The sequence below is a fragment of the Phaenicophaeus curvirostris genome, chromosome 2 (assembly GCF_032191515.1).
Source record: "Phaenicophaeus curvirostris isolate KB17595 chromosome 2, BPBGC_Pcur_1.0, whole genome shotgun sequence".
Classification (NCBI taxonomy): domain Eukaryota; kingdom Metazoa; phylum Chordata; class Aves; order Cuculiformes; family Cuculidae; genus Phaenicophaeus; species Phaenicophaeus curvirostris.
In genome coordinates, this window is record NC_091393.1 from 114,520,384 (window position 1) to 114,592,472 (window position 72,089).

The following is a 72,089-nucleotide window of genomic DNA, read 5'->3' on the forward strand; positions in this document are numbered from 1 at the left end:
TGAGCTACCAAGAAAAGTAGGCACGTTACATAATTTTTGAAGCTATGTTTATTCTAACAAGAGGTTTGTATGTTGTAAAAACTTTTTACCTTAATACAGCTGGAGTCCTGTCAGAAACTTGGTACCCAGAAGATCTGCAATTTTCACCCACAGATATTCTCCATCTTACAGCTGCTCTAAAGGCTCTTCACATGGATCAGGAACATTTCTTGCTAATGTGAAAACTAAATTGCTTAATTAGCAATTACAAACACATTGAAATTACAAATGATCTGCAGTTATGATGAATACACATAGGAGGGAGTAGAACGTTACAAAATACGAACTAATAAAATGCTCATTGGTGACAAGTAAGCATGAACTCTGCTCTTCTAACAGGCTGATATTGAGCTTTTAAAATTAAAATATTACTGCATGAAATTTAACTTTTTTTTTTCAACCCATGATATTCTAACACTGACTATAATGCATACCTAAATTCTTTCTTTGTTTGCAGTGACTGAATTAGATCAAATGTTAGCCATAAACTGTTATGAGAGACACAATGAACTAACTAACTTAAGGATCACACAAGTAGTCACTAGTTGGGACCAGTGGTCCTTATGGAGCAATAGGACTTCTCTTGTGGAACCACGCACAAATATTCCAGTCAGGTACTCAATGCAAACACTGAAATTGTCCTTTTAAGGATTAGCACAGAACATAAGTGTGCACTCTGTATAGCACAACATGCAGGGGCTGTCAAGCCAGGTCTCATAATGAGAAGAAGACACTTATCCACCTCTGCCCCATACCCTGAAGAACTTGGGTGCACCCATAGAGCACACTGTTCCTATGTGCCCCTTAGTGAGTGAATTTACAGTTACAGCTGGAAGTGCCTAGTTTTAAGGGTCCATTCAGTCACAACTAAAGGGAGGAAGGTATCTGTTTCCTATAGCTGCCCTCCACATAGGCACATTGCTGCAGATGAGGGAAGCAGAGATAGCATAATTTGGACTCCTATGGCAGGAATCAGTGCTGCCTGAAAGCTCCAGGCAGCAGGCATGGGCAGCAGCCTCCTGTCCTGCTACCATCCAGCCAGTGGCAGCTCTCCAGTCTTCCTTGCTAACCAATTACACACAATTAGATGAGCCTGCAGAAGAGAACATCATTGTTTGCACTGCTGTGTCACAACACCCCTTTTCACTTTGTCACTTCGATTTGCTTTGTGGAGGCCAAAAGTTCAAATCTGGAATTCTCTGCAAGGAAGGGCTGCCCAACGCCCATCTCAAACAAGCTTTGTACTTAACACTGCTGTTTGGAGATTAACATGGGAAAAAGTCAAGCCCAATGATAGCTCCACAGATTTTTACAGCGGCCTTATCAAGCACAACGTATTTCAGTCTTTCCAGGACTGCCTCTCGTGTCAGAGGGTGAGTGGGAAGCATGGACAAACACACCGTTTCCTTCTCTGTGTGCTGCCTTTGCATTACGTGTTTTGCTAACCTAATCAGATGAAGATAAACACCTTGCAACACGCTGTATAACTGACGTCAGCTTTTTGTGTGCTTGGAATGATGTCAGCAACAGCTTTGCAACTATGCTTTAATCTCTTGAGCAGAAATAAACGCAGCAGCTAACCTATTACTTTCCACAAGCTGCCACATCAAGATTATTCTATTTTGCCCCTGCAGGCTATGGATGTTGTGCGAAGGAGGCAGAAGACCCAGAACAATATGACCCACTCCTGTAGCGAGCCACTTTTTGTGAGTAGTATAAATAAATTTAAATTGAACAGTAAATAGAATAAATGACACCTCAGCACACAAGTCAGGCTGATTTTGGCCCTTAGAGAACTGGATTCCACTTATTTATATCAGCACAAATAACATCCAATTACATTCTCAGGACCTGCATTACCATCACCATATATACATTTTTCGTCACATTTACATATACTCACCTGTATACTTAAAACTTTCCAAGCCCAGTATGGCCTAGAATTTCAAACTTTCTAGAAGCCTCTGCGGAGGCATCTCAGGAAGACCAAGATTTCAAGCAAATAGCCTAAATTGGCTTAATTCAGAAGTAAAAAACCAAAGGAGGCATAAAAATTGATACCTTGAAAATAACTGTCAAGGACATTAGGAAAAGCAAAAGTCAGTGCCTGAACATGTCTGATTTAAGGTGCTTTTTTATTTTTTTCTTGAAAGAAATTTTCTTCAGTTGTTTTTCATGTTCCAGTGGAATTACACCATATTATAGGTCATTTTTACCCTGGTTTACTTACACTTTGATTTCAATTTGTCTCATCATGTTATCAATTTTCAACATTTGCTTCTACTGAAAGAATAGGAAAGTTACAAGCTAGTTAAGTTGTTAGCTATACTGTCACTTATTAGATTAGCAAGTTTCACATAGAAACCTTACACAAAAATTTACGAATAAAGAACTGATTATTACTAATTCTTTTGGTATTCATTATGCTATTAGTCACAGAGCTCACTCATACATTTCCAAATTTCAACATAATCATTTCAGGATGAGGAGTATTATTTTTTCCTCTTCCCAATATTTTTTCCTTGGCATCGCATTTCATACCATTCTTCTCTGACTGGCAGGAAAGTGCGGTTTGGGGTTTTAGAGGCTTAGGTTGGGATTTTATTTTATTTTGTCTTTTAAGAAACATAGGTTTACCCAAGTTATTTCATCTCTAAGAGAACGCATTTTTAGTTGACTATTTTATCCCCATAACACTTACACACCTCAGTAATACTTGCACACCTCATAACACTTGCACACCCCATTAATGGCCTTAAGCTCCGCCAGGGGAGGTTCAGACTAGATATCAGAAAGAAATTTTTCACAGAAAGGGTCATCAGGCACTGGCACAAGCTGCCCAGGGAGGTGGTTGAGTCACTGTCCCTGTAGGTATTTAAAAGATGGGTAGGCGAGGTGCTCAGGGACATGGTTTAGTGGCAGATAGGAATGGTTGGACTTGAAGATCCAAGAGGTCTTTTCCACCCTTGTGATTCTATGAAAGCTAAAAGATCGTGTTATATGACATGGTGCCAAAGGAATAGTTGTCATTTGTTTGTGCAGACCCGAAGAAAAGCTTGTAGCTTGAAATCACACACAGTGGTGTACTGACAAAATAAATGTTGCGGTAAATAAATTTTTTAAAATACATATATATAGTTTTTCTTTAAATTGGGATGGCTAAAGGAGTCAGAGGGTCCGGGGAAGCTTCTGTTCCCAGATTCTGCCACAGGTTCCTGTTCTGTAAATTAGTTTTGTTTGTAAACATGGCTTTTCACCCTGCACAGTTCAAAGACTATCCCTTTCCTCCAGACTGGGAGGCAGCTGAGCCCCTCCAGCAGTCTCTGCATCCCACTGCAGTTGCTACCCAAATTGTGGGTTGAGCAATGCTAAGAAAGCTCTTTAGGCATTTATGAAGCAAGCAGTGTTATAACCAAACTCCACTAACTCTGTCCGTGAAGCAGGAATAAAACATGACCCAAAAATCAGCTGTTTGAATCGCAGATCTCCGTCTCAGGTTTCACTATACAGACAAGGAAACTCTGAGAACAAGGCACCCCTTCAGCATTTTATAAAGCTGATTTCAGCTGCCAAAGGATTCCTCCCCAGAAACACCAAGAAAGCTATTGCCTCTAATAAAAATTCACTGCAAATGAGCAACCATTAGTCAGCAGCATTTTTCATATAATTACTGGCAGTGAAAAAGCAAGCGTGCAGGTTGCTGTAAAACAAGGTCTAACTACTTCCACCCAAACAGAACAGAAGCCGCTCACATAAGTTTTAGTGAGGGAGACAGAAAACCTCAGTATTCCCCTCCTCAGCTCTCTATGACTGATTACAATCTGCTTTTTCCTATAAAGCACATTTATTGTAGGAGTTTGATTTGAAAGAGTTTCAAGTAATCCAAACTTTGGCTGCAAGCATACAGATCATTTAAAAATTCATCTTCAAGTGTTTCTACATCTTAATAACACATTAGATTGGTGATACAATCAACAACTTTAATTCTCAACCTACCAGTTGAAATATTCAACACATGTAGGAATTCCCTAGGGTGAAATCATGTCGTACAAGTTAGCCAGCCTGACTGTAACACGCATATTTGCAGTTTTAGTGCACTATTCTTACCTTGAAGCAGAGGGATTCAGGGCAGGGGAATGTTTCTTCAAGGTGGTCATCACCTATGGCCTTTGCAAACCACAGAACTTCTGAAGAACAGAATCCTGGTTTAAATTCAGACCCTTTTCAAAGCTCTTTTCTTAATGGACCAGTATTCACCTGTCCTGCCTCATGTTCACAAAGCATCTTATTACTCCACATACACCTACATGACCTCACTATGTGCATCTATTAATTATCATTAGTAACAGAAACAGAATCTAACCTTAAATAGAAGACAGTAAATTAGGAGGTGCTATCTCAGAGCCATATATTTTGGAATTAAGGGGCAAGTGCAGGGGGCAAATTTCTCTAGAACACTGGAAAGTGCAAGTGCCAGCATGCTCCATTTTGGTATCTCTCTTCATCAGCCAAAGAGCCTCCCATCACCAAAAGTCATAGTTTTCACTGCATTTCAATACTCTCCTTGAAAAAGGTAAATAGGCTTGGCTTAATAAGTGGTTGGGACAATCCAAAAGAAAATAAACAAAATAAAAGCCAGTTTCACTCACAGTAAATGGTAAAATTTTTGAAGAAAAGGCCTACAGTGTTACCTTGTAAATGTACGTGCAAATCTTTCTCAGCTCCCAGGTCTGGCAAGAGCTTGTTAGCAGCACAAAAAATACTAGCTAAATGGTCCTAATGGGCAAACTCCTGCAGCACCTCAGACATTTAGCAAGAACATCATTCACCACTGAAATTTAGTTAAATATGCACAATTTTATTTATTGAAGAGATTAGGACAAAAACATTAAACCAAATACATGACAAAGCACCAGAGGCAGTAAAACCCCACCATGCACATCACCAATCTTTCCTCCTATAAGGTACTTATAAAATAAAAAAAAGTCCTTCTTGACACAGCACCATCTTCAGAGTGTAAAAACATTACTCCTTTATATTCTTAGTTACCAAAATAGAACCAAGGCAGGTCAGCTGCAGCTAGCTTTGTCTCTTGATAAAGAACTGTGAAACATCCTCTTGAGAGTGGGACCATAACTTTCCTGCAAGGCAGGCAAATAGCATCCATACGTCAAATGCCAAGTAGCTGTACGCACATGCCACATACTATAATTAAGCACAAATTCAAGTAACATTTACATACTACAGAGTCCACATGTACCTACCCAAAAAACATGACCACTTCACAAAACGTATACAGGCAGTAATATCAGAACAACTGAGGTACTGGAAACACAAATATTTATGCCAAGAGATTTCAGTATCATACAGCAATATAAAAGCAGTAATAAAAACATTTGCCAGTCTAAATCAAATAAAGCTATCTAGAAAAAAAAAAAAGCTAAATAAAAAGTTATTTAGGGACAGAAATACCTGAACAGAAAAGAAGTGTGTTAACTACAGCATGTAACATGTCATCCCAAGTCAACCCGTAATTGAAGTACTGGCTTAATACATCACTACTGTGACATTTTCTTCAATAAATAGAATAAGTCTTGACAATACAAAAGGTGCATATTACTGTGTATGTTTCAAGAGGAATATCTGTAATATAAATGTTCAGCTTATTAATACCCTCTTATTTCTTATTCTGGACATAAACAAAAACCAAACCCAAACAATTCTTTTCCCAAGTTGAGAGGAATTTAAAGAAAAAGAAACCCACAATACTCTTCTTCAGTAATAAAGAGCCCTCTATTTACACGTGGGCCAGTCAGTTAAAGAAGAGATTGGTTCTCATATAAAGACACAACTAAGGGCTTTCTGCCCTCTCTAGTCATATACGTGCAGCATGGCAGATATGGAAGCCAGTATCTCATATCTTTAAAAAGAAGTTATACAGTTTTCTTCTTTTCTTCCCCCTATTATAGCAGTAATGCATCTGGAAGTTCGAGTTATAATAGCTTCCTGCAACAAACCATTTGACATAAAACAGAACAGCTTGCTAAATGACAGTTACTTCCCCTTAAGGGAACAAAGCATTAAAATGTCATTTCCTGACAAGAATATTAAGTAGTTTATTTAGAAGAAATGAGTTGAAAATAGCTATCAAGAGACATGAACCTAAATTTTGTTTGTTTTTTAGCACCCACTTTTCATGTCCATCTTTGTGCACCTAATTTTTTTCTTAAATTAACCCCATTAATTATTAGACATCCGATTAAAAAAAAAAAAGTTAGCCAATTTTACTTTCCCTGAATAATGGCTGAAGTTAAATATCTAACAGTGCGATGCCAAGATGTGAGCTGAGGCAAAAGTTTCTATTTGTTGTGAGTTACCACTATTGTTTAATTGAACAGAAACAGGAGTGATACAGCTGCACCAGAATTGGCATGTGCAGTCTCCTTGGCTCCAAAAAGGTGAGAAGCTACAATTGCTCCATGCTGCCTTTTCTCCTCCAAATCAATCTAACCTGATAGCAAGCTCCCCCCGCCCCCCCAGTCTGTCCCCATGCTACATTTGTTATATTAGCTCCTTGTGGAGGTTCCTTCTCAATCCGAGGACCTCTGAGTGTCTTTTGCTACCAAGCTAGGCTGATGTAGGATGTGATTTAACGTGGTCAGGAAGGGCTCCTTCATGTGTCCATCTCCAGGTTGTGTACCTTCTGAACACCAGTCTTTGTGCTCAGTTAAAGAATGGGTCCAAGTCTTCTTCCATGTTGACATCAGGCACCAGCTGATCTGATACTTCCTTAGCACCATATCCTGAATTCGATACATTAAAATCTGTAGAAAACCATGGATGGTCCAGAATTTCCTGTGAAGTCAGCCTTTCCGATGGCTCCCGACGCAGTATGCTACGTATGAGGCATTTTGCCTTGGGGGATAGAGTTTCTGGAATGTTAAACTGCCCACGACGGATCTTGCTGAAGAGGGAACTAGGCTCAATGTCATGGAAAGGATAGCGTCCAACTAGCATGGTATAAAGCATGACACCTAGACTCCATACGTCCGCTGCTTTGCCAGAGTAGCTGCCATTTGTGTTCAAGATCTCTGGACTCACATAGGCTGGGCATCCATGCTTATCAGAAAGAGAGTCATCGTTTCCTCTTAAAATATAAGCATCTTCTAGGCTTTCCAACTTCACTCTAGTCCTGCAGGCAAAAAAACCAAAATCATCAACATAAACATCAAAACACAAATTCCATGCTCTTACAATTACATGATTATAATAGTAATACACTACAAATTCAACAGCCATAGAAGTACATCAGTTCAAAATCTGAGTCACAGCACTTGTTACAGGTAACTGATCTCTTCTATAGTGGTTACACGTTAGAGATATATAGGGAATATTGCCACAAACAAAACTACAAAATTTCAAATACTTATAAGTTTACTGGATATAACTGTAAGGCCATATTCATTATTCTGTTAAATTTTACATAGACGCGATCTCCAGAGACATAAGCCTCAAGATTACTTCTGTCAACTGCATTCTAACGTACCTGTGTAGGAGTCATGTCCAAATACAAGTATAGCCCTAAGTAGACAAGGATATTGACACCTTCACACTGGTCAGTAGTTATTAGTCACAGTACCTGTAATTCCACAAGGACCCTAAATGATCCTGCTGACCAACTAACATTTTTCTTTATCCAGTATCAAGGGAGAACAATTTTAACAAATCTCAGTCTTCCTAAACGTGCCTTTGGGCAAAGGAAGATCAGTTGAGCTGGATGCCAAGATTAACAGCAAGCTTATCTACCCAGCTGCACCAGAGAACTTCCTCACTTTGACACGAAAGGAGAGGTTGGCAAAGGGCTCGCAGAGAGATGACAGATGCCTTTTCTAGAATGCAAACTCCTTCTGCCTGCAAAGCACAGTGAACTTGTCATTGTGCTGCAGTAATTATCTCTGCAAGAGAATTTTCTTGCCTTTAGTTTATTACACAGGAGCAGAAAAATGATGCTAAACTTGTTTTTCATAGTATTAAATGAACATAACACCTTTATTCCTTTTAATTCTCACTGCTAGCATCTGTAAGCATATTTAAAAATCTGTCCCTGTTAAAGGCATCCAAAAGTAATACCAATTACCCTTTAGACCACTTGCCAGCAATGGTTGGCTTTGTGAATAGAATCACTGTAACCCAAAAGGACTTGTCCAGTGCATCTGGATAGAAGAATGACCTAGCAGTTGTGCAGGTTTTCTGTTCAACAATTTGGGATCATAACTCAACTTTGGGTATTACTGTCCTCGTCCCTCAACCTCACCAGTCTGTATGAGCACTCTTAGCCCTGTATCATGGCCATGTTCCCATACCACAGACTTTCACAGGCAGGAACTGAATCTCATCCCAGAAAGCAGAATTCGTGTCTCTCAACAAAAGCACATCATTCAACAGGCATTAAAACAGACAAGGAGAGCCCTGTTTCTTAAATGTTTACTGAAGACAACTTTGCTTGGGCTCGAGTTATAAAAGACAGCTGGGCCAGCATTGGCTCAGACTTGGTTCCAGGGCAGCTCAGCACTATCTTCTTTGAACCAACAGGAAAGCATTTTACTCTATGGAGTACTCCAGAGGCAACCATGCCATAAACTCTCGTAATGATACTTGGACCTTTTCAACAGCTAGAGACATTTACTAGCAGAGGTGAAAGCCTGTTTGGCAACGTGCCTCAGATCAGGAAGTCATAAATACAGAATTCAGAATACCTGGCTCCCAAGCACAGTGTGTCAAGGCAGCTCCTTCTCTCCTTAAATAGGCCAGTGTTTTCTCCTCCACTGCAGATGCCGATGGGGTTTGCGCAACTCCTGCTTCCTGATTAATTACCCATTGCCAGCCTAACAGCGCATCTCCTGGCCATGGACAACTCCCTCATCAGCACTCAAACAATTCTTTACAGCAGCAATACCTCACACAGGAAGCTGGCTAAAAGGAGAAACTTAACTATAATTAGCAAGACCACAGCAATTTCCCGCTGTACACAGCTCAGAAGGTCCAAAACAGGAGAGCGAATAGAGAAAAGTCCTTTCACAACATTCAGCTTCTACATGTTCCTGCACCTGCAAGGCTTAGGAAGAGCAGTGAGGAGAAATGTCAGGAGAAAAAAAAAACAAAAAAAAAACACACCAAGGAGGACAGAGAACAGAGAGGCGGAAATGAAAGGGAAGGCAGGGACATGAGTTGCAGTTCCATTTGCATTGCCCACCTCAGTTTTTCCACAGAAAAGTATGCGTAGCAATAAAATGCTTAGCCCAGCTACTCAAACATGCGTTAAGTCACTGAACTGGCGACAGGAAAGCATAGGCTCACTCCTGCTAACAGAAGCAGAACACATAGACAGGGAGTTGGGGCAGAGCATACTGTTTATAGACAACATACAGGAGGAAATTCGCATACACACACTCTCTTCTGCCATCCCAGCATCAACAGCGCAGGGAAACACTGTTTGCTCTCCCATTCTATTTTACATTTCTGAGAGTTGCCAAAGAACTGAGAGAAACAGTTTGATGAGAAGCTTTTATATTACAGAAATCATTGGAATTTCCTAACCTCTTATTTTTCTACAATGGATGTTGTATAGGACCACAAAGAGCAGACTGCAAGGTGCATCAAAAAAATTATCTTTCTCTCCAACAGGACAAATCATTTCATGCTAATAAAAGAGAAGCAGCATACAAAAGCCTTATCCCTGTCTTCCTTTCTTTGCAAGGTGCTGCAGCCTGCAGCCCTCCTTATATGTGGCAGTGGGCTTTATTTAAGCAAGCAAATGGAACAACAGCTGGCCCTTATCTGCCTGCTCTTCCATAAGCCATGGCCAAATGAAGCAAACACTCAAACCAGGTTTTTCATCCTGCTGAGCTGACAGGCTTTGAGGAAACAAAAGGTCCCGTATTAAACAAAAACACAACCTTCAGTCGTCCTCCCCCCTCCTCATCAGCCCCCAAAACCTCAACCAATAATGCCCTTGTGTATAAGGTACAAGTGGTGAAATGGTCCCTATGCAATGAGGCCAGTACAGGACACACCACTGCACGCAGGTATGTGTTTCCCTCTCTAACTGCAGGAACCGCCTCTCTTGAGCAGGTACTGCCAGGTGCATGGCCTCAATACGAGGTTCTTCCCCTTCCATTTACCACCAGAGGCAACTTGGGTGTTCCCAGTTTCAGTTACAAAGTTGGCTGTCTTTACAGAAGGTGATAATGCAGGATTTCCATCCTTCAAGAAAGGAAAGCACAGGAGTAGGGGAAAGGCCCACCCGCAAGGCAGCTTTCCTGCTTGGCACAGCCAGTGCACAGAAGCACTCAGGAGCTTTTGTTGCCAAGCACCCTGGCTGGGCTCTGCCAGCACCCCTCACCGTAACCCAGCACCAGGGCTGCAGAGACCCACCTCAGCCTCTTTACACCAGTGACTGATAACTTCACGTACCTCAGCTTCACATATAGAGTAGTCCATAATCATACTACAACAGAGTAATACGCAGGTGTAAATCGCAATTCTCACTCCCCTTTTTATAGTCATTTCACATTTGGGTTTTTTTTTTTTTTTTTTTTCAGGCAAACAAAAAAGAATAGCACAGAGCACCCTATCTCTAAGAGAAACAGCTTCCAGCTCTGGCTGGCTTTTCCTTCATTTCAAGCACTTCCTAAAAGAGCTCAGTTTTCTGCAAATATTAAGAGGACTGGGATTTTGGGGTGGGGGGGGACGTAGGGAGTTGAGGGCGGAGGGGAACAGGAAAGAGGGGAGTCTAAATACACAGAAATGCAGACACACTCTGGATGAGAAGCAATCTCTCCATATACTCTCTCTCTCTCTCGGAGGAAGCACTAAAATAAAATGTTCAGGAAAAAAAGAATAAAAGCCAAAACCAACAAACAGACCCTCAAAATTGCAAGTAGTGTCTAAGAACATAGAACCTCTGCAGCAAAGGGTGGGGAATGCATCCAATTGCAGAGTAATCGTACAACCCTAAATTCAACACTTGGTAGGTAAAGGACAGACTCAAAGCCAAATACTGAGATGTGAAGTCAGTCAGTTTTGAAGTACCTCCCATAACAGAGCAGAAAAAAACAAACAAAAATTAATTATCCTTTTTTTTTTAAAGTCACATTTCTAAAAAAACTCTCATTCTCTAAATAATTAGCTCACATCAGTCAACTGAAGGACCCCCACAAGAGAAAAAAAGTTTTCCAAAAGCATCAGCACCCGAGTTTGACCATTCAAACAGCTACAACAAAATTAATCCCTAAAGTTCAAATGTAAGGTTCTGCCAAAGCTCGATGAGAATCACTCTGTACACATACTGTAGGGCAACAAAGACTTTTGTCAAGGCTTACATAATTACAGTACATAATTTCAAGTTTTAATGCAGATCCTGAATAAGCACTTGGAAAAAAAGCATTATGCATCTATCAGATCATTGATAAAACACTGCATTAGCCTAATGCATTAAAAAAAAAAAATACAACCCTGAATCACGGCTATTTAAAAAGGGGAAGCTATTCTGCCTATGAATGCTTTCCCATTACTGGTGAATGAAACCACAGAAGTGCAATCAGAGGGCAGCAGCAGCACTCAGACGGGAAATGCGTCTTTGTCCCCATAGAAACCGTCAGGGAAACCCATGAAAAACAATACCACTCTGAATTTCTTATCAATATGCCATTCATTACTTGACTGCATTCAGACTTTGCTCTTCAGTAATGTAACAAAACCTAATCAATTAAACGCCTTCCAGAAGATTCTTAAATGCAACCCCCCAAGCTAGCACCCGTCTTGCAGAGGGCTTTGTTACACATCCCACACTTTTTTCAGAGGGATTCGCATTATTCCTCCCTCCAGAGCTCAGAGGCCACTGGCAAATTGCTATCCTGCCTTTTGACACTGACGCAGGGACTGTAAGAACTCGGCATTCACACTTGCTCTCCGAAAGCAAACACAATTTCCATACCAAAATGAGTGGAATTATTCAGAGGGCTCTAAGCTCATAAGGCAGGAGAAAAAAAAAAAATCTGGAACATTTAAAGCAGAAATACTGACTGAAAGTCTGAGTGTTTCAGTGGAAAGTATCTTCACTACAGTGAATAAACACTAGTAAAGGAGCCCATGCCTGAATCAACGAAAGCAGTTGCTTCTAGTCTGTCCCCAAAACCATCTGTATGGGAAATTAACACCTGAACCACAGCTGAGCCACTGTTACAATTTCGGAAGCACAATGCAGACTAGACCCCCAGTTATAGTACAGCATCATCCCCTGCATGACAGCTGGATCAGCTGCTTTGAGACAAGATGGAAGAAGCCATGCTGCTATGGATCCTCAAGGTACATCATCCACTCGCTCTTCAGGATGGGTCAAAATTAGACGATCCAGATTTACAGATTCTGTATAGCAGCCTCATGCCTCCAAAGATGAGAGAACAACCATCATTGCCATCTGAATTTTCATTTTATTAATATGACTGCAGTTAAATATAAAATGGCAACTTCTAAAGGGAAGATGTGCCTCATAATATTCCACTTTACACATAAAAAAAATGAAGGCACCCAAGCAATGCTATCTCATATTTCAGCACTACTCTGACCGAGGCCAGAAAATCTTTTTCCCTCAGTAGAGAGGCACTCAAGCCATCAACTGCCCAGTAGATCAGCGATTGCTCCTATGTGGCCAATAATTTACAGGTCATTTAATCAAGGTCAGTGCCTAGCACCCCATCATAAAGATGAGACGAGCATGAATACCATAATGGCAGTAGAGTCACAAGGATGGAAAAAAAAAACAGAAAGGAAGCTTGACATTAGAAACAGCTATATTTTGCTAATTGGTTTTCTTAACTAAGGGAATCTCTCCTAAATAATGCAGAAGTAGACTGTCGTCACAGACAGTGAGACGGAGAAGGTGGCTAACAAAACCCCATGCAGATGATTTGCAGCTTGGTGCACATACTTGTTCTGAACTTGGAACTACCAGATCTTCTACAGGGGCAGCGAGGCACACAGGATCAGAGGGGAAACGATACACCATCAATTAAAATCCTGCTCCTTTCACTGTAAGATCCCTTCCAGTACGTAACACCACACAGCCTAGGAGTTCACTGCACAACATCCTACACAACTTCAGGGGGAAAAGAAAAAAACAAACCCTGCATAAAGGCTGTCAGACAAACTGTCTCTTGCATAATGAAACAGGCTCAAGGATATGTTTTGAAAGACAACTGGGACTTGCAGGCAGCACAGGTTTACAGGATGAACCTTGTTCCTAAGGGAAGATTCCCTCACTGGTACTTCCGCAGAATGAGGAAGCCTCTAAAACTTACATATCCCCCACCCTTCCTCTAAAGGGATGCTGCCAGTGCACTCAGCTCTGTCCTGCACCCTTCTCCTGACATGCAGGACCCAGCAACTTAGGGCTTTTTACCTTGATTTAAGCTGGCTTTCTTTTTCTACAGAATTCCACTTTAAAAAATGCTCTGAGACTATCCCATTGCACATCTCCAGGAAGAACTGGGGCCTCAAAGACCTCAGCTTTACAATACTCTAAATACAGTTACTGGGAACAGCCTCTCCTGTATGCCATATACATGTATGCCCTTATTGCTTAAGGAGACACATCCCCTTAAAAGCAGGTAAGTAGGTAGCAATGTGTGTGTTGGGGTGTGGGCTCTAAAATCCAATGCAGACCATAGAGGGGTTCAGTTACAATACTGCAAGAAGCCTATTATTTGATAAGCATCTGGCTCAGGGCAAGTACTTCACCTCACTTTTATCCTTTTCAGATCACACTGAAAGTCAGAGTTTTAAAATGCACACATGCTGCGTTCATTGCTTTTTCAAGGTCTTCTCAAACGATGCATGTTGAAGCAGCACAGGGAAAGGAGACCAAAATTTTATTTTGTTAACAAAACCACGTGTTGGGAAAAAAACCCTACACTTTCTGAGCTGCAGTGTGTGCTCAGCACCTCTTAAGATAAAGCTGGGCTATTATTTCACAACCTTACTGGAAGTCTTTTGCTTAGATATCTGTAAGTCTGTCTCCAAGTAATGTACATCTACCAAAAAGCAGGTGCTTAAGATTAAATAAGCTCCAGGTTGGCTCCTGTTTACAATCTCCACCCTTCCTCTCCCTCCTAAACCTGAAGTAATCTCATAATGTGATAATAAGGACAATTAGAAGAAAAGGCAGCAGATTTCCATCAAGACAGTCCGCTGCAGCTGCCGCTAGCTGGAGTCTCTGAATCCCACCTCCCCTCCTCATCCCCAGGAGAGACATTCGCAGATGCCCTGAGTTTCCCCTCTAGAGTCAACAGGAAGTATTTTGCACAGGGGACTATGGATGGAGATTTTTAAAGACTTCAAAAAAACCAGCTGTTGAACTCTTAATACAAGATGTCTTTAGGAGACATCTACTTCCAGGGACTGAAAAGAACCTATCATCAGAGAAGTCAATTCCACGACAAGTATCTCACTATGGGCACCCAACCACGTCTGGCATTACAGGCAACGTGTAACACAGCGTGCAGCCAGAGGCACCCCTCAAATTCAAACAGTGTGGCTGGGGAGGCTGGGCAGGACATAGGGACAACCTGCAGCAGAACAGCTCAGACTAAAGACAGGACCCCAAGCAGGACTCCCCTGCTTCTTCAAGCATGGCACGAGGCTCCACCTTGACACTACGCTTCAGCACAGCCAGTACAGGAGGTTGCAAACGGGAAGAGACTGAAGGAAGAGTAAAGGAGAACACATACAGGTCCAACTATGAGCCAGATACCAAAAGATAGCACAGCTTAAGAGTAAAACCTTCTGTAAAGTCCAGAGTTGGATACTACAGCAAAGGCTCACACCACTTACGGTCTTACTGTAGGGCCTTAAGCAGACTCAAGGTCCATTGGAGTTCCCATTCTCATCCTGGGGAGAGCCAACAGCCAACTTCTCCCTGGCTTTTGCTTTCACTTATGGCCTTCAGCACAGCAGTTAACCTCTACGGCTATCTATGCCTTCAGAAGGAGGTTTAAGCACTTTACAGGCGTAGTGCGATGTTCAACATCTGCAGATGGCCTCCTGCTCCCAGCTGGGAAGGGTACCGCATACTCAACAAGTCTGAAGCATGTTGCTCCCACGACCACTGGGAGAAAACAGAGACTTAGTAACCAAACCACACAAAGGCAAAAGCAAGCACAAATTCTTCTGTGGAAAACAGTTACGCAACTACTTCAACCTCTATCCTAAGTTTGACAGCAGAGATTTACTGCCAGTGAAGAAATTCACCTTCCTCCCCATATTCTAGGAATAATTTCTGGGTTGAAATCTGACCTATGATCCTCCACTACTGAAGAAATCATGCTCTTTGCTCCTATGTCCCCATTCAGAGTAATGTGATGTGCTTAAATAACAAAACAGATGAAATCTTGTTTTATTTCTAAATCTCCTTGTATTTAAAGAGCATTCCTATTTTGTTTTATTTTCTTCCGCTCCAGGACTCTCTTTCTAGGACTTTGGGAAAGGCTTAACTCACCTGATCTCTATGGAATCACAAATAAACCAGCAAGTTCTCACACCACAGGGAAAAGCAGATGACCATATTATAACTTGACAAATGCTGGGGAAGAAACTTACTACTAACATAAGAAAATGAAAGTCTGCTTGGACAAAGGTCAGTCTACTTGTTCTGTGTTTTTTTGTGGGATCAAGTTTACATCACTAGGATTTGAAACAATATAGCTAGGTCACCTTAAAGCATCATCCACTCAAATCTGAGAAATTCTATAGGAAAAAAAGAAAAGAAACATTCTAAGAGCACTACTATGCTACCATAGGCTTTCTAAATTAGTGTATTGTACTGGCTGCATTCTCCTGGCACAGAACAAAAAGTGTCAGATTCTATTTAATTTTATTGAATCCCACCTGCCTCATATTTACTCAAAGAATATGGGAAAATTATAATATCTAAATACCAAAATTATTTTAATTTTTCCTTCAACATGTATGATTAATGTACAAGGTCTTTAAGCTTCAAATATTACGACAGCTAATATTTTAATATAATTAAAGGCTTAAAAATGCACTGAAGAAATTAATAATTCTCTGACAGCAGAAATGTTCTTGCATGAAGAAAACCATTAGAACAACACAGAAATGCTTGATTTAATTCTGAGATCTTTGAGGTGGCTCTTTCTCAAGCATCTGCTATAAATCAGACTGATGAACTGCTTTACTAGTTATATGCTGTGTGTAGTGCTATTTTTAGCACAACCCAAAAAGACTTGCCCATTCTGCAACATCGTTAGGGGACACCAGCTAGGAGGAGAGCACAGTTGCTCTACCCAATGGCCTACTACAAGGACAGGCTGTACAAGGAAAACTGTAAATACCATTACTTGAAAACAGCAAAAATAATCAGAACCAAGAGCTCCACAACATCAACATTTACCTGGCTTGATACCCAAGACAAGAAAAAATTACCAACATGGTATTCTAGAGGCAGAAAACAATCAAACCCACATATTTAATCTTAGCTCATCTACACTGCTCAGGATTCAAGTTTTATTTAGAAGTTTAAGGACCCAATTTTTAAAGTATTTAAGAATGTTATATGTACTTTAGAAAGGCCGGTGAGACGCAGCATGGCAAGTCAGTGTTGTTTTCCCTGTTTTCAGAGCTCTGAAATTCACTGCCCTCATTTAATGAATGTGCTGTTGCTGGCTAATCCCATCTTATAAAACATTTCCAGCCATGCTGTAATGTCGTAGAAGTTCTACTTTCTTAAAATCAGTTGTACATTTAAGCAGCTTAACTCTGAAATTTCAATACTACGAGACTGGCCAACAGTCTGGAACCACAGACATCTGCCCCCCAAAAAATACAACCCTGCCAACCTTCTTTTATACAAAACAAACAATAAAGAAAGCCTATAAAAAGACTTAAAGTGCTTGGCAACAACACACAACTTGTGCATGAAATGCAATTTACCATATATCTTCAAAATTTCTGCAGTTCAGGATTAACAGATGATATAAAGAACCTCAAAACACAGACAAATATGTTTTGCTTGTTTCCATACTGTGGAATTTTGGATTCCATTTAAGTGCTGATGCATTTACACACACATAGTAAGAGGTAACACACCACCACAGTCTACTTTTGACTTAGCGCATCAAGACAACGTCACTAGTAAGACTAGGATCCCTACAAAATGCTCAGAGCTACCAGCCTCCAATGGTACTGTTTCCACTTTCTTACCTCCCAGACACTGCAAGGCACTGCAATTAGCAACATCCAAACAATATGCATTCTTAGTAGTGACATGAGTAGGAGCAAAGAGTACTCATGATGCTGCTAGATCAGAAGCCTGAATCTTTGCAAATTCCAGCTGCAATTCAGATAAGGGGAATAGAGTGGAAAGAGCTTCACATGCTGTATGCACCCACCTGCAAAGCTCCAGGAACTCTGATTTCATATTGAATAGGATCAATGGAAAGAGTATGTACTAAGAAATGCTTTAATTGATTTTCTTTTTCAGACTAATAGAACTGCTTCCATATAACCATCGCATTCTCTCTGGCTCCTCCAGTCTAGAAGCTCTCAGCTAAGAGCAGACAAGTATCTTACTAAAAGGAAAAAAAAACCAAACATAAAGGAAGCAAGTTTTCCATTCATGTGTTGCCTGCACACTGGATTTCCCATCTTTTCTTCTACTAAAATACAAGCTGTGATAATCTGTAAAAAGAGAAAGTTTCAAAGCAGTAGGTACTAAAGGCAAACTGCAGAAAATAGACTAACAGACTTTAAGTAGTTAGGAAAAGAACTACTAAGACAGAGCTCCACTGAAGAACAGGCAACATGCAGGAGCAGAGTTCACACACACTGCTCAGAACATCATTTGCACCTCCTTCCTTCCTCCTTGGTTCATTACCAGTGTCAAAGATGCATGATCAATAGATCATGCAGCACCCATCTCCCAGGCACTGCTGCAGATGGCAGCTTCTGAAAGGTAAGTTGCTCAGCACGTGGACATCCTCACCAGCATCCTCAGGGAAATGCAAGCTTGGAGGGGCGCAAGCAACACACAAACACTGCTGCGAACTCAGAAAGACCAGGAAGATGTTTTGCCCTAAATATAGCAGCAGATTGAAAGTGATGACTGATTATAGTCTGATGATCGTAGGATGTGAAAAAAGACAGTCACTATTCCTATCTCACACTATTTCCTCTCCGTTTATTTAGCAGAGAAAGGATTACAATACTTCTCTACTTACAAATCAACATTACACCCAGAAGAAAACCGCACTATGATTATCTTAAAAATAACCAGCAAGTCGTATTTGACCTTTACAGTGAATTATTATGTAATTAGAAGACACTGTTCAAAAGTGAGTAACTGCGATTTTGCAGACTACAGTTACGTTAAAAACATCCATAAAAGCAAACACTGCTATTACAGCACGCACTGCTCTTCTTGGGTGGCTAAAGGATTTGGCCCTGTGCCTCATGTTGCATTCAGTTCCTAGTAAGCAGCAGGGTAGGAGTTCAAAAGTATTCAGCGTGGGCCCATGTCTGCTCCCACTGTACTACCCTGAACCCATGCTGCCTTCGTGCAGAACAAAGTCAGGATGAGCCCTAGGGCTGCTCCAAGTCCTGTCCTTCATATGAAACCACACAAGTTTATACATATCCCCAGCAAAAAAAAATTTAAAAAAATCCATTTTAGCAGCAGGATGTTATTAGCTACAAGAGAAAACAATCCTTCCCACAACTATTTTGTACAAGTTTCCTTCTTACCTGCATCAAAGGTGCTATAATGGTGTTTAATTATTAAACTCACAGAGTAAAACCCAGAATAAAAGTTGTGAAAGTACAGTTTACATCTATCTGCTTTGCACTACTCTCTGAATGGACATTAAGCTAGTTCTGTTTGAGGCTTTTTTTTTATTTGAAGAAGAGGAAAGGTTACTCATATATATTGGGGCTGTGGTAGAAAAATATGAATAGCTATTTGCTTTGCAGAGAATTCACTGAACTGCATTGAGAAGTGAAAATGTGTCTTATTTGTCAGTTTGTAAAGAGATTACAAGGAGAAGTTTATTTTGCAAAACTCTGCTTGTAATAAAATTTAAGTAGGGAATATATAAAATGACAACTATCTACCCTGTTTAACTTAAGGGCAGGAACTTCTCTTTCATGACTGAACTGTGCGTTATTTTTTTGTAGTTCAGAGATTATGCACTTATTGAGCCTGTAGAAAACTTAAGTCCTCTGCTGTTGCTTATAATTTCCCAAAGCAGCCCCAAATGGAATTGATATGCACTGGTTCTTTTATTAAATGAAGCTCTCCACAACATTCATTTCACTCTGCAACACTTTGAACAAGCTTTCAGGCAATCCATATGATTTAACTAGAAGGGAAAAATATCTCCCTATCCTCTACCAAGACAAGAAGAAACACAAAAGAAGGCTCTGCTCCCATTTAGTTTCATTTTTTCCCTAATGGTCATCCTCCAATTTAATCCCTCTGTGAAAGCCTGACGTTACTCTGGCAGTGTTCACTACTCTGGTGCTACATATGGAAGTTCTAAGTGAATACATGATGTAACATAATGAAAACTGCTGACCACAAGTGAAGAGAGAGGAAGTTTCCACAGGTACAACAATATAGGTAAGTCTCAGCATAAGAAATAGCACTTCAACAATTCCTCTGGATCACCAAGAATTATTTGTTTTCCTCTGTGGTCCCACACTGCTTCCCTGAATCATTTCCTACCTAATTATTGAGGAGGGAAAAAAAAACCAAAACGCATAGTTCCCCAAATACCACAACAGCACTAATACATCTCAAGCTCCCACAAAGCAAGGCAGTTTTAGTCTCAATATGATTAATGACCACAAAACACTTTCAGAAGCAGTCTCCAGACCCTTTCCAGCACGGGAAGCAAGAAGCTGTGCTCAAAGCCATCCTTCAAAGCACTTCAAAACACATCCTTCCCTCCAATATGTGTCAGAATTAACTGTTTGCTTGGCTGTTCTTCCTCTTCATGCCCTCCTCATTGGAAGAAGCCATTTCAGTCCCCAGACTTCTTTAGCACACTGGATCTTTTATTCCTTCCCTCTTTTAACACCTGCAGCACTTATGACAGCAGAGCTCTTACAGACATCTATGCAGAGCCTTCCTCTAGGAGATGGCTCCTCCTTAGGAAACAGGGTGCTCCTCTAGGTAGAAATGTGGTGGCCAGGCAGAGATGCAAACAGCACTCTATACTTACTTTACTCCAAAGCCTAAGCAAGAAGTGAAAATGGCACATCCATCCCACGATCAGGTTGCAGAGGAAAATAAAGCCTAACACCTTGTGTGCTACGAACAAATGGCAAGGCGAGAGTGAAGGTCACAGCATCCTGTAACTCTGAATCTGACCTCAGGCACCACCACCCATAAAGTAAGGCAGGCTCTTACCTTTCCTCATCCTTGAAAATAAACTTTCGCAGCTTGAGATCTCGCAGTACCAGTCCACCATCATGGCAGTGTGCAACAGCGGAAGCTATTTGATAGAAGAGTTTGGCTGCCTCCTCCTCTTTAAGCTTCTTGCAGGTACGAACAAACGAATGCATGTCCCCATAGCTCCTTTCAAAGAACACATATGCTTTTGTCTCCCCAAGAATTATTTCAGTAATTTGGTTGATATTTTTATGCGCAGGCAGACAAAAACATGGTGCTAATAACTCCTGGTAGCAGCCAATATCAAATACCTGCAGAAATAATGACAGTAAAGCTAGGGTTAGTGACACAAAGGACAGTGAAGTTATGGTACATCTACCTCTGTTAACACAACCATCTTTAAATATAATTTATGCTGCTGCTGAAGCTGCACGGATGTAAACAGGATGTCACAACCTCACAGCACTGAGGACAAGACAAACCAGACTACATAACCACCCCCTAGAACACACGCATAACCTTGACAGAAAAGGCTAGTCTTCAAAACTTGTAGGAAGAAGTTTCCTTCACTAGCAGTTAATCAAATTTATAATGCAGTCTGAATTAAGCTCCGAAGACCAGCAAAACACAGAAGCAGTACTTGGAAACATATTTCCTCTTCTTTTTTGCCATGCAAATAAACTCATAGAGAATATGGCCAGTAGGTTTGTATCGAGAGAAGCTGTCCTATTAAACACACCCTGTTTCACATGCCTCCCTCTCTTGCTTTTACTAACCCGTTAGAGCTTTAAGTATTTTCAGGTTTAAAATATCATCTAGTGCTATTCACATTTACTTCCTGCCTTTCTTTCATCTCTGACAAACAGCAAAGTCACTTTCACTTTCAAAGTCTCAGTTTTACAATGGCTGTTTATAAGATCAGAAGGACAACTGGGGATACAGCCTGCCCGCTGGAGTGCAGACAAACATCCTTCAAAAGGCAAAGACAAAACCACCCTGAACTCTCCGCATTTCAATCAAGTGCTTCATTAAAAGCAAAGTGTCCCTTTACTAGTAAGTATGTTATCACCGATCTTATGAATGGGCTGTAAGAATTAAAAAGGCTGCTGGGAAACCCAAATATAAAAAGTTACTATAATCTAGTGATGACGAATGAATCAGTAGTTGAGTCAATTGAGAAATGCCCACATTGAAAGAAGAAAGATTTCATTGAGAATAACAGAAGTCAGTGTTCTAAAAGGGAATATGAGCAAAGTAGTCACAGAAGCGATTCTTATTTTTAATTATACCTGCTCCAGAGGTACTATGAAGCAAGGGATTTGCATTTCTACCAACATAAAAATTCTATTAATATGTAACTTACTGTTGGGTGTTTTGTTACTTTGGTAAGAAGAATTTAAGGTAGTTATGCGTCATTCTAACTGAACATAAAAATGAAAAAACGGTATAAGTCTCTAACCAACTGGTTTAAACTGCAATTGTTTTTCTTTTTGTGTTCTAGTATGCATATCCAATAGCAGGTATCTGTATCCTCTCCGAGAAGCAAATCTCCCTGCTTTCTTTGAAGCTTTAAAATGCTTTCAAAACTGAATAAGAGATATGGTTCAATAAAAATTTACCTGAGGGTTCAAAGCCCGAGTCATTTAATGCTTCAGAGCACAATCCTAACAACCTCCTTCAGCGAAAAAGAACCCAAACCTCAGGAAAATGGGACACCCCCTCCTCACACACCATCTTTTCCCCACGCCATCCCTGTGCTGCTACACTCTGGCACAAGCAAAAACAACCTTAAAGGCAGACTGCCAAACAGATCCGACACATTTTACAGGGGGCAGATTAGCAGTGAGGCATTCTGGTGACATGGTGCACCAGGGAAGCAGAACTGGGATTGGGAGGGGGTGTTGCTAAAATCCCTGGTGTGTAATTCATTCCAGAGGAGAATTCATTGACATTTGGATCTCAAAACTCATAACTACTACATTGTCAGCGAACGTCTCATTTACAAAGGCTGTGATAAAATTTAAGCAGGAACATGTAGCTCAGACCCTGATGCAGAAAAAAAAGCCTTTCCAGAATTCTCTCCTAATCAGATTATCCTGCTATAAATGAGTTACATTTTGTGGTTCTCAGACTGTGTTGAATAAGTAGGTCTGGAGATGTACCAGTGCTATGTTTGAAAGGGGGGAGATGGGAAGTGCTATCGTACTGCTACAATCTAGAATACTTTTTATAAAGAGCTTCTTTGTATCACAGCTTTTAAGATCCCTGGCCTCAGTTCAGCAAATGTCCAATAAGATACAGTTTGATTTAGTTCTTGCTGGGAATTGGAAGTGAGACGTTACCATTGTTTGGATGCCACAGCGCCTTGAAGCAAATAACGGCATCTGTACAGACAGTGGGTGCAGCCAAATGAATCTTGAGAATCATCAGTATGTGTCTGTTATCCAAACCAATGTTTCTGCAAGCAATCTCTAAGAGCATCTTCAATAAGATACCAGATAGCAGGTCTCCTAGCTGGAAGGCGGCGTGACAAATAGTAGTCATGATACTGCAGGCATTTTGAAGCACACATTAAATTAAGATGAGTTCAGGACTGACAACTGTGTATTCACAAACTAGCAATTCAGGCTAAGATCATATTTTTGGAGGACAGCTAGAAGTAGTGCCTGGCACATATGGAAAAACTGATGCTATTCAAATGTCAGGATCAGCTCAAAAACATGCAGCTTAAAAGGGAAGGGGAAAAAAATTAAAAGTCTACTCTTTGTGAGCCTCATTTATGCTGTTCATACTGTTATCAAAATAGGACCTTAATCCTGCAAAGCAAACAGGAAACAAAGAAGAGCAGAACCCCTGCTTTACTACTTGTTATGCAAGTTCACCTATAATTTCATGCAGAGCAGCAGCTTTGTGGGATTTGTTTATTGCATGAAAAGATGCCAATGTCCTAAAGAGCAGCACCGTGCTACTGCACCGAGCCAGGCTTTCGTTCTAGAAATTCTCATGTTCTTTTTCAGCTCAGTAACAAAGCATTCAGTCCAGCATGCAATATTAGTCCTTTGCAAAGTCATGACCCCTTCCTTTCTTACCTCAAATAACCACACAAAGTCCTAGGTTGCCTTAACGTCAGGTTTATAACTCAATCAGTAAGCATATTTAAATTGGCCTCTGAACTCTGATCATTACAAACAGCAAACAGGAGCAATTATTTTCACTTCCCTGCTACAGCCTAATCCATAACTTCTTATGAATCAAGTATGAGAAAGTATGAAACAGTCAGAAATACTATTTTTAATCCCTAGAATACAAAAAAGCTATGTATGTCTACTTTTCCATTTTACAGTTAGTCCAAGCCTAGAAATTTCCCCAAGACAGCCAAAGGGCACAATTCCACATTTTGGGAACAATACAGACACTGTAGGGTGCACTGCAAGGTTGCAATTTGCTACGTAGTTATTAAAACTACTACTAGTAGGTATCGCCTCAGCTTGGTGGGCAGAAGGCTGGCTCACCGCAGACAATGAGAATCGCAATTTAGGAACAAAGGAAAATATTCCCTCAGCCCAAAAAGAGAACAACATCCCTCCACAGGCGCGCACACGTGGGATTCCTTTTCCCACAGCTCACCTTTGAATAGTAGGAGCACATTAGGAGGAGGCAGAGAAAAGCAGGCAGGCTACAAAGAGTGGGATAGCTATTTTGTCTGCTCTTCTAAGAAACGTAGGTGTGCAAGTTTTATTCTTGCTCAGTTGTGCAACGAGGGAGGATGCTGTTTGCAAACAACCTCCACGGAGAGGGAGCTCAGGCTGATTAATTTGATGTGGATTTTTTTTTTTTTAAATTAGTTTTAAGACAAAGCTGACGACAAGCTCCCTCTCCCACTTCTCCATCCTGTTCTGTACCCCAACCCACAGAGCAAGGGACAGGATAAAAAAAAAAAAAAAATCAAGGAAGCCAAGCAGGTCCCAACACCTTAAAATTAGCCGGGGATTCCCTACTCCATTTTGAAAAGTGAGAGTGGGGAAGACGAGGCTTTCTCCTGAGCTGAACTCACGTTGAGACCTACTTAAAGGACGGCTCCTTCCAGAACAATGTCCCCCGTGTAAGAGGCAGAACTGGCTCCGGGCCACCGCTCTAACGTGGCCATTGTCTACAGGGAGGGAAAAGTTACAGGATGCGCCTTTAATCCCGTCTCCCTGCCTTTTGTCTCTCAAACTGTTTAATAATTGAGCTCGGCCCCTCCCGCAAGACACGGGAACCCAGCGGGCTGACCCGGGGGAGGACGAGGAGGAGGAGGAGGAGGAAGAGAAGAGGCATTACCTTGCAAACCAGCTCCTCGCCGCTGTGCAGATGTACGGCTCGGAAAACGTGGTCTCCCTCGAGAGGCTCCAACAATAAGTATTTCCCGATGCAAGAAACGCAATGCGACAAGTTGGGGGTCTCCGGCGGGCTGGGCGAGCCTAGATTCGGGCTAAAACTCTGGCTTGGCTCGATGGGCCGTATGGACGAGAGCTCCTCAAAATCCTGGGTTTTATTCCGCGGTCTCCCATATCGTGCTATCGTGATAGGGGTTGACCTTTGTATGTTCATGAGTATGGAGAAGACCAGCCGAGACGCTGCAGCGGAGCCCCTGGCGTCGGAGAGCGCTTCCCTCGCCCGTCCAAGCCGCGGCTGCCTTTGTGTGGCGGGGCCGGGGAGGGGGGCAGGAGGGCGGCGGGCGACCAGCCTCAGCGCCGCGTCCTGGGCACAGAGGGAGAAAGAGAGAGAACGCTCAGCCCGCTCGGCCCCTTTGTTCCCGCCGGGCGCGGAGCGGGGCGGAGCGGAGCGCGGCGAGCGGTACCCGGGGATGGGGATGCGGGGGGGGGGGGAGCAGCGAAGCCACCGGAGCCCGGCGGGCGCCGCTCCCGCGGGGCCGAGCGGCGAGGGCGAAAACAAAAGGTTAGGTAACGCGCCGCGCTCAGCGGGGAATCGTCCTTTCTTTCTCTCTCTTTCTTTCTTTCTTCCTTCCTTCCCCCTCCGGGCAGGCAGAGGCGCGCTGCCTCGGCCGGGCTGTAGATGGCGTGGGAACCTCGCGGCTGGAGCCCGGGGCGCTCCGCAAAACGCCCCGCGAAATAGCGAGGGAGCGTTTATAACTTGGGAACGGGCGCCGAGGCAAAAGGAGCGCTCCGCGGCTGCGGGATGCGGGGCCGAGCGGGCACCGGGAGCGGCCGGGACACCGCGGAGAGAAACGCGCCGTCGCGGCGGCGGCAGCCTCGACAGAACGACAATTTAATTTTTAAAAAAAAAAAAAAAAAAAAGGGCAGAGAGGGTTAAAAAAAAAAAAGAGGAAAGCCTGAAAGCTTTCACGTTTGCACCGCCCGGCGGGATTCGGGGTCGGGGGTTTGAACGTGGTTCGCGCACAAAGAAAAGCGCAGCGAGAAAGGGGCTGACTTCTCACCGCAATAAGCGAAAGGGAATAAACTGGAATCGCTTCAAAAGAACCGAAGGGAACAGATTTTAAGTCTTTTTTGTTGTTGTTCCTTGGGGGGGGTAGGACAAGGTGGGGGGCGGGGAGGGGGGGAGAAAGGAGGGCCCTTCAGCGAGTCATCGTCTCCCCTGGGCGTACGAACAGCTACTTACGTGGCGGGGACGCTGGCTGCCTCGCTCCTCGCTGCCGGCCGCCCGCACGGTGCCCAGCGCGCAGGCTGACTGCCGCGGCGCCGCCGCCCGCCCCGGCACCGCACGGCCCCGGCGCCCCGCCCCGCCCGCCTCCTCCTCCTCCTCCTCCCTCTCGGGGTAAACAAGGTGAGACGGGGGTGTGTGTGTGTGTGTGTGTGTGTGTGTGTGTGTGTGTGTGTGTCCCACCACTATCGTGATGCTCCCTCAGCTCCAGCCAGGGTTGACCTGGCGGCCGGGATCAATTAATGAATTGTTTTCAAACGCGATAGCAATTTAAGAAATCATCACGGTGAGGGAATAAACGGCCCTAAAAGCAGAACTCGCCGCCCGGGTGTCGGGTGCCGTATTACATTGTTGTTATTGTTTTCTCAATGAACAATTTATTTATTTATTTATTTATTTATTTTCCGGGCACCGTGGGTCTCCGCGCACTTACGGGAGCAAAAGGGGCTGCTTCCCGGTGCAGGAGGGTAGGAGGAGTTCTCCCGACTCCAGGTTTGCCTTAATCCATCCCAGAATTAAAACGAGGGGGCTGGGTGGTGGTGGGAAAACATAAACCTTTTCGTCCTGCACGAAAAAGCCATGAATGAGGTCGGTGTGTCTCCGCCCAGCCCCAGGGCGGTCTGCTAGGCTTCTTCACCGGTTTCCCTTTTATTGTTTAAATAACAGGAGTTCGGATGTGTATTAAAGTTTGATGAGCAGCTCTCTGAAGGCGCAACGGGCATATTGTTTGCTCCCTAGATTTTGACTGTGTATGGGTTGTGAATCCCTCTAAAACAACGATATACCCCACCCCCAAAAAAACCACAGGCACACCCCTCAACACCCCCCTCCCCCCCCCAAAAAAAAAAAAGTAAGCCAACGTGAGCCAACAGTAAGGAGAGGACAGAGCAAAGGAGGCTCAGTCCTGGAGCTGCAGCCTTTGCAGGGTGATGCCAAGGGACTGGCCATGTCTTGGCTCATATTTTCTCACATCAGCACAGGGGAGAGTCAGAAGTGGGGAAAAAAATGTTCTTTTGGGGTGAGGACCTGCAGGTTCTTTCAAAGAGTTGGAAAAAAATAAGCATGCTAATAATTGAATAGCCGTTATAGAGAAGGCTGACCTGGAGATGACTGCTTTGAGGTAGAAATACCTCTAAACAGTGCTCTGAAGAGGCTCTAGATGCCTTCAAGAGGGATGGTCTTGGGAGGGAAGCGTTCAGAAATGGCTGTGGTGAGAGGTAGCTCTGCCTCCACAGGATTACATGCACCTCGCCTCTAATTCTCCACACTGGGAGCTCAACGTGCCCTGTTACGCAGAGAAATACTGCTGGGAAAGGATTGTCATGATCTTAAATTTGGCATGGAGAAGATGAGCCTATAGGAACACGGACTGCTGGGATTTGACCCTTTGAACGTCCCTTAGGTAGTGGGGAAGGGCACAGAAGCAGTGATCTGCAACTACCTATAGGATAACCTGCAGACCCAGTCTTTGCTGTGTGCTGTTAAATGAAAAGGTGTTTTCCTCCCATTCCTCAGTTATTCCGATCACCTCTGAATAATCTGTAACTATTCAATACCATTTTTAGAAATGGGATGAGCAGTGCCGGATACTGAATCATTGCAAATAAGGACAAGCCATAAAGTTATGCAATGCATTCTCCAGTCTCACATCCTGTGATCCAAATCAAACATTCTTTTCTTAGTAGATGGCTTTTTACACAATTTCTCCCTTCCTCTCCCCCTGCATACTCCTTCTGACTATGACAAAGCATGAGACCTAGGCTCTTGCATCAACCTTTGTTCTCTAAACCAATGTTTTCTGTTTAACTTTCTTAGTTACCCAGCATCAGCTGGAGCCACAGTCCCTAGCAACTCTGAAAAGGCTACCCAGAGCCTCAAAGCCCAAGAGGAAAAAGGAGTAAAAGAGAAAGGGTTGAAAATCCAGTTAATCTCAAACCTCTAGTTGGAAACTCCTGATTTTTAATAGGATCTGAAGAAGTGATTCAGGGTGGAATGGGATGCACCTGCTATAAAGATAAATATTAAGGTTTGAAAGGAAGAGGTTGTAGACTTCATTTTCTGTGTTTAATTCTACCCTAAAAGGTGTGAGGGGGTACATGTAGTGTGACTGGAAATGACACAGGTAACTATCCATGGGATCAATTTCTCTCTTCTAGTATATTTTAATGATTTTACTTTCATTATTTAGGGAGTCTTTTCCCCAAACTACCACTTTGTAAACACTGCTTCTGTTCTCAGATAGATCAGTGAAAGTGCTGCAAATTCAGTCCAGTGTTAAAGAAGTAAGCTCAGAATGAACAAATTTGTATATGCCTCATAGGTGTACACAATCCCATGCCTGTTTCTCTCTGATGTAAGTCTATGTCAGTCAGCTGAAATTGGAGGGTAAGGTCACCATATAACACGTGAGATATTCAATGGAACAAGGTTCTAAAAGTCAGATCAGAGTCTGAAGACAAAGTCAGCAATAAAGTTTCATCTAACTGCTGCTTATCTTGCATATCCATGTTGCTTTATGCAGGAGGCATTAACCATCAAAAAAAAAAGAGATGCTTGACTTGAAGCGCATTGGCCAGAATGTTTCGGCTAAAGAGATGCTGTTGTCTGGTCCAAACCTAAATGTCATAGTCATAGTTCTTGGAAGACTGTTGTTGAAATAAACTGTGTTGGTGGTGAAAAGTATTGTTTCATTATATTTTTGCCTTCAATGGAACGAGAGAATTTTTCTGAATCAATGGTACCAAAGGACTAATCAACAGAATGGCTTATGACAAAACTATAGTAATCTCACCATGATACATGTCAGCCTGAAGGTTGCATTTTTTCCCACAAGTAAACTGAGGAGGATTCCCTTTAGGACCATTGCTGTCTGACTTTTTATCTAAGGACTTCATTGTGCTGATCTGCCTTGCCTGGAAACTGTCACCTAGAGAGACAATCTCATTAGAAGTTTCTTTATCTTTTAAACAGACTCTGCAGTTATCTGCTACTTAGATGACCATGTCCATTAGTGAAGTGCAGAGTCTCCTTTCTGGAATAGCTCTTCCTGCAGGAAATGCAGCTTGGTGGGGGTGGTTTCCCTGGAGCCTTATTTTTACTTTTCCTTTTCTTCAGTGTCCCAGGAGTGTCTATGGTAGAGGCCTTCCATTTTCATGCTTTGTAAAGTATCCACCAAGCTCTCCTCTTTTCTGTATCCAAGGTTTATCTGCAGGTAAACAGCAACAATCGTTGTACAAATTGGAGTTTCCTATGTTGTAGACTAAGAAAAAAAATTAAGTGAAAAGACATCTGATTATGTTATAAACCTAAGCTTGTGCAGAGACAAGTATGTTTTATCTTTTAGCATCTGCTTTTGTGTATATGGACTCTGTGTGGACTGGAGCCAACCCTCCCCCCCTCAAGCCAATAGCAGTCTTTCTTCCATTGATGTCAATGAGCTTAGATCAGAGCGCAAGTCTTGTGAGTGATCAAAGACAATTTTACATAAAAAAGACTTCCTTTTCCAGGTCAGTCTGCTCCTTGTCCCCTTACAGAAAATACATTATCAGCATACAAACACAAGCCAGAACAAAAAGGGTAATAATTTTTGAAGTGGTAAAATAAAGACCTACATTTTATTTTTTGCTGATTTACGAAGTGCAGGGCTGAGTCTATTGGGAACATTAAATAACTACTAAGAGTTGAGAACTGTCATGTTGAGAAGACAGTCTTATTCCAGCAAAATTAATTAAAGTAGCTAGCTCAAAATATGCTTGCAAGTACCTCCCCACTAGTTGTTAAGGCTGCATCCCCATGCCAAGTTTGATATCTTTTTCTGTACTTTGTCATCATTTTTTGTATTCATTTACACTAGAACTTTAGTACGTTAGTAAGAAAAGCTAAGCAAAGTGGTAAATCGTGGGACAGTAAAGGGACAAGTCTTTTCTCCATACATCAAAAAGGGCAGTTCAAAGACATTGAAAAAGACAAAGACAGGAGGCTAGCACCTGTTCTTTAAAAAGAGGTGCAGTTTTGACTTTTGATACTTGCGTTGATTTTTTTATTAAATGAGCTACTGTCAAGAGGTAACTTGATAGGAAATGTACCCATTTGCATGAACTGCACGTGTGTGTATGCAATAAGGATACAAAAAATTATGTAAGGATAAATATCTATGTGCCATATCTGTAGTCAGAATCAAGCCTTAGGCTTCATTCTACATGCAAACAATAAAAAAAAAAAAGGAAAAAAAAATCAGTGCATGATTTACAGCTGAGTACAGTGCAATAAAATAAAAAACACTCCACAAAGTAATTTATGTATAGAAGCCGGTTAAATGAAGTAGAGAGAAGCAGGTTCAACATTTCTGCAAGCTGCCTTCTTGTTATATTGTACAGAAATTGTAAAGGAAAAAGCTGTTAGCTGAAGGGCTGTGAGTTTTGTCTTCGTATGTTCATTCATCTGGGATGCAAAAAGTGTCTTGGTTGTCTGCAGGACAAATCTCTGCATATGGGAGTGTGTTCTGCCTAGGAGACAAAGCAGTCCTTGGCTCAGGAACCAATGATCTTTGTCTCTGGTTTCAGATCCCAGTAACATATTGTATTTTTCAAAGTAATAGTATTACATACCCAAGTTTTAGCTGAGGCTGTGACCATAGTGTGTTCCCAGCCTAACCATTCCTGGTGGTTTAAAAATCTTCATCTGTATGTTGGATGTGTTGCTGATGGACCTCGGATGAGCATGAGCAACAGCAAATTGACCTTCTAAATCACAACACTGCCCTTCAAATCAGACTGTCAAAACTGTGGGCTGTTGGCTACCCCAGTCAGACCTTAGATTTCTCTGCTACCACTAGCTATCTTTATTCACAGATGGCACCATTCCCAGAAGCTAAAAAGTGATTGTGTTATATATATATATATCCATATCAATGTTATCCTTCACTTATTGAAATCAATCTTACATAGTGGAATTCTCTTCTAAACAGCCCCCTCTTTTACCTTTATGAAGTTACCTGAGGAAAAGCACTCCCTCACTAGCAAGATGTGAGTGGCATGTCTTTTATATTTCCCAGAATTTAAGTTACACTGGTATTTCTAAGAGAAGAAAAAGGGTGGAGTTATTTCTTTCATAATGGACCAGGTGAGTAGAGGACACCCATGGATGTAAGATTAGGAAGAGAAGTGTTATGTTTACACATTCCAGGGAAAACCTTATGTGCAAGAGAAGCTATGAAATATTATGACTAAGTATTCCTAATCTTAGGGATTGAATTCGCTCAAGAAAGTTGCCATTAGGGAGATATTAAGGAGCTATAACAACCATTTTTCACTTTAGGAATAAGTTGCCTTGGGAAGTTGTTTTCCAGACAAGCACATAACCTGAACCTGATCCCTCTGGCAGATTTTGCTACCTCAGTTGCACCCATCAGCATGATGCTGGTGGAGGCGAATGTGAGATGGAAACATGACAACTGGATGTTCTTCTAGGAGTTGTTCGCCAAAACGTCATTGCAATCTTGTGTTGCCAGCTTTTTGAGTAGTGCTGAAAAGTGAGCAGGTTCCCAAAGCAGAGCTAGGAAGAAACACCACCCCCATCATGACAAAGCACCTCTTGATATACACAAGAAACTCCCGTTAGATAAATTTGGATCCCATTCTTCACTGAGGAAGATCTTTATTTTATTTACTTAAAAATATACATTGAGATGAATCCCCAGAGGTGTTCAAGGCCAGAGTGGATGAGGTTTTGAGCAACCTGATCTAGTGGAAGATACCCCTAACGGTTTCAGGGGAGTGGGATCTAGATGACCTTTCAGGTCCCTCCCATGCCAAACCAGTCAATGATTCTATGGTACAGTCTGCACAGGTGCAAAGGGTGTAAACCAACTTATGACCATCTCTGATGCATCAGCATCTGTCATTATCTTACCTGGGATCAATTCTGATTGAACAAGAGCAGGACTTGAGAAGATCTAGCCAAAAAAGATATCACAGTGAATGGAAAATGGTTGCAGTCGTTGCTGATCTTTAATCTAACTGAAATTTTGTGTCTTCAGATTTCCATGGGATTTCTTTATATTTTTTCTGCCAGAGCAAAACCTCCCCTATTAGATATTATCTGTTCCATATAAAGCACTTACAAACCATAATCAAGTTATTTCTCAGCTTTTACTTTGATACACTAAATCTAAATAGACTTACCTTGTGGAGTCACTCCATTTTATGGCCTTTGTTTTTGATTGATATTCTTGTGGTTCTTCTCTGAACTACCTCCAATTTGCCAACATCCTTCCTGAGCTGCTGACACAGGACATTACTCCAATAGCTTTTACCAATGCCAAATGCAGAAGTAATACAATCTCTTTGCTCCCCCTTGATGCTATCCTCTGCGCACAGAAAAATATTCCATTGGCCCTTTTGGCAGCATGATTTCAGAGGGCTCTGGGGCTCAGCTTGTTGTCTGCCTGGACCCCCATTCATTTTTCGGTTTCCCAAAGGAAAACTCTTCTTATATTAGACAAGAGGGGTTTGTTCTTAAATGGGTCATTTACATTGTGTTAAATGTAAAACACCTTTTATTTCTTTTGCACCTGCTCCTCAAGCATTACTAAAAAGGCATTGCCCACTTCCGCCCACTTCCGTATTTTGGTTCATTGAAAAATATCATTAGCAAAGCCACTGCTTTCTCCTATATTTCCAATAGCATTATTAATAAGAAGAAGGCTGCAGAACCTACTGTCTGATAGCCCCATGTTACATGAGGCTGTTAGATCTCGTGCTAGCTAGCTTTGAAACAAGTTGATTGGCCAGGTGTGTTCATCATATTAGTTCTGTTTTCTGTCACAATCTTTTGTAATACTGCAAATGGATCCAAAGTCAAATTATACAATATTACCACAATTGCTTTTATCCACCAAATTTGTAGTCTTATAAAAATAGCATATTAATTTGATAAGATCTTTCTTCCATTAATCCGTGTTGATTGCCATTAATTAAATTGCACTGTTTTAATGCTTTATTAATTGACTTTCCTATCAGCAACTCCATCACTTTGCCTGGAATAAATGTCAAACTGACAGGCTTATAATTACCCAATTGCCCTATTTTGTCTACAGAAGTGTTGGCAAAATATTAACTTTTCTTCCACTCCTTCTTCAGAAGGATGTTGGTTTTAGCCCGTGTACACGTTTTTCTTAACTGTGACTTTTTAAAGGTCTAATGAAATTTTTCTGTGATGCTGTAAATTTTCATTCACATTTTTCTTTGTTTAAATTTTCTGCTCCAGGCTGGCTGATGCACCTCTGGTTTTTTTCAGTTTTGTAAACAGGATCTTTTGAGACAGTGAGTACAAATTTTACTGGTTAGGGCTTTATCTTGTTGACAAGTGAAACATGTAAAATGCATTTTAAAAGCACATAAAACATGAAACCAAGTCATTATAACTTCCACCTAAGCAAACTCTAAATTTTGTGATTAACATTTCTCTGTCAGGATGAGGTCTAATGTAGAAGTTTCCCATGCCAGATACAGCTCTTTTTGAGTCAGGAAGTTGTTTTGTGTATTTTTTCTTGAAAATCCAAGAATGCTTTAGTACTTGCATCATGAGACATCCCTTTACTCTCCCTTCAGATTTATCTCGCCAAGACTGAAAGTGCCATATATAGTGAAAGGCTTTTAAAAGGCTAATCGGGAAGGTCACTCTACACCCAGAGGTAGGGCTGGTTAGATGAGCCAATTCTGGTTTGTTTGGAACAAAGCCTTGCTTCATGCTATACTGTCAGTGTTACCACGCTGCTGGCACTGAAGACTGAAGTCTGTGAGAGCACTAAAACCTGAGAGTTTTCCTTGAGTGCTGGCCTGGGCTTCATCAGAACATATAACGTTAGCCAGGGAGAGTTCCTATCTGTCATGATTCTGGCTGAGCACTGTGCTGCTACTGCCCAGGTGTGCCCTGGCTTTCAAATGATAAGCATCAGATCTGCCATAATCTGGAGAAGAACAAAAAACAAAAAACAAAAAATCCAATCATTTCATTTTCCTTCTGCATCTGTGCTCTGGCTGCAGGTAGCAGAGGATTCTTTCAGATCCCATGGAGCATGAAGAGTAACAGCTCTGCAGGCACCAGCCTGTGCTTCTTTATTTGCAAAGTGCTTCCTGTTTGGATTTCCATGCGCATTTTTTTACCCTCCATTTGCTGAAGTGATGACATCAACCCGACAAAAAGGTGTATGATTTTCCTTAGAACGATCTCTTCTCATCTTCAAGCATATGAGTTTTATAATTACACTAACAACTGAACAATGACCATACAAAGTCAGACCAGTGGTCCATCTAGCACAGTATCTTCTCTCTGAGACAGTGCAATAGCAAATGGCCATGGGAGAGGACAAGAACATTGCAAGCATATAATGACACACCCTCATTGCAGTCTCTCAGGCCTCTCTCACCATGATTTTCAGCCCATTTGCTCGCTGAACCAGCAGCAGTGCCTTTCTATTTGATTTCCATCAGCGGATTTTTTTTCAGTGAATTCTTCTGAATTGCTTTTGAGCCCTCATGTGCTTTTAGCAACCACAGCATCCTGTGGCCAGGCATTCCGTAACTTAATTGTATATATGAAAAAGTAACTCTTTATTTGAACTTGTGTCATTCAAGCCTCCTGATTTAATTTGATACCCCCTCGTTACTGTGTTAGAGGAGACAGCAAACAGTAATTCTGTACTTACTTTCTCCCTGCCATTCATGATTTTATAGACCCTATATTATATTCTATCTCTTTTCCCAGCTGAAAATCTTAGTCTATTTAATCATTCCTTCTATAAAAGATCTCATTTTACTGTTCCTTTTCTGCCTCTGCTATACCCTTTGGGATGGGAATCCAGAATCCTACTCAATATTCAGGATACAGCAGCAGTATGGATTTATAGTGACACACTTACGGCTTCTAGTTTGTTTTGTATTTCTTTCAGATAGTTGTTGCTTTTCTGACCATCACTAATTGCTATGCTGAATGTGATGGTCTGTGACAGGCTGTATTCGTGACTCCAAGATTTCTCTGCCCCCTCAGTGATTAAGACTAGATCAGAGCCCATTGATGGGTCATGCAGTTAAGCTTGTTTTGCCCCCTTGTGAACTGCTTTGCATTTATCAACGTTGAATTTCCTCTGCTATTTTATTAAGGAATCATTCTGTAGCATAAGGTGCCACTCAAGACCTTTGGAATCAGCTTTCCTTTTTATTGTCTAACATGAACAAATATTGCAGACACATCACTTGCTCCTATATCCTGATTGTTTTGAATGTAGCCTACAGGACGATATACGTGCTAGGTGTTTGGTGTTGGACACAGCTGGCACCACAGAATAATGACAGAGCCAACCTCCAAGACAACATTTGGGTGCAGGCTGTGGAAAGTGGCCAGACTGGAAACAGAGAGCTCAACAGTCCTACAGTTTTTTTGAGCTTCAGAGGTAGCCTTGGATCCTTTTATTCTCCTTGAAAATGAAAGTATGTAGCTGAGGGACCTAAGCAGAAATCAGAGTAACCTTGAGCTCCATTAGTAGCCAGCAGTGGCCCTTCTTAAGGACAATTTAAATCTTAGGTAAGCTAAAAGGAAATTTTTTGTCTCTTTCCATCAACCATAGGAGAAGAATCTTCATTTTTAAGAACCCAATTTGAGCATCTCCAATGAGATGGGATAAATCCAAACTTCGGTTTTGCAGGCTTTTTTTTGATGAATTGTCGACTGTGCAATTTTACAAGCACAGGAAAAGCAGAATTATATGGTATCACCTAGGCTGGAACACTGGCTATTTGAAGCATGTTATAGCTGATCTATAATTCACATGCTTATTTTGACAGGCTGGCTCTTGTTAGTTTTCAATGGGTGTGGGAGGAAATAGCAGTGCATAAAACTTGCACATTACTAATACCATTGCCATATAAAACAAATATTTGAATAGGAAGTTTCAGAAATGATTCATTGCTCTAGCTACAGAATATCCTACAGGAATTTTTTTATAGTAACAGATTTAATGAAAAGCAAATCCTATTTCTCCATTATGGGCATAGGGTGGTCCCAGTGCAGCAGAGCCAGTGTGATACTCTATCTCAGGGATAGAAAAAGCAGCCTCTACAGATTGCTGGCCCTCTGGGTGACTGAAACTTGCTCTGAAAGGACTCCTTGAGTTGAGAGGTTGCTATATGCTTTTTAAGTGAGTGCACCAGATCGTGTGTGGGTGCAGCAGACAGGGGCTAAAAGCTCTGAGCTGCAATACAGAAGCAATTGAAAAGCCGCTCTTGTTGCTGCTCTACCAACTGCAAAGGAAAACTCTTCCCACCCCTATAGACTGTTCTAACCACAACCTTTGAAGGTAGTGAAGTTATTTCACTCACTTAGCCCACAGTTTTCTCAACATTAAGTCATAACTTGAAAGCTGCAGGGTGAGGAGATAATTGTTACGTCAGTAACAACATTTCATTCAGACACTGTCATAAGAGGAGGATTTCTAGGTGCTGAAAATGTGACATGACCACCAAACAAAGAAGCCAAAAAGTAACTGTAAAAATAACCACTTTCGCACCGTGTTTTTCTGTTTCACTGGGAACAACTTGCAGGAAGTTTGGTCTTGGATCTCTTTCATATCTGAAGCGAGGCTGTTCCACCATGCAATGCTTGAGGAGTATAATTAGCATCAACCTGCAAACAGTTTGGAGCAGATATTGCATCATCTATCTTGCGCCTAGTTTATCACAAAATGTCTTTGAGCTTTCTCAGTTTGTCTCCTATCTCTATTGAAAAATAAGGGGAAATCACTTCATTATCTCCCACAGAACTGTGGTTGTTTCAGTTGCAATGGTGAAGTGGGGCACGTGAATTTGTGTAGCCAAGACAAATCTGACATAGTCTCTTTGGCAAACCCTACTGTGTGCAGTGACACAAAATTGTGCACTTGTACAGCTATTTTTTCCTTTTCTATTTCTGTTTTTTCTTTTTTCATAACTTTTAAAGTATTAATGAATGCATAACAGGGTTTTGACACTGGAAAATCCACCTCAGACTGGAGAATCCCCTTCATCATTTTGAAATAGGAAAAGCCTGTGTCTCTTATCTGTGTTTTGTTCCTAGAATAATTTTTAGAATGAAATGTAGTATACTACTATTTTTCACTAGCATCTATTTTAATGATCACATATATATGATACTGCAACAGGTGGGGTTATTTATACACATGGAAAAAGATGTTAGATCTCTAAGTTGTTCAAGATCTTAAAATAACTTGTGTACTACAGTAATCCTTTCTGTTAACCTTAGACAAGAGTGGAGGTGTGGGGAGGAAATGAACTTAAGGTAGTTTTATTTCTTTCTCACAAGACCTGCATGAATATCTGTTGTCATCAAATGTTTTGATGTGGGTCCCCAGTCTGCTGCTTAGAAGCATTTCATACGACTTATTTTCTCGGCTTCCACAGCTAAGATGGACAAACAAATATTGAACAGAGAAATTTTAAGTGCAATGGACTTGAGAAGTATATATTTTTTCCAGGTTTTAGGTTTGTGGAAACTAATGAAAATGTTCCTAAGACTGAAGTAAAGATCTGTCCCTTAAACTCAAAAGCTTGTAACATCCTGCAGTGGTGATGCAACAGTTCGCAAGACTGACTGAATAGCCAAGTGTAATTCTGATCCCTCTACTCTGCCAGCCTGTGACGCTGGCAGATTTCCAGGATAAGCCAACTTCAGAACTGTGAAGCCTCCAAATATGATCTTCTGTCAGTCACAGAGATTTCAGCTCCAGGAAAGGAAAGATTGATCTGGCAGATTATAATCACTGTTGTATGAGACAGTGATAGAAGTGATCTTTCCTGTAGCGGAATGCCAGCTACTCTGGGAGTAGTCATCACCTTGAACTATGCTGGGAATCAGTGGTGACTTAGCTCAAGTATAACTATATCTCATCCTGCTCTTGTGATGCAAACCACTGTTCTTTTCAATAGGTGCTAGAGTGGCAACTCCCAACCTGTGCTGAAACAATCAAAATGCTTCAGAGTTTCCAGAACTGTCCCCATTCTGGACATTCTCTTCCCTAAACCAAAGTGAAATAAACAGTGAAGCTGAAGCTCACACCTGATTTTCAGGCTCTTACTGCAGTACAGACCAGCCGTCCCTGGACCAGTTCCTGAGTTATTCTCTGCCCTACCCATCCCATTGGGGAGGACAGCTATGTGCCTCTGTGGCTCAGCCCAGGTAGCATGTCACAGTAATCAAGACTTCAGTTCTCAAACCTATGATCAAGGGGAAAAGTCTATAACGGAGAGATGCAGCAGGAACTCACAGCTCCCGTGGATTTTTCTGTCTCATGTAGGACTCAGTGCCAGCATGCAAAGAGAGGGGAGTTTGGGCAAAGGCTGGTAATAAACTACCAAGGGAAGTTCCTCAGCCCAACTTGTGGGACCCAGCACTAGGTTAGCTGCATGAAATCAAATAACCCTGATAAGTGGACAGGCTGTAATAACTAAATAGACCCGAATGTATTTGCTCCAAAACAACTAAAAGACTGTGTTATTTTGGTAATATGATCTTCATAACTATTATCTAACTTGACTAATCAACACCTCAAATTCTCTTTACTTGCTAATCCTTGAAAATAATAGAAAGGAAAATAGTGCATCTGTGACAAACCTGGATCTTTTGGGTGGTCCTGATAATGGGATACTTGGTTAGACACAAACTTTATTTCTGGTGAATTTTAGGTCTCCTGCCAATACCTTAAGAAGATTAACATTTCTGGTAAGGGCTCAAAATATTAAGGGAAAGCTAGAAAGAGAGCAAATTCTTTTAAGAGAATAAAGCTGATGCTGTGGGCAATTGGAATAAGCTACATCAGTTTTCAAAGTTTAGACAGGAAAACTGCAAAGAAGATTTACCAGCCAAAACTCTGTCATTAGAGATGACTGTTTTTACCATCAAAATATAATGAATTTTAAAAATGAAACTGTATGTGTGTTTGCTTAGGAATAGGAACAAACAATTATTCCTCCACCTACCGCTCAGCTGCTGCTTTATATAATGAATGACTACTCATTTTTAATGTTTGGTGTCTTATCTAAATGAAAAAAAAAAAAGAAAGGACAATATTAATTCAGAGAAACAGCTGCCCATCTTGATACCTGTTATTATCTATTATAACTTAATATTATGGGCAGAGTTGTAACAGTCTGGCATTCAGTAGTTCCTTATTACAATGATGAGCAAAGTTAGTTGACGGTCTGTTGTTAAGGTTGACTAACAACAACCTTCTTTTGACTAACAACTGTTAGTCAAGAGAAATGTTGGGTTTTGATGCTAATGACCTTATCAGACTGCAACCAACTGAACTGATAATCCCTGCCAGACATCTGTCTCAACCTCTTTTTATGTGTTTCCTTTCGGAAAATTTCAGCTAAAATGGTGGGGGTTTTTGTGGGGAAAAAAAAAAAAAGACAATGGAGTCTGTGTTCAGCCTCGTGTGTCACTGGTGAGTTCTTTCAGCCCTGTGCTTACATAGCAAAAGCTAGAGGAAATGAGGGGGGTGCTTTTGTCCTACCATCAAAGAAATATTTTTGGTGGCCCCATGAAACAGACCAAAGCATTAGCCTCCTTCCACCAAAATATTCTCCTTTTGCATATGCTTAGCAGAGATGAGACCTAAGTTCACTGAAGAGGCCTCTGCAATGAGTCCAAGAGCTACTGAGGCTAAGCAGGATTTACTGTACATTACGAGGGATGCTATAGACATGACAGACAGAAGCCAGTCTGGTTGCTTTTCCCTTCTGGACTTTCCAGTCATTCTATATTATTTAGATGGGTGTAAAATAACAGAATAGGTGAATATGTCAGTTGCTTTAATGAAGTGCCCAAATTACTGAGTTCTTGATCTTCCTCTGCACCTTTGTCAGTGTCTCTTGCCTTTGGAGTTTCCTGGTGACCTGGCTTCAAGAGAAGGTCAAGGATGAGCCTGTGCTGTGTATGACCTAGGCATGACACTGTCTTGACTTACAGAGTCTGTGAGTCTGGATGAGTTCAAACTGAACGGAGGTTTAATGCTTCCTGATAATGCATCCAGGCTGGCAAAATGCTATAGAAATCATAATGAATAGCACTTTTTCTGTGGCTGTCTAAGAACTTGTCTGAAGTAAAGCCAGAAATATATAAGGCTTACTGAGTAATGCAGGCATGCCTGATGTACTCTCAGCTCCAGTGACAACATGCCACAGGGTAAGGTTGGATGAGGACTCTAGTTGGATTGATCTGGACAGCTTCCTTCAACATGTTGTGGTTTGTGGGTCAGCATTAGGAGATGCAAAACTCTTCCTATTACCTTTTTACTCAAATCACTTGATTGGAGAAAAGATCAAATTTAGACATTATCAAATGTCTCTGCATCAACCACCAGACAGAAGAATCACAGAATCTCCCAGGAGCCTTATGCAGACAAGCTCTGTAATTATAATCTATGGAGAGAGAATATCACAGCGAGGTCAAAATGAGATTAGTATGTATTTTACACAAAATACAGATTTAAGGTGACTTGTTAATAAAAATGGAGTCCTTACTTTGAACAAAAGGGCTAAAATACAGCTAGCGCTCTATACAAAATGGAATTGTAGAGGGAGGAAAAAGGTAAAATCTAGTAGAATGAATATTAAAGTTACTAATATATATGATAAAACAGTGTTCTTAAAAGGTTCATTGCTTGGGAATTTTAATGAGTAGCACAGTTATCAACTGGGGTGACTAGCCTGGCTCACTGTGAATAATGTTCAGCTTCTTGGTCTTAAAGAAGAGGTCCTTGCTTCAGTGACAAAGACCAAACATTAAAAATGTTAATTGTATATGCCAGCAAGTAGGAGGAAAGTAGTGCGTATAGCAGATATAAAATGGCCCCTTCAAATTATAATTGCCTTTCTCTCTCAAATTAAAGGGTCAGATATCAGAATACATGCTGGGAAGAGTTTGGATAAAAGATCAAATCTAGGACAAAGTGATCAATAATAACAAGGATCTTGCAGTGAAAATTACAGTGCTTTAACAACTCACAGGATAATTGGGAAATAAGGTAACTATTCAGAGAGAGTGATTTTTTTTAGGAAGGAACAAAAGAGATTTTGAAGGTTAAATCTCTCAGTTTACTTATTACATCATGTTTACATAATCATATCCAGATGCTTTAGGCAATAGTCGCTTCCTGTGCTTACAGTTTGCTGTTGTCTCATCATTCCTTTATTAATCTTTGTGTGGATTAGCAAAACAAACAAGGTAACTGTGAAGCTGAAAACAATTCATGCTACTTCCTATGGGAATTTTTTTTCCAAGGAGCAGTGTTTTCACATATTCTGAATTTCCTCACAAAACGCATTGGGAATTTTTGCTATAGATGTATTTTCGGTGTCAAAGGTAGCAAGGTGCTGAACTCCTCTCTCCTCAATGTCACATGGAGGTAGGATTCTGCATGCCCATGACTCATTGCAGGTGCAGTCATAATTTTCTTTAAGTCTTCCATCCAGCCTTTGTGTGTAAGACCATGCACACCTATAGAGGCCTATAAACAACAATATCATTCACGTTATTGTCTAGCTAAAAATAACTACACTATGCACTTACTATAACTTGACATATACCAAGCAGTTATTTCCTCTGCGTGTCAGCAGAATAAAATATACATAAATACAATATCTTCTATACACTGAAAATAGCACTCTGTAATCATCCTGGCACGCAGTACTGAGTTATTGTGCAATGACAGCACACCTTGTTGAGTGATAGTGCAGAGTTGTTGCCCTTTGCCTAGCAACATACCAAAGCATGGGATCAGAGTCTACACCCTGGCTTATTGCTCAATTAGGATCTGGCAAACGTCCCTTGATGTTACCCTGGCCTGTATCCACATATTTTACTCACATATGTAACTTCACATTGTTGTTAAGGGCAGACCTGGTTATGTGTCTGCAGCATCTGAGGCTGTTTGTATCTCAGATTCTTTTGCAGCAGTCGGACCCATTGAAGGAGGCAGGCGTTCCTGGCTAATGCAGCACAGGTAGCATTTACGAGAAAGTCATGCTCCTGAAATTCTTAACCATTGAAGAAGGCAAATAAATTGAGTTGAATATTGCCAAGGAAGAGTTTCAAACTAAGGAAGAAGTTAAAATAATCCCTGTGATCTCCTTGACAAAGCAGTCCACTTATGGCTTATATGAAATTATGTTTTAAATGGAAAATAAGCATTCACAGGCATAGTAATGAAACCTTTAGAAAATCCAGATTTTTTTGTTTTATTCTAGGTATATTTTAACTGTATGTAGATGAAAGGCAGTGATTTTGAAGTGTCATCATCCCAAGACTCATTATTCGTGACTGAGTTGGTCAGACAGAGTCTATGGAAGAAGGGATCCCTGCCTTTCATTGAGTCCTGAGGGCCACTGTCTTGTTTCATTTTAGTCAGAGAAGCCACTGCCTTGAACCTGTGTGTTAAACATACAGATACTGGGAACTTCCTCTGGTTAAAGAGCAATTCAGCTGCAAAGTATGTCTCATTTTCATGAAACAGTAGCTGCATGGAATGAGGAAAGGTAAAATACCTAAAACAAATATAAGGGCTAAGTCTTTTATGTTTCTTCTTGATTTTCTGTAGCGTTTAGTATTTCTAATATTGGCTTGAAAGAGTTTTAATTGTTTCCTAGTAAAATCTGACCAGTAATTAGAGCAAAACTTCCTTCCTCTTAACAGTCAGAAGTACCTCACTCTATACTCTGGGTTTTGAAGTGAATTGGACAAGATCTGAAAAAAACCACAACTATCAGCTGGTCCCCACTTCTCTTAAAAATAAAATACTGTCTTTCCTGGTAGGAGCAGAAGCTCAGAATTATGAAAATGTCTCTATTGATACTCTTTTGGATTTTAGAAGACCTATTTGTAAAGGGTGTTTTAAGTGCCTTTTTTATATTTTCCACTGAACGGTGTTACAAGTTGTGGTGATCACAGAACCATCAACTGAATTCTTAGTTCAGCCATACCCTGCAGCTGGATGGTGTTCAAAGCTGGAGTGATACACTATGTCCCCTCAGGTAGGTGACAATGTAGGTGACTATTGAAAAAATCAGGGTTTTGCTAGCACATGTAGTTGCAGGGAAGCCCCAGATCTGTGAAACGATGTCCGTCATGCTCACAGGACAGAAAGGTAGAACAGACCAATTTGTAGACAATCAAAATGGACCTAAAATTAGCAATTTTACAAAATGGAATATTTTCTGACAATGAACAGGAAACGGAGGTAAATTTTTTAGTTGAGTTCCACTAAAATTGCAGCACCAGCTTAGCCCTTTCTACAACTCAGTGAAACTACACTGGTGAGGTGCTGTAACTGAGAAACAGATTCTCCAGCACCAACTAAAGTACAAACTCACAGTGAATTTTTTTTTAATGGTTGGGACATTTCTGTTCTGTTCTGTGGATGCTCTGATGTGTAATGGGGAGTGAGCTCACATTGCATCCTTGTACCCATTGGGGATAACTAACATCATATCTCTGTCCTACCTGCTGATGTTCAAAACAGTTTTAGTAATGTGATAACTTTGAATTTCCTGTTTCTCTGAAATTGTCCAAGAGGTTCAAAACCTATTTGCGATGCCAGGTGGATAGAATAATAGTGAGACAGATGGACAGGTAAGTGCATCATGGTTATCTTGGACTCTCTTCCTTAGAAGACTGGACTAAAAAGTTAAAAAAGTTATGAAATAATCACAGAATCACAGAATCACAGAATAACCAGGTTGGAAGAGACCCACCGGATCACCGAGTCCAACCGTAATAATAAATAATATTTTTCAGCAGCTGTATTGATTTAATGAAATGCAGAATTATGCTGTCTTGTAAAAGCAGAATACTTAGTAATACCTTAAAAGAAAATTAGATTTTCCTAAAAGAAAATTAGATTTTTTAAAAAATTAAAAAGGTGACATTTAAGAGCCTGTTGTTACAATCCTGTAGAAATAGATTCTATTCACACCAGTACAATCATTACCTCTTGTATGTTTGAATGAAGGTTTCTTTTGCAAACAAGCACCCAGTGTTTCTTAAACAAAAGTAAATACATAAAACACATTGGAGGTTTTGAGTGGTTCTGTGTTTATATTCTACAAATCCACCACCCCCATGTACATATCTTTACTTCAGCTTGTGGAAGAGAGAACTTGTTGACTGTTGTGGATCTGGCCCTTTTTCTACCCCTGCAAAAGCATTGCTAGAAGTTGGTGATTTACTGAGGAGGAAACTGGAACTGCATCCAAAAGGTTGGGGCCATAAAACCAACTTTCCTCTTAAATTGTTCCTCACTTGAGACCAGAACAATTTTACAGGCTTACCCAGACTCTCATTAGAACTGTAGACAGTGAAAAATCCTTTCTTGTTCTTATTAGAGTACAACAATGAGTGATGAGACCAAAACTTTCAAAGCAAGGTTTTCAAGTACAGATTACCCAAGTCATATGTGACACCTCACTGAGAAACTTGACCCTTAGAAACTCTGAGCACCTCTGTCTCCCATCAGAACATTGAGACTGCCAGATATTAAGACTGCAAGACTTTACAGTATAGGATTTTTCCAGGAAAACTGAAGCAACAATTTCAGAGTCAACATGGGTTGCTGTCACTACTATTACCACTGCCACCACAAATGCACTGCTGCTATTCATGCCTCTTACACAGGAGTTGACATAATATCCTTGGTTGAAAATCTTCAGAAAAAGACGAGAGAGCAGAAAGGCCAGCAACTTAGGAGATATAACACACCTTGCAAATAGCTGTATCTCTTTTGCTGTGTGCCAGAGAATGCACGGCTAGGCTATACCTATAGAAAACAGGCACACACCTTATAAAAGCACACATTTGCTTAAGTAGCACGATTCACCTGGCTTCACACTGAGTACATGAGTGCCAGTTCAGGGGTCATAGATATGGACTGTCATAATCTTCTAGAAAGAAACGACAGTGTGATCCCTGGTTTTGCAGACCCATATAAAGTAGTATGAAAAAGGAATGGACTCCCCATAGGTAAAATTCTCACCCACATTGTAGACATAAAGCCATTTGAGGGCTGTCATTTGCCCCTACAGGGAGATGTTTACCCTGTGTATTGGAGCAAAGGCTAGGACCACATTTTGCATTTTATTAATACAAGTAATCTCGCTCGTGCAAGGAATGTTCCATGTTCATACAATTTGTTCCTAGGGTAGCCCTAGTTTCAGTACCATACTTTAGACAGCGCAGAATTATCTGGAGGAGAGCTATGTGCAAGTAAGCCCTTCGGTGACATTACATGTTTCTGCATCAAGTGTGATGGTTTCATAGTGCCCCTCTTCCCTTTTCAAGCCTGCATCTTTGTCTTCTTAGAAATATTAAGTATTTAGAGTACCAGCAATTTATTAAGAAGATATTTGGCCACCTGTGTGATTTATGACAGCCAGATGAACAGAGAGGTTACCACGGTTTTGAGTCATCTCCATGAGTTCAGTGCTATTACTCCCTTTTGTGCAAATTCTCCTATGTGTATGCATTTGAGGTATCATGGCTTTAAATAGAATCTTTGTCACATATTAGAGAGCAAATGCTTTCAATCTACATACTTACCTCAATCTAAAAAATATATATTGCTGCAAAGGAGAAAATTTAGTCAATACCAAACATTTAAGACTTCCAGGATTGCTGCGCCCTGCTGAAATGCAGAAATGGATAAAGGGATAAGTGTTGGTGGTTTTCCATCTCATTGTAAGCACAAACTCTTTTTGAAAGCATGTTGCAGTTGTTTATGCTCTGAAGAGAGCAATATTTTTAGCTTTACCACTTACAGTACTGGGATGTATTGCAAACTTTTTGATTAAGCATCATAGGCTACAAGAAAAGCTTAGAGCTGTAATGCCTCTAGCACATTTTTAGGCAGTTACCATGCCAACCATAAAAATTATGAGCAGAATGAATACAAGTTTTTTTTTGGAAAATGAAATAGTGCAAAGTTAATGCAGGGTATAAAGTTTTAGAACACTGTAGTTGTTGGAAGATTTATCATGATCTGTATAAACCTACTGGTTATATCAGGAGTTCATCAACTGTCACTAACTTGGTTTGCAGATCTGCAGAGGTTTCACTCAAAGACTAAAGCATCTATTCTATCCATTGCAGAGTTTAGAATTGCTCTAAAATCAAGAACAAACCTTAAAGGAAGAATTGCTCCAGACTTTGTGCTTGGAAAGTGCATGTTAGATGCATGATAAGTAGTAACAGAGAACCAGATTCTGTAGAAATTTCTCGATAAGATCCCCATGTAGATAGGGATAAAAGCTCAGTATATAGAGAAACACAAATGCAAACAAATAACAAATATTCCAAAAACAAGGTGTTCAACATTTGAAAATCAGGGGTGAGGTTAACATAATACACATCTGACCAAGTTAGGGCTTTCAGTGTGCTCACTTACCTTAGGCTTTCTGTTGTGGGGGTGTAAATGCTTAGGATGAGAATGGAGTAGTCTTTGTAGTCTCAAAGTAAATGACACTGATTTTAAAAAATGTGTGGTGGGTCTTTTTTCCTCATGTGGCAAGTTCCATGACATTCAGATGCGATAGTTGTGTATTTCTATATACTTACATATTTGGGCTACCGTATTTTCCAAAGGTGCATTGTTTACAGAAACTGGGGATAAGGGAAATGCAGAAAAAAGCCTTTTTGAAAAATAGTGTCAACTCTGCAACATCATTCCCCTGGAAGACAGTGAGATTTGAACAGCTAATTTGAAAGAAGGAAGTTATTCATGGAATTCTCCGTGAAAAAACCAGTCAGCTCCAAGTCTGCAGAGAACAATAATTTAAGTACATAAAAATATATAGAAAAGACATCCCTTTTACAAAGCCCTCTTACAAACATACTTGAAAAAGGAAAAAGACAAAGCCTAAAATTATTTAAAAACTGTTTGAAAATTAATTTAAATTTACACATGCACTAATTTATCTGTCTCCTCTCTCACATCTCTGAGTCAAAGAAGTAGAAATGCTATGTTTTTCATATATTTTCATACTATATTGTTCAACAAGTCTGTTATAGTCATGCTTGAAAACCAATCTTTATGAAACCTCCAAAGTAACTCCTATGATAAAACTAGAAATCTTTGAATATTGACTAAAATTCTTCTTATATATTTTTTCCTCAACATCCTATTCCAAAGAAGATATTTCCTATTAAAATTGTGGGATAGTGCTCCCACACAATGGTAGGAAATAAGAATTTGAGGTGTTCTGCTGTGTTCACTTCAAAACAAGGACTTCAGCTGCTGTTCAACAGAAAGATTTCTTTACTACTAGATTATCTTTTCAGTTTTGGTATGGGATATTTGGTATTGGATACTGGTCAATGGGATTACTTAGATACCCTTCTGTGGGAACAAGCCCAGGCCACTGGCGAGGTGTGGTCTTGGGTGGGTGGATTTGGAGTGAATTTACATAGTTGTGAAATGTGTAAAGTGGCAGAAAATCCAGCTGCCTTTCTTTTTTCATAGTTTGAGGTGGAACAGGAGGAAGAGGAGGCAGTGGTGGTAAGTGGAGGACACTGGATTTTGCAATATGTGTAGGAAGATAGCCAACACAAAGAGGAAAAAAAAATTGGGGAGCGGCCAGTACACAGGCTACTTTACACAAGTTTGATGAATGTTCATCTGTTGCTTGCACCAGGTCAAGTAAAGCAAGAACAAGGGCAACATTTCCAGCTGTACCCTAATGTGTGAATAATTGTGGTTTAACAATCCACACAACATATGTGACAATAATTAATTAACAGTTGTCCCTTTGTAGTGCCCACGGCCCAGTGCTTCTAAGTGTGTGCTTGGAGCCCTCTGTGCATTCATTTACCAAAGCCTGTGCACTTGAAATTCAAAACAATCAGTTCACCCTTTGATGAGTTAATCCTCCTGCTCCCTTCCACCTCCTCTCTCTCAGACCCCACGAGGCTTCAGAAATTTGGGTTATGGAAAATTGCCAAACTGAATCAATTTAGACCTGAATTACTGAAGTGTTTGTATCCTAGGATTATCTTGGAGTATGACAAGCTGCCCCCTTCTCACACTGCATTGCCACCACCCTGCGTCTGCAGTTCCATGGGTCTCAGCTAAATTTTACTCTCTGACATAGCCCAGTAGAAATGAGAGGATATTCTGGCCCTGGTTTTGAATATTTGAACAGGGTAAAAGCCAAGAAGGGTTGGAAATTATTTAGCCTGCTATTAAGGGATATAATTAGACATACTTGGGTATAATTAGACTTGGATTAAATGAAGGGGGAAAAAAAGCTGCAAGAAAAAACAGCCTTAGTAACAGTGAGATCACTCATACATGGGAATAAGGCAAAAATGTGTGAAAACCACAGGGGAAATGAAGTAGGTGACAGGATAGCTCTTTTATCTCTAATATTACAGAGGACTAGCTTATACCCTTTGTTTGCTGAGCAAGGAAGAAGGGATGTCCCCAGAAACCCACAAGCACAGTCTGTAGTTTGTGATCAGGAACGCCTTCGTATTCAAGGTATCCCCATCTGTCTGTGGCATGTTGAATGGGATGCGTCATCTCTTTCCAGACCCTTGTGTGTTTCCTTGAGTGAGGCACAGTGTTATATTAGGTAGGATCTACAATGAGCCTTTTTTATTCCTCCAGCAAAGGTGAAGTTGTTTCACAGGAGACTCCGTTAGGAGGGTGGCATAGGAAAGAATGATACTACAGCACCAGGCAATGACCCAGCAGAGAAAGTCCAGAGGCTTTTCTGGGGATACACTGAGAATTAAGGTTTTTTAGCTCCACACAGCAAACCATTCACAACTTAGGCCACAACTTTTCAGTTCTAGTAACTGAGGCTTACAAAGGTCCACCGCAGACTTTTCCTCAGAATGTTAGCAAAAATAAAAAGAAAACCACTGAAAGAAGATTATTAAGGTGGAAAAATCAAGCACCCAAAATGTAAGGAATTCAACTAACTTAAATTCAAGTGTGTGCAATCCTAATTCTACCCTTTTGTGTGTTTTGATACTGTCTTTAATTGCATAATCACATGCTATTTGGTGAATAATTCCAGACCCAGGGCTGATTTGGAATTGTGTGAACTAAATAAGGCATGAGACCACACACAGTGAATAAAGTGGATAAAAAGGAATATTGAACAGCTGCCTTGTTTACTGAGTACCACCCACTAAATGAGGCAGTGATTCTGCAGAATTAAAAAAAACCCCAAACAGTACATGATCAATATAATTAAATAGTCAATCATAATGCAGGGAGGAGCAGAGAGGTTACATGGGCAAATCAAGTCCCCTTCCTTAAATCTGCCACACAGTCAAATCACACTTGCTTTGCCGTTTTTTTGCAGGTGCCAAGAATGCCTTCTCCCACTCTTCCCTCCCAGGGACTCCTGTGTATTTCTGATTCAGTTAAACTTAATCCAACCTACCCTCAATATAACAGCTGGAATTGGTTTCTCAGCCTGTTTTCCTTTCATGAAGTATTACAGCAAGGGTGAAGCTCCATGACTGCATGAATAAGGGAATATATAGGCCATCTACAGAACAAAGTGCATTCGATCTGGCATTCAGATAATGAATGTCACTCAACACCAGTAGGTTTGTGTTAAAATGTCAGTATGTCATTGATTGTCAAACCATTTCTTTTTCTATACTCTGAAACACAGAGATGTTATGATGCATCATCTCCATAGATATGATGCATCACTCAAAAGTATCATAGGAAAGTTTCATAATTCCATTTAGCAAGGAATGTTTTGGGAAGATCTGGAAAAGTTAGCAGAATTCCTACCAAAGGTGTGGATTTTCTGAAAACATTCTGTTAAATATCTGCTTTAAGACCCAAAGAATCATACACACAAAATATAACCCCTGACTAATCAATAGAAAAATATGTTTGAATCTACATGTTTATAATTTTCAAAATATCTTTATCTCCCACTTGAGAGCTTTGTGCAAAAAAAAAAAAAAGGATTTAAAAAAACCATCCCAGAGTTTCCATAATTAAGATCAATGGATATCTTTGCCTAGATTCAAAAGGGAGCATATAAGTATCTCTAAAAAGAATATGAGAGGAAGTACAATGCAACGTGGAAGGTAGGAGCTGGGAAGTCAGCGGGGTGTTCCTACTTGTACCTCGCTAGTCTGCTGCCAGCCTCTAGAAGTCACATAATCTGTTTGTGCAGTGTCCTCATTTGTAAAACAGAGATTATGTGCTTCATAAATTTTGAAATGCATATTGAACTCTAATGGAAGTCATTGTAGAATTCTTAAAATCTGTCTATAGCTGAAAATGTAGCCATATCAACTTGTATTTTTTTCAGACCTCACTGAGACTTCAGAATCCATTGGTCTTGATTTCCTAGAATACTTGGTTCTTTGAGCTGTACAAATGAAAAATTGAATCACCTGACATTTTAAGAATGCTCCTAAAAATCTACGTATCTATTTTAGGCTCAAGTATTCTTTTTCTTGACTGAGGATCTGTCATGCTGCACCTTGCAGGAGTAGACCAATGTAATGTGCTGTTTAAGACATATCCTGAGATCCATTGCTTCTCAGAAGTGTTACTACTCTCCATATCAGAGATAAATATAAATTATGATAAGTGAAAAAAAAATCTCTGGTTACCTCTTGCCTTTCTCGCAGAGGTATTGTATTCTTTGAGCTGCTTGGATGAAAGATACTCAGTGATGTAAAGGTATGTTTATGTCTCATAAAACATGAAAAGAAGAATAAAGGGAGACTAGAAAACAAAGAAAAGAGCAAAAAATGTGACTCTAAGGGCGATAAGAGTCAGTTGTGTCAGCAATGCCCATTGATTGGGGTAACAAGGTCTCGTCGTGTTCCATAACCTTGCTACACAACAAGGAAGTATTTAGATAGATATTGTGCCTACCATAAGAACACACATAATGTTTAAAATCCCCTGTCTTTGCTCACTACCCTCACACACAATATGTCTTTGAACTGTCGTTGAATCTATATTTCATAATTCAGACTGTCAGTATTTCCTTTACATAATTATAACAGCAGGAAATATATAAGACCTTTGTGGAACTTGAAAACTCTATTGCCTTGGGCCATATTTAATATGTAATAAATTATTCAGCAACAAGGCACTCTTCATTCTATTTACAGTAAGTTAGAGCTAAGTGTGTGAGGTATACATAACTAACATAAAACAGCATTTACTGCCGCTGCCAAGGCTGAAGTGTTTTCTGAAGCCATTAGTCTCATATTCAGTGAGCCAAATCCCCATCAGGTGAAAACTACCATAGCCTCACTGTATTTACCTTGCAAGAAAGGGAAATGGGAAGGGTGACCTCTCTGATCTTCAGCTGAGAATCAGAAAGGTCAAGGGAAGTGGTGTGGCCTGTCACATTTAAGTAGGTTGTAGGATATTGTATGCATTTCCTTCTATGTCCAGCTGCATATAGTGCTCTTGAACAGCACTGTCAACAACAACGCAGTTGGAAAAATGGTGCTGTCCTTTCTGATTGGATCCACCAGTCTATTCTTACATATGCTTCATCTCTGATGGTAACCAAAATGGATGATGCACTATGCCTTTGCTCCTGACAGAAAGGTCTTTTTTTCACATGGAACTTGTTCATTTAGATCTAGATTTTAGGCACCCAGTTGATCCACGTAAGTTTTCAAATGCTCAAACTCAACCTGAAGTAGCTTAGAAAGAGAGATATTAACCTTCTCTACTAACGAAAACTAACTTAATATTACTCAGTATGTGGCTAACAAGGTACATGTGCTACAAAACAGTCATGTAGTAGGTGAAAGTTGGCTTTATTGAATAGTGAGAGTTCAGGGTAAAGTCATAAAAACTAGAATTAGAATGGAGGAGGGCACGTTGGTAATTTTTAAGGACAAGGTTTTTGTAACAGATAAAAGGAAAAAGAAGAAATCTTTTATTCATTGTCTTAAATATTCCAAATATTTGCTGATTACTTTGTTCCCAAGTCTCAGAAAAGAAGAAAATCAAACTCCTCCTTACATACCTTTCTAGATTCACAGCTCCTCTCAATTCTCTGCTGAGACCCAGCATTCTCTCTGCATAGACAGTCTTTGAATTTCTGTGGAGACAAAAGGGTCTATTTCTCTTCTGATTGCTGCCAGGAGTAGGGTAAACCTTTCTTAGCAGCAATTTTATTTCCTGTACAGTTTCACCATATTATTGTACCTGGCTGTCCTCATTACTGGGCATGGGAAGCACTCAGCCTTGCCAGGAGAGCGCCTACAGCCATTCCATCCCAGCCCTTGCACTTTATGAGGTAATTTGATGTTCCTGATAGTTAAAAAGATTTGAATTATAAGCACAATTGTTGACTTGTGAATAGGGGAGGGGGCAAGAGTAACAACCGGTTCCTAGAGGTTTCAATAAACCATGAAGTAATTTGATTATTCCCTGACCATGATAAAGAAAATGTGGAAGACAGCTTAGATGGGAAAAACAAAACCTCTTGCGTTCAGTGGAATTGGCTTCTCCAAGTGTATGGTCAATAGCCTGGCTTACTGAGAAAATGGAGGCAGACTGGATTGTACTTCTTGCTCCAAGAACAGTTTATTTCATATTTTTGGAATAAGAACTAAGTTAACGTCTTCACACTGGCAAGCAACTTCACTCAATTATCTTTAATGGATACAGGCCTGCTGGAGTACCAAACTGATTAGGAGTGAGTTGTCTACTATGCACCGACTCTACTGCAGTCCACAGTTGGGTTGTGAGTGTCCTCTCCTAGCAAGGAATGATGGGGGTTTTAATTCCTTCTCGTGAGCAAATGAATTCTGCTTCTTTAGTTGAACACTAAACGAATGTGGAAAAATGAATGTTCTGCCTTTGCTAGAATGAAGGAGTGATCACTTAGGAGGCAGCAAGGAGTTTGTCTAGGTTGTGTATCTTTGTAGGCTGAGTCATGAACCAAGTATATAGTTGATTAGCACTGGAAGAAAGAGATGAGTCTCAGCATGAATAGAAACAGAACAAACCACAGAGTGGTCAAAGTGGAGAGTTTGGGGCCATGCTCTCTCCTCAAAACTTCACTCATAAAACTTCAAATTAAACACTTTCTTTTTTCCCTGGAATGCTGATGGCATGCAACTTGACTATCAGCAGAAAGGAATCATTCAATGTACACTTAACCCTGATTCTGTAACTCAAATTCTTGCAAAACTTCTATTATTTATATTATTTATTTTATTATTTATATTATTATTTTATCCTGGAGAAGACGAGGCTGAGGGGAGACCTCATTGCTCTCTACAACTGCCTGAAATGAGGTTGTAGAGAGGAGGGTGCTGGCCTCTTCTCCCAAGTGACAGGGGACAGGACGAGAGGGAATGGCCTCAAGCTCTGCCAGGGGAGGTTTAGGCTGGACATTAGGAAAAAAATTTTCACAGAAAGGGTCATTGGGCACTGGAACAGGCTGCCCAGGGAGGTGGTTGAGTCACCTTCCCTGGAGGTGTTTAAAGGACAGGTGGACGAGGTGCTGAGGGGCATGGATTAGTGGCAGATAGGAATGGTTGGACTCGATGATCCGGTGGGTTTTTCCCAACCTGATGTTTCTATGATTTAAAAAGGATTTGCTATTATGATATGTGTAGGAGCAGATCCACTAAAATAATAATAATAAAAAGCATAATTTTTGCTTTTATCTGCTTTTACAGATGTACATAAGCTTTGCGGAATCAACTCAGCAAGTTTTAAACGTGCTTAGTCTCTGCCTATCAAGTTAATGGTGGAAACTGAGAATCTTTTGCAGCTGCTGCTGTGTTATTTACAACACAAGTTTGGATCAAAAGACTGGTTTTAAAGAATTCCTAATGCTTTACTCCTCTGCCAAATATGTTCAGCTTTTAACAATGTTGAAACCGGCATTTCTACAGTGGCAGTTCCTCTAGGGTGATAAATCCCAGTTTATGTTCCACAGACGGAAGGTCTCCATGATCATTCTGCCTGTGTTTGTAAGCCAGGATTACAAAAAAATCACACAAAAGGAAAGTCTAAAGTCAATTGTAGTATTTAGCATGACTCCCTTGCACTGTCTCTAATTAAAGAACAGGCATTCCTTCGTTAGATGTTTTCTATTAGACATTTCGTTTTCATTTCTAAATGCTCCTCTCTGCTCACATGCTTGACGTTGCTGATAGCTGTAGCCACCCAATATGATCCATGTTGCTTTTGATTTATTATACTGAATCATTTATTGCACTTCTAAATTGCTCAGAGTTTGCTTCTGTCTGGATTTGGCAATGCTCTGCAGGAAGTTCAAGTACTGGACAGGGTGATTGCAGAGCTGAGATTTTATGTGCAGCTCTCTGAGTTGTTAATATGGCACTTTTTAATTCAAATAGAAATACATCAAAAAGCCATGTGTACTATTGTTTTTCTTCTCTCCAGCTAATCCAAGTGTCTCAGCGGTGCCTTTCTGTTACACTGATTGCAAAACAGAGTTTTAAGTCAAACAAGATTAAAAAACATAGTACTGTGACTCCTAGCCTAATTCCTGACAAATCTGTGATGCACCAGATGCTCTTTCCCTCGGGATGAAATGATACATGACTTTTTGTAATATCACTGCACAGACATGTTTACTCCACCTAACTTGCTCACACAGAGTAGAAGAAAAGACTGTTTAAAGGAGGCATGCTTTCAAATGCAGTTAAGAACAGAAAGAGAAGCAAGTAGATTTCTTGTTTCCTCACCTTTTGGTGCCCTTGTTCACATATATTTTATTTCAGTGGTTCTTTGAAGCAAGGAAGTCAGTGGGTATGTTGAGCCTTTAGCTGTTAAATTGTAGGAGTTAATGCTCATTCTGTGAGACAGTCAGGAGCTTCTTCCATGTACATAAAAGAAGGCCAAGAGCTGTCAAATATCATGATCTAAAAATGCAATGAAAACTTCAGCTTTTTCACTGTGATGTTCTTAAAGAAGCTAGGAAGATGGCAACTATAGTTTCAAAACAAAAAACAAAATCCTTTCCAAGTTACCTTTTCAGTCCAAGTGCAAAAAATGGTAATTATTTATAGACTTCATTCAATTAAAGTCTATGGAGTCCCTTAATCACGGGTAAGTTAAAGCTGATAAGACGTGCCAGGCTGATTTTTTTTCCACATAAACGGCTCCTGGAGTGAGTCCTGGAGGACCATAGCATTTTGCAGCTCATGGTCTAGCTAATATTTCAGGAAACATGATGTGTGTGAGCTACAGGCTCAGTCCTGCACCTATCAATGTTAGTGACAACACTTCTAATGATTTCACTAAGAGCAGGACCAAGCCTGCTTTCACAATTAGGTACTTTCAATGTTTCAAACATGTGTAGAGGAATTGCCAGGAAAATCGTGAATCAAGAGGTAAAGCTATGTCAACAGGCAGACAGATCCAGTTTGAGTCTCTGTCTCTGTTTTTAGGGAGGGAAGGGATGTAATTTGCCTCTGTGTCTGTAAGCACATAGATGCAGACAGACTCATTATATACAAGCAGTGATTTTCTCTTTCTGCCTGCAGCCAGTGTGAGCTACCTTTGTTCATGCTCCAGCCCTGTTTGTCAAGCCCAAGGACGGTGTAGCAGTTCCATGGGATGGTTACCAATGACTGCAAAAAGAACTCATTCCCACTGTAGATATGGCCTGAGGCTATTTGTGTGACCTGCCAGGATGATCTTTAATATTTATTGCTGACTGTGAACTAAATAGGCATCAGAAACCAAGCAGAGGTCTGTTCACCTAATCTACCTGTTACAGCTCCACAGCCTAGGGCTTTTTCAATAAAAGACTGAACTTAAACTAAGTGGACTCATCATACAGATGAGCTCTCTTACCCCCTCATTAGTTAAGAACAAAATAAGCTAGAGAAAAATTTTCTTCTGTGCATGCTCCTCTACAGCTTAAGGCTTTATTCAATCAATGGTGATCCTAGGAAAAGTATTTAATAATGGGAATAATGTTTACCAATGCTTTGAACTCTATCATGGTTTCCTCAGTAAAGTCATCTTTAAGACAGAATATTCAAAAAAGAGGAGCTCTTGTTAGGCTGTTGTTGAAACCCAAGTACTATCAATGCAGGTCAAAATGCCAGTATTGAGCTCCCTTCTTCCTTGGGTAACTCACTCTTTTCCTCTTTTGAATAACTATGGTTATTCTACAACTTAAAATTTACAGTTTACAGAATCTCTTTGTTTAAAAGGATGTTTATTTTCTACTAGATAGGAAAAAAAATCACCAAAATTATATACTTTGTGCTGATTGCCCTTTTCTGATTTAATTTCAGGTCCTAATCTCAATCTAGAAACTGTTTCCTGGGCCTTCACTGAAAAGAGGCTGAATGTTCCAGATCCTCTGAATCAGCAGCAGTACAAGGGTTCTTTGGTTAAATTAGCCAACATAATTGCTTCAGCAAAGATCATGAAATGTGTGGCTCTGGAACATTAGACTGAGTCCCAACCTAAATGTATCCACACATACAAATATTAGTGAATGAAAAAAACTTCACACAGTAATGATATCTTCCAGGACTAATCAGCAACTGTATCATGGGGAATCAGCAAAACTAAAACAAGCGAGAAAAAAAAAGACTTATCCATGTTCTACTGAAAGGAAAGTTACAATTTAACATAAATTAGTGTTATGTTGCACAGAATAATATGATGACAGCAAGCTAGAAAGGGAGAGAAGCTGTAAGAAAGCAATGCTTTTACACTACTGTTCTGTATTTCAAGTATATCCTTCCTTAACATCAGTGTTGATATTAAATATAATGCGACATGGTGCAAATGCTTTTGTGTTGATATGGACTGTGAGGAAGCTCTGTATGTAAATGTATCATTGCAAGGGTATGTGAGAACAAACCACTCCGCCTACACAGAGAAGTGTAGAGAGATGTATATCCTCCACATAAGACTATGATAGCATGATTCTCATCTGTAATCATTAAACACTCTCAGACCTGATTTCAAATAGATTTTCCTTACTTCCTGAATTTTTAGTAAAGATATTGAAAATGCCTGTATAGAGTGTCTCAGACGATTCTGCAGAATACTAACACGTTTTAAGCTTCCCTGTATGAAACAGTCGGGGGAGTAAAGCACAGAGTTTGATTAAACCTTCAGATTCACTGATGACACATAATGGTGGGAAGGGATGGATTGCACTATAGGTTAAACAAGTGTATTTCAATTGGAAAAAACCCAGCAATTAGAAAACACTTTCCTTCACATTATTGAAAATGTGTGTCTGCCTGCCTTTTAATTACAGTGTGTGGAGAAACTGTGTTGAATCACTCAACTTGGTATGTTCTAGAGAGCTTACTGTCATCGTCTCCCTCCATGGACTCTGTCTATCACCTGATAAGAGAGAACAAAAACCAAGAGCTATATTTTGGGGCTGATTCATTAAAATTTTCACAGGTAGACAATGCATTATAGATTTTCAGATCATTAGCTTAAGCAAATATTAGATCATACACCAAAACAGATACAAAAATAGGCCTACCATCAGATGATTTGTCTCAGATTTAATTCAAACACTTGAAAATCATAGTCAAGCAAAACTCTCTGCCCATTTTGAAAGAGTTTTAATTCTGTCCCCTCATATAAGAGGTTAAAGTAGGTTTTCGTTTGCTATGAATTTATCCTTAGTACATGCAAACCTAAGCACTTTTATAATGTGACCATCTGTGAACAACATCACAAACTTTCGTGAAAGATAGCAGATATGATGTTAAACTAGATTAACACCAATGATTTGGAGAGCATAATGTGACAGTGTTGTGTCTATGCTGGAAGATGAATGGTGCTTTATGTGTGGAAAAATGGTTCTGGTATTTTTACTGAAAAAAGTGAGTAGCAATGTTGCTGACTGAGTTTATCTTTAGAGTTCTGCCTGCTTAATATCTGTTCTCTGTCTGTCTTTTAAGTCTCATCTTTCTGTGCTCATATTTGTTCGTGGACATCTCTAAAATTTCAATGACAAATACATAAGGTGTTACTAATAAGTCTAGAATTGTAAGACTCATAGAAAGAAATGAAGCCTCTCTAATTTGCTTTATTTAAAAAATTTTAAAAACATAGGCAAATTACAGTGAACTGCAAAAAGCCTGAAAAGTATGTGCCAAAATTAAGCTGAACTGAGACTAAATTTGCAGATGACTAAAAGTGAAAAGCAATAAGTAGCAATATGGTACTTAAAAAATTGGGTGTCTCCTTTTCAAAAGCCAATGTATATTTTCCTCGATGAAAATCCAGGTGATATAGGATTGAACCTCTTAAAGAACTGGGAAATTTCCCACAAACTAATACGTTGTCTTTCAGATGTAGTTTCTTATATTAGTATAGAGTATTATTGTTGATAAATTTTCCTTTTGAAAATGTATCACTTGGCTAGAGGATGATAGAATTTCTAGCCCCAGTTGAGAGCTCCTTGACTGGCCTTATACTGTTCTACTTCTTTACAGATATGCAGTCAGACTTTCTAATTTTTTAAGCAGAGTGTTTTTTGTATTTTGACATCCTGGAACGCATGGAGTGGAAGTGGTCTCTACAATGTATAGGACTCATACTACTTTGTTAGTATTACTTTGGTTTGGAAGTAATCCAGTACTTCATTCAGACACATTTTTGAGGGCTGAAAGAGCATGACCATGCCTGTTGACTCTGTTGAATTTCCTAGCAACCATTGTTCCTTCTTTTTCCCTTTGCATTTTTTTTTTATGTACCCTGTTTCCCAAGTTTCCAGTAAGCTAAAAAACATTCCTTTCTTGTCAACTAATGGCATCTCAAACCATTACCTCTGAGTGGTGGCACAGATGCTTCTCTAGTGCCTTGTATCACTGAGATGTATGTCACAAAGAAACTACAGATATAAAGTGGGGAAGAACTAGACAGCTACATCACATGGTCTCACCAGCTCAAAGCACATCAGTTTGTTATGTTGCCCCTTCACTTGATATAATCCTGATTTTGATGTTATGTTATACTGACTTTTAAGTTTACTGACTAAAGGGAACAGTTATGTAACTGGGATCAGCTAAACCAAACAGAACAAAAATATGAAGAGATGGAATCCAGACCTAAGGAAGTATTATTACAGAAATATAAACTGCTGCTCCCAAAATTTGCTGACTGACCAGTTTTGTTACAGCGTTAAAAATATTTTCCTTTAAAAGAAAGACTCAAATTATGATCCATCTCCTTTTAGCCTTATAGCCTAATAAGATAACTCCTTACTTGTTATGTCAGAAAGAGATGCTAAATGGTCTATGAGTTGATGTGGAAGTGAGAACAGATGCGCAGAGGCACACATTAGTGTTTGCTTCCTTTTTTGAAGTTACTTTAAATACCAACAGGTGCAATATGCTTTTAAATAGATCAGGCCCTGATTAGCTGAAAATAACTAATGCTATTTACAAACATAGCCCTCCTAAGATCAGGTAGTGCTGGAAGGGCTCCTAGCATAGAATAGAAAGGAGCACTATGCCCAGGTGAGTAGGTAAAAAGAGGGCTCTGAAACCAGCAAAGATTTGCCTGGGTTGAGTCTCATGTTTCCAAGGAGTTGAGTATTGTTCCTAAAAAGCTCAATATGCAATGAGTGCAAAAGGAGTAGAGCTGAGGACAGGAAAGAGGTGTGGAGGCACTAGAAATATCTAGCTGAGCATAACAGAGTCCTCCTTTTAACAGGACAAGCTGAGAAGAAGCACAGCGTGGGACCAGAGCACAGGTAGCCCATCTCACCTGAGAGCAGCCCACCCTATAGTGGCAAGTCTGCATGGTCCTTTCCTGACCAAACTTGTTTTTATATTCCAAAGGCTCAATATCTCCAACTCTGATGACCTGAAATCTCCAAGACTTTCCCTTTCTTCCTCTTCTGTTACCATGTTTTCAGCTGTTAGCTGCTTCTTCCCCTGCTGTAAAGTGTTTGTATGTTGAAAGCCCTGAGGTAAGAGTGACTTCAGCCTAGTGGGCTGAATAACCTCTATCAGTTAGTCCATAGTGGGCGAGCAAGTGCTGCCAAGGGAACTCAGGGCTGTCTTCACAATCCATGAAGGCAGCTGTATGCATACTGCACAGTCTGCTCCAGATTATCACCCTGGGAAGCTGCTACCCCTCTAGTTGTCGAGCTTAGCTGAGCTACCCTTGCTAGCAATCAGCCTTTGGTGTCCCAGTTTTGCTGTAAGGAAAGGGCAGGCTGCACAGCTGCAGGAATCTTGGACAACTCTGTGCTGCAGCTCAAGTTCAGAGATGAGATTGCCTATGGAGAGAGAAAGAGGGCAGAGGCCTGATTCCAGTGTGTCCAAGATTTCACCCAGAAGGGATTTTACTGCAATATGCAAATAAGTGGAGTTTACATTTATTGTGTCAGCAGGTTCAGATACTTGAAGTGTATTATCTGCTAAAGAGTCCTACCTTGTGATACATAAGCTTCTCTGGAATGCTCTGTGAGCAGCTAAGACTATGAAGAACTCTTGGCCTTTAGTTTGTCGTAGATTGCAGGCCATGGGAAGGAAGGAAACCTGGAATGAACACACTGCATTTTCTGCCCCCAAGAACGGTAGCAATACACTTGTTTACATCCTCTTCCCCTAGGTTCCTTTTGAATAGCAAGCAGCATGTCTCTAACAAAGTCTCTTGGACTTCTGCATTAGGGATTTTGCTCTCTGGCAAGGGGGCAGTTATTTAGAAGTGATTTGTCACGTTTTTTATTTAAAGAATTCAGAACTATCACTGGTCCATGCATAAGAACTGAGAAAGCAAGAAGCCCTAACATAGGCTTAAAAACCAGACAGAAATGGTATTAAATGGAATAGTTTTGTTTTGTATTATAAAAGCAGAATTCTGCCATTCAGCAGCAATGCAAGTAATGTTTTTTGAAGATTTGCTTGCACCCTCTGCTTTACATCTTTCCACTGCCAGCAAAGCTCTTCTCCTCAAGTCCTCATTTCTAGTGCAGTTTGTGTTATTTAAATATGGTAGCGCTTTTAGAACAGGCTGAAAGAACACTCTAATATTGAACCTACCTTATTTTGTCTGCATGCCCTTTCTACATGGTATTTTGAGCTATTTTCATTGTTCTTTATTTGCTGTTCTATCAACTGCCTTGACTTACAGATATGCTTCACTGCTCATTGATGGTATCTAATGTTTTCCCTGTTCCTTTCCAGTGTTGCTATTTTTCCACTTCATGCTGTTCTCCTCCATTTACTTGATTCTTGTCTTCAGACCTTACGTCTTTCCTGATATCATCAGATTGCATTTGTACTGAAGGATAGGAGCTGTCAGAGCCTTATAGATTACCTCACTACTTTAAAAAAAAAAAAATACTTGTAGTTCTAGCTCAGCTCTTGCTTCTATACATCAGTCACGAATCAACAAAGTCACCCAAGAAGAGCTAGTAATATTTTTTTTTTTTTGCTTAAAAGTCAAACCTTCTGTCTAGATCCTCCAAAGCTTCCATCTCTAGCACTGTCTCTAGCTCCATTGTTTGTTATGACTCCTTCTGTAGACGTTTATAACAGTTGAAGCACAGCATTTTTTTCCTGAAACAAAAACTTGCTTACATGCCAAGGAAAATAACCTTTAAGACTATGTGTAACAATGCCATCTGGTGACTCCTGCCATAACAAGCTCTTTCCTCTATCTTTTGTGTCCCACTGCTTCCCCCTTTCCTTTAAGATCCGTGTCATCACTCATCTCCTTAATTCTACTTTTCCTTGAATTTTCTCCTTCTCAATCCTAGTTATTTGTCAGAGATGTAATATCACTTTTATTGCAATGTCTCCTTTTTACTCACTGTATCATTCTTCCTTGATGCCTTCTACTGCCACAGTACTGGTTGAATGCTGGATCCTCCCTCTCACTTTAGTCTGGAGTACTCTCTCCATTTGAAACTCCCCCAAGGTTTTGTATTCAGTGCTCATCTGTACTGCAGATGTACTGTGTATCACCTTTTCACCCTCTCTACCAATAAGAAAAACCTGTATCTTACCTTTTCTTTCTATTTGTAACAGCAACTGCTTTCTACTGCTCTCCATTCCCATCACTCATATTCTCTGGATTCTGATGCAAAAGATATCTCATTACTCCTTTCTCTCATTGTTATTATAATCTAATCACTGTACTGTTTTTTCTCAATTTAAAAATTTAGTGAGCAAATTTTCCTGATTCAGTACTTTCTTTCTCTTTGGTCCTTTAATACCAATGAAAAGGATACATTCCTAGGCATGGTGGTTATAGAGAATGGCTCATGAATCTACAGTGGGTCGTGGAATCTTGGTAGGCAGCAAAGCTCAGAAAATTTTGGGAGCTGCAGTCATTAGAAATGAATACCTCAAGGTATGCTGGCATTTTTGGCAGTAAGAATGAGATGACTTCTAATAGAAACAAGGAAATGTTACGGGATGCAATACTCCAGCTAGTGCTTCATCAGCTTCTCAAAACCTATCTTTAAACAACAAGAATTGGAAAGAGCTGTGCAGTTTTTGGGTTTGTTTTTTGTTGGGTTTTTTTTGTATGAAAGATGCCTACAATGGAAGATTTACATCATTTGCTTTGCCTATTAACAACAACAGCAAAAAAAGTTGCTTCATTGTGTCTTATGATGACCTAATACGGAAGAGATTTCTGGCAATAGATGACTGGGAAAGACTCAACAAGCTCAGATTACAAAAGTATAAGACAATTTTATTCATGAGGAGAAATAGCCAATGGAATAACTTAAGCTGTGGACTTGAAGGCATTTATTATCACTTCTAAAAAATACATAGTACAGCTGGGAATTCAGACCTGCTGTCCTAAGGATGTATTGCTGACAGAAGGTGAACATGATCTACGTGGTTTACTCTAGCCCTGAAAAGTTGTCCTCGAACTAAAGCTTATGAAGTGGTCATCACATGTGTAGATAGAAGCTGCAGCTCAATGGAAATTCAATTGCAAACTGATCTTGCAAGCAGGATTAAGGCATATCTGAATGTGAAACTATGAGTGAGGTCTTTAGTTTAAAAAGTTTGGATGTGAGAGAACTCACTTCCCAGGATTTCTCTGTACTCTGCGGTGTTCTTTCTATTTCAGTAACTGTTTTTTCTCAATGACATCCTGAGTGTATCTTCCTGTTGCTGTCTTCTAAGGACTGTGCCACACTACTTTTGCCTCAGTACCTTTGTTCTCTTTTCCTATTATGTCTTTCCTATTCACGTGATTCAACTCTTCAGTGTGTAGTGATGCCTTTGAAACAGAATATTTCACGTCTTTGACATCTTCTGTTTTTCCTTTCATTCAGGCTTTTTACCCAACATATCATCCATCACTTCTGTCACCTTAACGAGGTGAAATGAGTGGGCCCAAAATCTAATTTCTTCCCCCTTTCCTTCTAAAGCTTTCTGGATGAGATCTTCAGCTGGCAAAAGTCATCATAGTTTCAAAGTTGTATTTGTAGAGCTGTATTATAATAAATTTTAGTGCTAAAGATCTAATGATTCCCTCAACCTGTCCTCCATTGCTCGCCCTATTGTCTCCATGCCTGAAAACACTGCCATTCTTTTCATTGCTCAGCACAGAACTTCCCTTTTTGTTGTTGGAAGAGAAATGCAATGGAAATAGTCTATGGCAACGTTAAAGAGGTGAATCTATCAAACAAAGGAAAAAAGCTAAACATGAGAGTTAACTGAAAGGAGATTTATAAAAAATAAGACCCAGTCAATTATGTATGAAAGAAATGTGGAGAAGTCAGATGAATGGGCAGCAGCAAATATTGCAAGGTGCTGTAAACTTAGAATCATAGAATGTCCCAAGTTGGAAGGGACCCACAAGGATCATTGAGTCCAACTCCTGTCCCTGCATAGGACAAAAACCTCCCTCACTTAAAAAGGTTCCTCAAAACTGATTTATTTCTTACATGGAACAGCACATTTATGACACCGGGGACAATATTGTTTCTCATATTCCTATGGAGAACCCATAGCTTTAGGTCTAATTCAATGGAGCACTCCTTAGTATTTGTAGTCCGCCACCAAATACCTACATGACTATGTCGAAAGCTCACAACTTCCTAGGAACAAATGTTTTCTATTTTCACCCAGAGTAGCTGAATGCCTGACATCACAACATATTTCCATTATGATTAAATACTTTTGTGATGTGTGGAGACCAACTGTTGTTCACTGTGCATGAAGATTCTTTTTTATCCTTTAGATGATATCCTGTGATCACAGCCCATTCATAACATGCAGCTCTGGCCACGCAAGTATTTGGGTTTTCCCCAGACTGTACCAAATCAGCACAACAGTGATGAAATAGAGGTCCTTGTGAAGGATGACAACCCACCCATCTTGCAGAACAATAACAATTTGGTGTGCTTGCCTTTGTTCTGCAATTTGACTCAACTGCTCATGAGTGCTTAAAAAGCATAAAAGACAAGAGGATATAACAAGTATCTAATGTTATACATTACATTTGTATGCATACCAGGGTATAGATATGCAGGACATGTGCCTGGACTATTAATCAAATTCTTTATTAAGCTTTTGAAACGGTATGAATCTATGAATAATGCATAATTTCGTAGCTAACTGTTCACCTTATTTAAAGAACACGGAGATCCATGATTAAACCTCTATAGTTTTTATACCTGTATGTAGAATTTTGGGCATGGTTTTCACAGAAGATTTATTGGAGCATCCGAAAAAATTCTAATAAGCACTGAGCCTTTGAATCTGCCACTTCATGAAAAGAGCTGGTGGTAGGCATCCACACAGCTGCAGGATCTTTCTACAGCAATAATTTTAGATCAAGTGTTTTGTAGTTGCTTGCAAAGCACCCTCTGCTGTTTGAGCTGCTACATGCTTTGTAGATAAAGCTGCTTTTTGGTAAGATCAAAAATCTTTTTGTGGGGCCGAATAAGAGCCACAAAAATATCTAGAGACAATTTTATCAATCTTGCACCTATAATACATGTTGCACAACTTACATTTAGAAGTGTCATGAGGTTAGGACACACACTGTCACATTGGTAGCTTGTTATCAAAGTAAGAACAAAGCTGAAACACAGGTAATGCTAAGGGTGACAAATTCAGCATACAGGACAAAAGCTTCCATGCTTGATTGCTAGATTGACAGAATAGCAATGGATTCTCCCCTGTTTCAAATGCATTTCCTCTCTTAAATCTTGTATTTCACTTACAGGACTATATTGAGGGGTCATCAACTGCTTAACATAATCATTATTTCATGACCGTGGCCACAGGATTTAAGTTTTGGATAGATCTTGCTTGGAATTGGAAGTCTGCATGTGGACCAAACAAGAGGCCTTTCTGTACCTTGTCAAGAGATGTAAATGTTGGTGTGTATGGATTTTCTCAAAGCTTCCATATTTTGTGGTGCGCCTTGCTTCGTTTTGTATATCTATTCCTGTGACTGCCAGAATTCAGTGGGACCCTGCAATAGCACACAGATTCCAAATGAGAACAATAAACAAGGTATTTTGCACCTAAGACGCCATGGTTTCTTAGTCCATTGACACTGGCTGAGAATGTATTGCAAAGTCAAAAGAAGGTTTTTCTCAAAATTGAAAGGGTAAGTCAAGAACTGGGGAGGGGGAGATTCGCTATGACTGGGTAACATGTAGGGAAGGAATTATACCTGAAGTTGGTGACTACTTGGTACATATTAAATGTCACTGCAATGAAAGGAACAAAACATTTACTTGCTTCAAAAATAACTTGCTCTCTATGTTGACTTCAAGGGCACTTGTAATATATGTTGATATTCCTTGGTGTGATTGAGCATATCTAATTAATAGAGCTGCTTGGGAATTTTGCTAAGAAAAATCACTTCAAAAGAAAAAAAACAATTTCTGCAGAAATTGTAATTTTCCATGACAGAAATGAAAGAATCAAACTAAAATACATTGTTGAAGGCTATTGAAAATCAAAGCACTTCAGTTCCTTGAACTGAACACAAATATAATTCCAGTTTATCTCAGATACTGGGAGACACTGTAGCAAATACTTTGCTAAGGTTTAACTGTTTAAATTTTATTTTTGATTTTTAGGTACCAGACTTCCTGTCTCAGAAGGAAAACTTTATTATTATGCTTTATGTTGGACACTTGAAACCACAAATGTTGACAATTTGTGCTAACATATATTAAAGATGGGGTTGTCAGAAATACAGTAGCTCTGCTCCCATTGATGTCACTGGGAACAAGTCAATTTTACTTCAGTCAGAACAAAGTCAGACTGATGCCAAATTGTTTTGTGATCTCCACCCTATATCTTCTGCATTACATTAATTAATTATTGCTCAAGTTGCAGCTTAATTTAATAATGTCTCCCCAAACATGTTAAGCTTTGCTATATTTCCTTACCACCTCCCTGCTGTCTATCACCAAAGTGGAAGTATAATGATGTCTTGGAATCATGGTTTTGTGTATTTTCCCCATAGAATTTACTTTTGCACAACACAGTGTCTGCTCTGCCTATGAGAAACCTTGAAACAACCTTTGTATATCTCATTTAGTCTACAGGTGTCTCCCTGTAGGCTACTTTCTGTGTATTTTGAGCAACCTGAATAATCACATAATGTGGTTGTTAACAATACTGTGGTTGTAATTCAAGCAGTGTTCTATAGATGGAATAAATCAGCAAGGGGGAGCAAGATAAAGAAAAAATCCAAAAGGACAATATTTACTGAGACTCTCTTACCGATGCACATCTGTTTGCTTAAAAAAACAAAACCAAACACACACACAACCAGTTACCAGGGTTACCTGTATCAGTTTTGTATGGTGGGTGAACTTATTACTTAGCATTGTTTACAGCAGATGCCTCTCTCTCAAGTGGTAAAATGGACAGCTCATCCTCCTTTGCACACCAAGCTAGAGCATTAAAGTTTTTAAAAACTGACACTGTAAAAAACTTTAAAAACTGGTACAGGTGCTGAGACTTGATAATTTGGTTTAGTGTCAGCTCAGGCCCTTGCGCAGTTTTGGTCCAGATCAACTTGCACTCCGACAAAGAACTCCCTGCATTCCAGCTGGTGACTGCTTCCTCTCCTCCTTCCAGTTTGCACCTCTGGCTGTATCTTTTCTACATACTTCTAACAGATAGTTTCAGAGAGCAAAAGGATTCCCCTTGGTCATCTCTTCTTGAGGCAGAGCAGCTAGTTCCCTCAGCTCTTCCTTCTACTCTGTCTGTGCGCTCCAGCTTAGTGCTCTTTCTCTAGACTTGTGACAGTATGACAACACTTTTGTGTTGCCGCGGAGCTGCAGACAGGACAAAACAGCCAGGTGTGGTCTCACAAGTGCTAAGTGGAGAGGCAGTATCATTGTCCTGGAACTGCTGGCTACACTTTTGTCTACACTAAGGCAGCCCTGGAAGCAGGGCGCTCTGCTGACTCCTGCTCAGCCTGCAGATGACCAGGACCTCAAGTCTTTTTCTGCAAAGCTGCTTTCTAGCTTTCCTTGACTTTCCAAGGGAGAGAAGAGAACCTGACATAAATCAGCAACAAAAAGGTTGAGGATGTAATAATCACAGCTTATTTTGGTGACACTAAAATCCACATTCCTCAGTGTCTGAACAGTGCCACTAGTTTCCCCCAGTCTTTGAGGAACCAGTGACACCATTCTGTTTTATTGGGATTCCCAGTACACAGAAGGCCTGTAAACCTGGCAATTAAAATACACAAAATCTCTGATATATGACCAACCATCTTACCATTCTTTCCCTTCACTCAAGCAGTCCCTGAGTGAATGAGGTGAATCATCCCTATGCTACAACATACGGAGCAATTCTCAAAGTAAGCATTCATTGATGTGGTCCATCATTCATAAAGCTTCCCAGCAGAGAAGGCGCTTGGTCAGTGAAATCAAAATTGATGATCTGTGTTCTGCAGCAGCATTTAGATTGATCTCAGCCTCAGCATAATCAAATTACCATTGCAGTAGGTTTAAAATAGGTAGAATAGAGCCTAGTATAATAAAGCTTTTCTTGTACACTTCAAGCTATTGATCATGCTAGAGCAAAGAGAGGAGAATATTGGTGTAAAATGGTAGTAAATCAGAATAGCAGCATTTTCCATGAGTTTTGTTCTGATGTAAGTGATAGCACACAATACTCTACAACTAAGGCTGGGCTCCTTACATTTTGTTTATTAAGGTGAAAACAGAAACAGTTGACAGAAGAACAGATCTCCCAGTTCCTCACAAAACTAAAGAATGAAATCTATATAAAAAGGTTTAAGGAAAAGGTGGTAATTATGTTTGTGGGGAAAGGCTAATCTTGAAATTGTATAAATATAGGTGTACTGTGGACTATATATAATCTTATTTTCTCTTCTTCACAAAAAAATAAGAAGCTTAAACTTCCATCACAAAGTGTGTTACACACAGATCTTGAAGAGGCTTTGTTTCCTTCCTTTGTCCCTGGGAATAACTGGTTTCTCTGCGACACCTGACTAAAAATAATATTGAGAAGAATTTTTACTTCAGGGGTAATAGTATGTAGGCCTCTTGAATTTTACATTGCAGTCTTCTGAAAGGATGAAAGGATGAATTAAATTCCTCAGGACTGTGGATGTTTGGACTGCAGGAAAGCTGGGTGAGCCTAGCTAGAAAATAATAAATCACAACCCACAACCCTAACCACAGCCCACAGAAAGCACCCTTTCTGCCATGAGGTCAAATTTTGAGGACCTTAATTTAGTTCACAGTTGAACTAAGTCTCATTTTCTTCATTAAAATTTACCATCCTAAGAGCATCAGGATTTATACCCCTGATTCCAAGGACATATTGTCAATAAAATGGACAAGAAAACCCTTAAAGGTTTTTCCCTGGACTCCATGGCCCTGAACTGGCAAAGTGAATCTTATATTCACATCAGTGTACCTTAAACATATGGCAAAACTTTTATCTAACTCTATAAGCACTCCCATTTGAATCTCAAGATAAAGGACTGATGCATAGGTTAGATGTGAAGGGAATCCTTTTGCTTTTGAACAGGAATCAGAAATAAACTCAGGCTGGATCAGCAGGCAATGGGATGGCAACATAGCCACCAAACAAGAGTAAATGTGGCTAGAATTGCTGACTGTTGATGCTGCCCTGCGAAAAGATGCTTTAGATCTGCAATAACACCTGTAATGATCTTTAAAAGAGGAGAGATGCTGGATGTAAAAATTTTTTTCCTGTTCTCAGACAGTTTGGAGAAGACAAGATGCAAAGCTGTTCCCCAGGCAGGGTCAGCACCAGCTAGCACAGCTGTTCAGAGATGGGGGGGCAGCATGGTGCTCCGGTCCAAAAGGCAGTGTACTGCCCAGCTGTCAGGCTCTTGCTGTTAATTAGTGATGCAAAAGGAAGGCCATTCTGAAGTATTTCTACTTTCATTTGCATTATTTGATATCTAACAGCTGAGAGAGGGAAAGGGAGAGATTCCGGTCTTAAGCATGCTATGGTATAAAAAGCTGCCAAAAGACATCATGGTTATGCTGAGTTTGATTGTATAATCCAAAATATTTGCAGTTCAGCATTGCCAATTAAATATACTTGCCAATTATCAACTGCCGGTGGCGGGGAAAATGTTCATTAGATTACACATCAAATTGTGTCTTATATCCAAATAACTTTGCATTGACAGCTTAGAGGTAAATTATTATCTTCCCCACCTTTGGGATAGTTTGGTGAAAATACTATTAATGGCAACAAGAAATAATGATGATCTGCAAATAACAGACACACAGCAAGTGGAAATCATGGTGTGCTCTCCTGCTTTCTTACACTTGCCAAAGCCTCCGGGTGAGTGCTTACCAATAAACAATAAGAGGATACATTTATAGACAAGGTGGAATGATTTAATTTCATTAGTTTAGACTCAGTGGGATTTGTTACAGCGATTAAAATCTGAAAAGAAGTGATGTTATATTCCTGCCATTCTGCATTTGTACAAAATCCAAGAGTGAAATTTTGTTCACTATTCTTCTTTTAAAAAAATTTTCTTTTTAATCTATAGATTCCTGCTGGAATTGAAACAGGAAAGAATACAGCAAAACTATGAAACAGAACAACAAGCTATTATCACTGCAAATAGATCATTTTAGTTGCCATGGGTAACCAGTGCCAGTAAGGTATTCAGTCACTGCAACTGCCAGCACCGATACCCTGCTTTGAAAGTGCTGACTGTGCGTCACATTGCCAACTTCAATAATTATGATGTGTAGGAGGGTGGTGGCACCAACAGGATATATACTTGTAATGACTCATTCTTTAAATAGCTTAATTTATCATCCTCAAATAAAGGAGGAGGGATTTATCCAGTACGAGGCAGTTTGAAAAACCTGAATTATTAATAAACTGAAATAACAGCAAGGTAGGAAAAGCTGGACAGATACATACACACATGCACACAAAGGCTTGATGATAATAAGTCTGAAGAAAAATGCTTCTGCAAAAGCATAAAGCATAAACCAAGAAACATGCAGAAGTAGCATCACAGGTCTGCAGCCACACTCCATTTGTTCATGCTAATGTAAATAGCTAACGGATAAGGTGTCTGCAAATGTAACTCAAGGACATTCAGGCTTTCACAGACCACTGACACTGGATGTGCTTTGCACAGTAGTTTCAATTAGGCAGTACTGTTTTCTTTCATAGAAAGAAATGCAAGATCACAAATACAAAGAAGGGACATAGCTTGAAGAGAAAGCATCATAAGGAAACTTTTTATCTTCTGGCAAGAAATATTGATAACTCAAGATGTAGCACTCTTTTTTTTCTGAGGGAAAACTAAATAATGCACACTCTTCTCCCTAACACACAAGTACACACAGTAGCATAACGATGGATGTGTACATAACGTGACACTGACATGGTCACTCATTCATTGAGGTGATTGCACAGTACTTGTCAATTTGATTTCAAAGCAGGCTTATAATAAGTATCATAGAGATACAGGCTGAAAGGCTTCTTCAAAACTGTGGACCCCAAGACATCAAGCTTGGAGACTAACAGTCACCTGTCTGTATCTCACGTGCAAGGGAGGAGAATCAGAGGTACAAAAAGAAGGGAAGTGCAAAGACTTTGCTCCAGGTTCCCAGCTGAAGTGGTAAAGGACTGAAGATGTTGGGGTGCAGTGCTTCACATGTATGTCTATGGTCAGATGTAGATATCGATGTCTCAAAAAAACCCATACAAAAACTACCTAATTCAATTTGCCACATTAGAGCAAGAGTACATAGAAGGAAGAGAAAGCAAAAATCACCTTGACAGATGTCTGTCTCCAGTGATGGAGAGTCTATAGCCCCACTTGGTTACCAGAGCTTCTTTTCCAGCTGCTAAGAAGCACATTGTTTTACATTAGCATACTTCCTTCACCTCTGAACATATCTCCTCTGCTGAACATATCTCCTCAACACTTCCCCTAGAGCTGTGCAAAATAAGGGATCACTATCCTCTTGCCAGCCCCCTTTATGGCTGAAGCTTTTCCTTCCATGTTGGACATCAGGTTTCTCTTACCTTTTCCACCAACCTTGCCTATTGTGTCATGTTTTCTAAGCTTCTATTTCCTGCTGTTCTTTTAGAGAGCTCAACGCTGCACTGTCATGCATTTTTTTCAAAGTCCAGTGCTGGATGTGCTGTTTCAGCTGCTGCATCCCTGGCATCACTGGCTGCATCAAACAGTACATCTCTCTTATATCCGATATCCAGCTTTTCTCTTAACATGTTCAAGGAGGAGATTCACCTTTTTAACCCTGACATTTTGTTGACTTGTTAAATTTGTGAGTTGTTACAAGTCTCAGATCCTTCTGCTACACCTGCTAACAGTACAAAGACATAAGTACAAATTCCTTGTACTTGTCTTAACTGAATT

General features: G+C 40.2%; 1 protein-coding gene across 1 annotated transcript; it reads right to left on the minus strand.

Annotated features, from left to right (window-relative positions):
* Nucleotides 1-4,876: 4,876 nt before the first annotated feature.
* TRIB2 (tribbles pseudokinase 2) lies at nt 4,877-26,237 on the minus strand. The gene is made up of 4 exons (XM_069850482.1): nt 26,123-26,237; nt 24,824-25,243; nt 20,522-20,814; nt 4,877-7,231 (listed from the first exon to the last, which is right to left on the minus strand). The coding sequence occupies exons 2-4, from the start codon at nt 25,091-25,093 to the stop codon at nt 6,763-6,765; spliced, it is 1,032 nt and encodes a 343-aa protein (XP_069706583.1). The 5' UTR covers nt 25,094-25,243; nt 26,123-26,237; the 3' UTR covers nt 4,877-6,762.
* Between the last annotated feature and the right edge of the window lie 45,852 nt (nt 26,238-72,089).

Coding starts and splice junctions, on each gene's coding strand:
- TRIB2 (XM_069850482.1), bottom strand. CDS start 25,093: ATGAACATACAAAGGTCAACCCCTATCACGATAGCACGATATGGGAGA. Junction 20,815..24,823: donor GCGAGGAGCTGGTTTGCAAG/GTAATGCCTCTT, acceptor TTATTTCTGCAG/GTATTTGATATTGGCTGCTA. Junction 7,232..20,521: donor ATTTTCAAGGATGAGGAAAG/GTAAGAGCCTGC, acceptor TTTTGCCTGCAG/GACTAGAGTGAAGTTGGAAA.